Genomic DNA, 72,089 nt, shown 5'->3' on the forward strand with positions numbered 1-72,089 from the left:
TTGATGAACAGATGAAAACAGAGCCTTGGCGTCAAGTTTTTGTGATTTCCGGCTGGGTACTAAATGGACCCAATACTGCTGTAGAGAAATTACTACGTGTTAGGTAGTAATAAGCAAACTTATTTTGTACATAGATCATTTACTGTGGTATAAATATTAACTTTATTGCCAATAACAAACTTATACTGGAGGATGTATGTGGCTTGGGTATGGGTTAAGGTGCCTGAAATGCTTGAATTTTTATGTCCATCCATTCCCACTTTATATATTTGTGTAACACAGTAAGGGAAATTCAAGGTCTGTGGATGTCAAACTTTTTTGTTGTGTTCACTGTAACTCACAACTGTATGAAACAGAGGCAAGAAAATTGAACAGAAAAATGTTCCACTTTTACTAAATTGAAATTACTCAGTTCCATTTGACTGAACAAAATGCCAGGAGTATAGTGTTAAATATATGGTAGCTATTACAGCAACAAGGCAAAATGCCCTACTTCGCTACTTATGAAGTTAGAGTTGATGATATTATAGGTCTGCATATCTGAGAAGTCTAAATTTGGGTCAGACTCTATGGCAAGCCGAAGAATCCTCAAAGAGATCCATGTCCTGAGAATACATTCCCTAAGGAATAGGAATTAATGTAGCAATTAGCTGATCTCAAAATAGGGAGTTTCTTCAAGGATATCCAGATGTGTCTGATGTAATCACTCGGGTCATCAAATGAGGAAGAACGGAGGTAATGGCACAGTGGTGCCTTGATGAAAGGCTAGGCTAGCCCTCTTTGATTTGAATATGGAAGTCAGCTATCAGTCACAAGGCACAGGCAGCCTGGAAATACTGGAGTAGAGAGAAGACAGATTCTACTCCAGAGTCTCTGCAAACAAATGTCGTCCTGCCTCTGCCTTCCTTGCACTGTAACCAGACCTGTTCAGGAATCTTACTGGTAGGACTATAGGATAAACTTATGTTGTTTCAAGCTACTAAATCCTAGGTCTATTTATTGAATTTCGAAGAAATGAGACAATTTCAGCTACAATATGAAACTAATCTAGACTAGAAAGAATCAGCCTCAGTGCCAACACCCAGGGTATAAATGTTGAATCAAAGGCTTAAGAAGTACAGGTGGAGGATGGCCTTGTCCGGCATCAATGGGACAAGAGGCTCTTGGTCCTGGGAAGGCTTGAAGACCCAGTGTTGGAGTTGCCAGGGCTGGGAGGCAGGAGTGGGTCAGTGGGTGTGTAAACACTCTAGAAGCAGGGGGAGGGGATGGGATAGGGGATACCCCCCCCCCCCCGTGGAAACCAGGAACCAGAATAACATTTGAAATGTAAATAAATGTAAATTTTAAATATCCAATTAAAAAAATATACAGGGGGGGGGAAATTCTGGTGTACCTGGTGTCAGAAGGATGGGCTCTTTACCACCAATAATCCTTCAAAAATAGCATAAACAAAGACTTTGAGAATGGATTGAGGAAAATGCTTTCTTACCTCAGGGACCTGCCAACTGCTGGGAGAAAATGGGATAAGATGGCAGAGACAGAACTTTTCTATGGCAGGCTTTCATGAACACATTGCGCTTTCTCAGCAGTTTTAAACCACACTGTCATTCTGTGGCTACATCTGTAAAAACCGGTTACAAAAAATATAGATTACGCCAAAGCTAAAGAACTCCGAAACAATGCATCATGTGCATTTAACTGTGCCTTTTAATCTAACTCTAAACCAAAGCATTTTGTGAGGAAAAAAGTCCACCATGAAGGTTCACTTATTCTATTTCAGGAACCAGTAAAAATGGCTTATTAGTACTTTTGGTTAATTAAGGTCTTGGGAAACACAGGCTGCACTTTTGAGTGGATCTGCTTCGTGCCCGAGCCAGTTAGCCAAACTCTGATGTTTTCTTTGTGATCTAATGTAGGAAAGGAAGTAGTCATAACCGGAGGCCATGAGTGCTCTAGATATTAAGGAGGTTGCACTTGAATGCTGTAAATAATGTTTACACCCTTTGCACTTTTTATGATAATATATGCCTATAGTTTTTCCTTGCCTTGTTTTTTTCTTGGTTCCGTTATAGCCACTACGGAAAAAAAAAAAAAAAAGTGCTCCTGTGTTTGACCCAGACTTCTGAATCCTCAGAACACAATTCATTTCTAACTTGCTCATTCCTATGGTCCTTGTCTTTCTTTAGTGCCCAGAGGCTAGAATTTGGTAAGCATTCCACAGGGATTTGCCCGATAAAATGACTGCAGACACTGTGCATCAGGACATGAAGATATGAGGTCTGTGCTGGAGCCACGTTTCTTTCTACAATGTAATTCTAGCAAAAGTACATTCAGAATATTTGTGAAAGATAGTCTTTAATAAAATGTGAATTCCCCAGGAAGAGTACTTATGTCAGCTATAAATATTTTCTATAAGCATTCACCAACTTGCTTCAGGATTATGTGTAATCACCCAGATCACCCAGGAAAACAGAAAAAAAAAAAAAAAAACCACAAAAAAAATACCTCCTGAAAAATAAAGGTGGTATTTAGGAAATGCTGTTTGAGGATCTGAAATGTGAGCATGGATTCCTGGCTTGGGAAAACCTCATTAAAGTCAGACAAGGGGATTTCCAAGTATTCCATCATGGATTTCACATATTAAATCTCTTAATAAGACATTTTCTTTTACGTCAGTTGCATCTGTTCATACACATATTTTCTTTTCTTTTCAACCAAGTCACTAACTCCACTGCCTACAAGACATTTTAGAAACATAGAACAATGCAGTCATCTAGCTCCATTCTGGAAGCAGTTACAGATTTAAAACATGTACTTAATTAAAATATAGTTATATCCTCTTTCCTTTCTCCTACCCTTCCATGTCTGCCTCTCCTGATCCTTTCCAAATTCAGTCACTTCTTCTTTATTACACACACACACACAAACACACTACATACATACAAATAACCACACACACATATACACACACATACAGACACACACACACACACACACACACACACACACACACACGAATAAAACTTACAATTAAAACCTGCTGAGTCTTTTCAATGTTGCCTGCATTTATATATTTCTAGGGCAGACCACATAGTATTTGGATAATCAATCAAAAAAAAAAAAACAACAAAAAAAAAACCAAACAAACAAACTAATTCTCCTTCTCTCAGTCTTAATCTAGAGGCAAGGCTCCATGAGACTTCCCCTATCTACATGATGATTACAACTGGCATTGGAATTGTTTAGGCAGCCATGTTGGAAATCCATGAATTGTATCTTTCCTGTCATGGCTAGAAGACACAGCATCACAACAGACTTCTTGGTCCTCTGACTCTTAAATTTTTGGGCTTACCCTTCAGCAATGTCCCTTGAGCTTTAGGTGCAGGCGTTGTATTGAAAACATTTCTAATTGGGTCTAGGCAATCCAAAGTCAGTTGTTCTCTAGATTTTGGCTCATTGTGGCTTTCTGTTATAGACTCCTTCTAGTAAAAAAAAAGATTTTCTTTAATAACAGATGAGTGGATGAGATCTACACTTATCTATTGATATAAGAACAAACATTTAGAATGTAGTTAGGGATTATACTGGTAGGAAAGTGGTGTTAGCAGGCTCTCCTGTAAGTTCTATGACCTCACTAACCATGGGATGTATTTCAAATACCAGCAGTGATATCCTTCTGTCAGGCTGGTCTTGGGTCTAATTATAGAGTGGTTGGTTACTACCAAGACCTAAGTACCACTCACTACTACACCTTTGGGGCTAAGGGCAGTTCTCATGGTTGTTGTAATTCATGCTCAAAAACGCTTGTTTCTGAATAAATTACTTTGATGATTTTGTTCCCTTTTTTGCCTTAATCCCTTTTTCTTTGTTCACTCTTTTGAGTGGACCACAATCCTGCTGGTGACAGCTGCATTCTGCATAATAGCCATCAAAAGACTACTTTATAATTCTTGAAGACTAAAAGCAAAGACACTGATTGTGCAGTGTCTACTTTGTACCAAGTTTCTGCGTGCCTGTGGGCAGTGTAGGAGCTGTCTCATTTGTAGTCACTTATGAATAGAAGAGAGAGCTAAACCTAGCCAGCAATGTGTCCTAAGCACAACGTGTTTTCACACACAAAAAAAATATGTGACAAATAATTTAAAAGGAGAAAGGACTCACTTTGACTTATGGTTTCAGATGTTTTGGTCCATGGCTGGCTGGCTTCCTTTTTATGAAACTTGAACCATCTCATGGCCTCAGGAGCACCAGTAAACAGAGCAGAGCTAGAGACAGCACACACCTTTCCTAAGGCACACTCCCAATGATTTATTTTCTCCATTCCCATTCTCCCTCCTGTTTGTCCATCAACAGATTGATCCAGTAATGAAGTTAGTGCCCTCATACCTCAGTCACTTCCCTGTAGCTCCACCAGACCTGGATCAAACTATCAATTATGTGCCATTCAGAGGATGCTTCATATATAACCCATAACATCACATAAAGTACTAGTTAAAGGCAAAGACTGCATATTTCCAGAAAGGATGCTGTATATGTAACTCATAATATTACATAAAATATTAGTGAAAGATAAAGAGTATGCATTTCAAGAAGCTAAATCATGTGTGTCGAGGGGAGGGGTATATTTAGACATTGTAGTCTTGTTAAAGATTTAGAAAAATATCTCAAATTGGTATATTTTATATAAGAATCTTATTTTAAAATCCTGTAGTTTAAAATGGTGCCAAATTGTAGAAAGACATTCTCTTAGAAAGGACATGTTTATTCAGGTGGCTGCCATCTCTATAACCATGGAAGCATACATTTCCTTCAGCCAGTTTCAAATAAGAAGACAGTGCCAACTGTCTCCTTCTGGCTCTTATTCTCTGTTTCCTTTCAATGATTCACTAATTTCAGTGCACATGTGCACACTATGCGGCAGATGCATTGATTTTTGAAACTGGGATAAAGTAGTGATAAGAAACAACAACAACAAAAAAATCAAAACAAAAGAAAAGTATCTGATGCTCAAAGAGACGTACCATAAAGAGATTTTGATAGTCTTGACACACTCTAATTATAAATGGCATATACAATTTTTAAAATATTCATATTCCTGTGTGTTTTGATTTTTTTTTTTTTTTTTGAGATAGGATTCCTGGGTTTCTCTGTGAAGCTTTGGCTGTCCTGGAACACACTCTGTAGACCGGGTTGGCCTTGAACTCAGAGATCCACCTGTCGTTGCCTCCCAGGTGTTGGCATCAAATGCATGCACCATAACTGCCAGGCCCTCCATATTCTTTATGTGTTGGGAGGTTGATTAATGAACTAAAGTGTTCAAACACATTGTGTTACTTATCTAATAGTGAAAGCCCCATAATAGTTTAATTAGGATACTTGTTTTTCCTTACTTTGAACATAATTTTACAGACCATGTATTAGGGAAAAACATATCCATGGTCTCTCAGAAGTGAAGTGATGAACCTATAATTCATAATAAAAATGGTTAACAAAAAGACTATATTTCTCCTTTAATGCCTGACTGAATACAAATAGATAAATCATAAATACAACCACATTTTTGCTTCACATTCTTTTCTCTGTAACTCCTCTTGCTCAAAATCTGCAGGTTTGTATGGCCATGTCATAAAAACTATGTATTAACAGCCATCAGCAGATTCTGCTCTGTATGAATTACTGTGAGAATGATTAGACTTAGAAGAAATAAATCTTTAAATAAATAATATTTAATTTATTGTTGAAGTTGTTTTATGCATATTGCATTTTCATTTCTTATTAAAAATTTTCATAGGGCAAATAAATCACTTTTCTCAAGCCAATATTCTTTTTCTTTTGGAATAAAAATAATAACTTCTGAATTTTAATATTTGCCCACACTATAAATTAAAAAATTCTGTGTTTGTATGTCAACCAAAGAAGAAGTAGTTAGGTAAAATTTGCAACTAACACCATGAAATAATTTAATGCAAGTAAAAACACACATTAATAGATCATTCTGAATACATAAATTATGTGCCTACATGATTCATAACTATATTTCTTACACAAATATTAAAAATAAATTTCTTCAGGATATAAACCAGGTTTAGTCAATAATTACTTAGGAAGAGTACAGATACTATAAAAAGGTAATCAAGTGTTAAGAAATTTGGGATCATTGAACCAACATTTATGATTGTTCAGAACTATATAATAAGTTTTCTTAACCTAGCTGTTGTTACAGAAATCATGTTAAGACCAGAAAAAACTAGTCATTGCACACTTTTCATTTTCCCTTGTGTATTTAATGTATGATAGTCAGGGCTTTCATTTAGGCAAGATGTAGCAGAACCACGTGGAACTACGTTTGACATTTATAGTATTGCAAATCTCAAATTTATCACTATCTCTGCACAATATTACATATTTTATTAAATATAAGGGTATTTTAAGCATTTATGAAAAACTTACTATAGGCATGAACCAAGTGACATAAAACACTGTGGTCAACACATTTGAGAACCCCAAATTGTTTCATATAAGTGGTGTTTCCCAAGAACATCTAAGAACAACTTAAAAGAAGAATCTGAAGACCTAAGCATGAACGTGACATTAATCTCATATTTGAGGTAATATAGTTTGCTTTAATTTTGTATAGGAAGATAATCACAGACATATGTGGTTCTGTAAGGTAAAATGTTAATTATTATACTTACATGTAATAAGCATTAACGTCCGCAGTCATTTGAGCTGCATCTCAGCAAGGAAGTATAAATATCAAGTATATACATCATCATCTGAAGTTTTTTTTCATTGGATAGGAGTGAATTCTGTAAAATGGGAACCCTAAGCCTCATTCAAATGACCAGATTAGTAATATTTTTTTAAGTGAAAGAACTCAGGTTAAGATACATAGTTTTAAATAGCAAAAACATTTTTCAGTTAAATAAACTATATGACTCTGTGATTCATTGTTAAGTGTTCAGTTGATGGAGAAATTAGATGACTACTTTGTCATCCTTGTTCGTGAGACTCCATGGGTGTAGCTTCTGACAGCACTAGAAGACAGAATCTCACAGCATACACCCTGACTTCTGGCTCGAACAGTCTGTTTCCTCCCTCTTCAGGAATTGTTTTATAAATGTGTCCATTGGGACTGGGCTCTACAACTCTGCATTATAATAGGCTGTAGTTTTCGCTAATATTTGCCATTTGTTGTAAAGAGAAAATTCCTTAATGATGAGAGAAGACTACATTTATGTGAGGAAATGAGGACAGAGATTTGGGATCATTATGGTTTAATAAATGTGATAAAACAGACTTAGACTCCACTAAGAACTACAGGCACATAGGAATGCATGCTGCCAGTGGGAGAAATAGTTTTCCCCAGGAAAGAGTAGACCAATTAGTTATCCAAAACAAATGGAGAGAGCTGAATATGTAAGTAAGTTTATACAGGCTGAGCAGGTTTTATCTATGTATTTAGGAATATATAATATATAAAACTAACTAATAAATGAAGAGGCCATGAATTTGAATGAGGGCAAAGAAATATCCATGGGGGGGGGTTGGAAAAAAGAAAAGAAGGGGGGAATTATTTAATTATAATATAATCTCAGAACATAGAAAAATAATTAAATAAATAAAATATTTGAGCAACATATATAAAGAGGACCTCTATGTCAATGTGCCCACCCCAAGATTCAGAAACTTGTTGAATGTGGTATAGAAGAATTATAACAGCTGGGAGTCAAGAAAGACTAGAGTTTAGTAATTTTCTTTATATGAACTGAAGCAAAATTCTATTAAGAACTGTTTATGTTTTCTGGTCGGACATAAAGCTCTTGCTGCCAAACCTTATGGTCTCAATTTGATCTTCGGACCACACATGGTGGAAGGAGAGAACCAACTAGCATAAATTGTCATCAGTTCGATCCCTATGCAATGATATGTTTTACAGAAATATTAAAAACATATTAATATCCACAGAGAGCCACAAAGACCTCTTTCTTTGGTCATGGTATCTGTTCACAAGAATAAAATAGTGACTATGATGAGTTAGTCTAAGATGGTACCAGGTAGTGTCCAGGCAGGCATGATACAGGAGGAGCTGAGAGTTCTACATCTTTATCTAAAGAGCACTAGAAGACTGACTCTCCTGTGTTTAGGAGGAGGGTCTCATTGTTCACCCCCACAGTGACACACTTTTTTCTTACAATGTCACACCCACTCCAACAAGGCCACACCTCCTAATAGTGCCACACCCTATGCCAAGCATGCTCAAACCACCACAGTAGCCATATTTTTTTTTTTTTACAAGGATTAGAATTAAGAGGTGTGACCTCGTTGGAGGAAACATGTCACTGCAGAATAGGCTTTGAGGTTTCAAAATAACATCCCTACATATCTGGAAATAACTCTCAGCTACTGCCCTAGCTCTTGCATCCATGCTACCAATGCTCCCTGTCATGATGATGATGAACTAAATCTACGAAACTATAAGCGAATTCCCAATCAAATGCTTTTTCTTATAATAGTTGCCTTGGTCATGATGACTTGTCTTCAAAGCAACAGAACAGTAATTTTGGAGAGCTATGAATAACAACACTGACCAGCATGGCTAGATATTCTAAAGGTACAATTGTATCACTCATGTCTTAGTGGGAACCAGTAGCTTTCTAAGAGCACTATCATGCCTAGTTTTAGAAACATAACAATGTGGCAAATGACGTCATGCATCTTAGAAGAGAAACTAGTACTACTGCTTTAATAGACTAGCATAATTCTTACTTGGGATAACAAGAGGGTATCTTCATACAAGTCTGATGATCTTGTTCTAGTCATACAATCATAGTAGAAAGAGAATATATACTTCTCAAAGTTTTCTTCTCACCTCTATAAACTCAACATGACCCACATGCCCATGAACCCTAACACATGTCACACACAATACTTCAGAACAAGAACACTATGGGAAAATGATATACTACATATTGGTGAAGGAGTGAGTTTTAATTTCTAGTAAATGTGCATAGTACTGTGTAAAAACACTGCCAATAAGCTTGGAGCACAGGATTATCAAATTTGAAAGTGTAAAAGATAATCCATTGTGTAGTTGATAGTTTTCAGGTTTCTCTTGTAGTCACTGGGAGAACATCTGGCAAAATATTCAATTGTACTTAGTCTCCAAATTACTATCAATCAGTCTGATCTAACTGACATTCATGGAAGACAATAGCCAACAACAACACAAGTTATTGGGATCACATTACCATTTAGCAAGACTGATCACATTCAGGCACACTAAGAAAGCCTTACCTCATCTAAAAGTACAGGCACCATTGAAAAATGTTCTAGGTCTCAACAGTACTGAAATAGAAATAAAATAGGAAGATAGCTAATTCACATATTTGAAATTAGACAACATACTTTTAAATAGTATTTGGATCACAGAGGCCGCCTCAAAAAATGTTGAAGTACATGAATTAAATGAAAATGTAAATTCAGCTTATCAAAACCCATACAATGTAGTAAAACTGGGGTTGTGGAAAATGTACGGCATAAATACATGTATAAAAGAAATATCTGAAACCAACAGCTTCAGCTTCAAATTAGGAAATGAAGTATTCTTAAATTGTATCTATTTGCAATTGCATTATAAAGCTGACATGATTCATCTATTTTTGTAGATTCTTTTAATTACTGTATGTGTGATTATAAATGTAATTAATCAAGGCAAAGAGTCATATTTTTCCTTAATGGTACACACACACACACATATATATTCATATTCATGTGGCTGTAGTTAAGGGGAGATTTGCAGAAGTTTTTTTTTTTTTTTTTTTTTTTTTTTTTTTTATCTTTTTCAAGTGGTATGGTTGACATGCTTCATAACAAAGTACTGTTCAGTGCAATGCATTTTCCGTTTGTACTATCACATTCACCTCAGATTTACCATCCTTCTGCCTCTACCTCCTAAGTCCTGGGATTGCATGTGTACTCTGCCATATCTAGAAATTACCGTGTACTTTGACTAAGAGCTTTTATACTCATGGCAAGTTTTCAGGTTTTACATGCTTGCTTACTTTTAGTTTGATTATTATGCAAACCATCGTTGAATATCTGTATAGCTTTTATGCCTGATATCAGAGACAACCTGTTGAAAGGCCTGGTGCTTGCCTCTTTTCAGCTTGGATTTGAAGAGACCAAGAATGACAAGGACGTTTTCACAACAACAGAAAGTACTATGAAAGTTATGTCTGGGAAAGTTTGGTTCCATGTTTTCCACATGACAGCACAGGGGGCTCTAATGATGGATGTCAGTATCAAATTCTGTCTTCAATTTCATGACAGTTCTCCAGATGCTAGAACTTTTACCTAGGAGTTTTCACAGCTTTATCCCTTGGATGAAGAGAGTTCCCTTGTGCAAGACACTAACCCTTTCCTCAGGGTGTCTTACACATTGTCAGGTTGATGGGCCACCAAGGGTAAGTTTCTCTTATACATTCAAGTCACCCCTAAATATCTCTGAACTTCAAAGTTTCCTGGCTTCTGCTGGGGCTCAATGATGTCGATGGAATACAGTATCTTCTGATACCATTTTCCTTGCTCCATAATAAATGCTATTTCTAAACTTTTCCCCAGTTGACCTCCTATCAGATAGTATTATCCCAGAGCCTGCTTCATTGTGAACTCACCATGAAGGAGTCTCCATGAGCTTAAGAGTCCAAAGTATCAAGAAAAATATGAGACTAGAGATTCTCAGAATGAAACATTGCACAAACTGAGAAAATCTTCCAGGGAAGCATTATATGTTGGACACATCCAACCATGTTTGAAATAATTTCACTTTGTAGGGTCTATTTGATCAATTATCTGGGGATACAGAGAAAGTATAGGACAGAGGGTGCAAGGTTCCTTTAGCCTTCAAATTGACAGAGCTGTGAATTCCTTATGACATTGAAAACAGTTTTGCCTGACCACCCAAGTGTAGAGAATGATGCTTGATATGAGGCAAACAAACAATTAAAGGTATTTCAGATGAAATTCTTCCATGTGTCTACATGCCTAAAATTTTTATGAGTTAAGTATCATCTTGGAAGTTGGTCTTAGAAACTGTGAGTTAAATGCAATTACGATAATTACGTACTTTTTCTTATTTTTATTGGTTATTTTGTTTATTTACATTTCAAATGTTATCCCCCTTCCCAGTTTCTCCCCCCTCCTTCTATGAGGGTGCTCCTCCACCCACCTACTCCTGCCTCACCATCCTAAAATTCCCTTATGCTGAGGCATCAAGCCTTCATAGGACCAAGGGTCTTCCCTCCCACTGATGCCAGATTAGGCCATCCTCTGCTACATATGCGGCTGGAGCCATGGGTCACTCCGTGTGTACTCCTTGGTTGGTGGTTTAGTCCTTGAGAGCTCTGGGGGTTGGTTTGTATTGTTGTTCTTCCTATGGGGTTGCAAGCCCCTTCAGTTCTTTCAGTCCTTCCCTTAACTCCTCCATTAGGGTCCCCTGTGTTCAGTCTGATGGTTGGTTGTGAGTATCCACCTCTGTATTGGTCAGGCGCCTGTCAGCAAGCACTTCCTGGCATCCAGGATAGTGTCCGGTTTTCATGTCTCCATATGGGATGGATCCCTAGGTGAGGAAGCCTCTGGATAGCCTTTTCTTCAGTCTCTGCTCCACTCTTTGTCTCTGTATTTCCTTTAGATAGGAGCAATTCTGGGTTAATGTTTTTGAGTTGGGTGGCTGGCCCTATCTCAAAAAAAAAAAAAAAAAAAAATCATGGCAGAAAATACAACTTCCATAAAATGACATTTTAGACTTTTTATTTAAAATTACTAAGAGGATGAGATATATGCTAAAGATGGTAATAAATAAACTGAAATTTTAAAGACATATTTTATTTTGTTTTTAATGATGTGAATGTGTGTCTGTGTGGAGGTATGTGCATTTATAGGCAGGTGTGGAGTAAGTATGGAGTCTTGAACACATTTCTTCCCTTTGAGCTGGGGCTACGGATGGATCTAAACTGCCAGATGTGGATTCTGGGAACTGAGCAAGAATTCTCATAACTGCTGACTCTTATTTCCAGCCTCATTTAATTCTTGGCCAAATGGTAGTGGTGATAAAGAAGATGCAGGTTGGATGTAGAGAGGTGGAAAGGAAGAACAGGCGGAGACGTTTTACAACCTAGCTGACTGGGTCATTTAAGGGTCGTTCTGAGCAGTTGTGGATGCTGAAGACTCTGCTCTGGAATGTGACAGGAAAACCAGAGCTGAGATGTTCAAAATTAACACTCCAAAGCCACATTCAGCTTGGATCAGTGTTGAACTTGATGGTGTGCCAATGGACCAGGCAGCTGCCTGTGAATGCAGTCATTTAGAGGCTTGAAGGATGAAACATGGAAAAGTCAAATGTCTTGCTTTGGGTTTGCAAAACCTTAGGTCACACAGGGTAATAAGCAAGAAACATTTAATTTACTCAGTTCACTAAATGCTAATCCCTGGTAGAAAGGAAAGATACCATAAGGGTCAAAAAAGACACCTTTACAGAGAATGGATTCTCCGACGACCAGCCATAGCCGAGTTTGAGGTGAACTAACTTATGATTCTGAAAATGAGACGAATGAAGCTATAAAGACGGGTCACCGGTTAAGAGCACTTTCTGTCCTTAGAGAGGACCGGAGTTAAGCTTCTAGAATTTGCCTGGGATGGATCAAAACTTGCTCTGTATCCATTTAGAGAGGCTCCATAGCTCTCTGCAGAAATCTGCAGGCACCTGGTATACATAACAAAACAGGCACACACAGATAAAAATAAAAAGTAAATGTTTACAATGAAACTAAAAGTAATTTGTTTTCTCCCAAAGCAACTTTGTCTGGCACTGACTTTTATTCTAAGAAAGTTTATAAACTATGTAAATTATTTCTTATTTAGAATTAAACATTTATGTGTTCTGTTTATAATTTCAATGTATTAAAAAAAATTTTTTTAAAGCCTTAACAGATGTTATTTTCTTAGGAAAGCATAGGTCTGTATTGTTTTCAGAAAATGGCTAATTTGTGAAATTTTTTTTCTAGTGAGGCTAAGATTAAAGCTTTTACTTTGTAGTGTTTAGCTGTTCTGCATAGCCATAAAATACATTCTTTCCCTCTTTAGCAGATTTGTTGAAACAAAACAGGTATAGTCCTGAAGCTACCCGTGTATCCCTGAAGTTCTGCTATCAGTATGGAAAGAATGGAGAGAGATTCAACCTGCAAGTAGAGTCAGCAAGGTCTACTGTATGCAGCAGCTGGCCTGTGACAGGCAATTTATAAACACATATATAATACCATTAAGTCTTTACTGAGGGGTTGTTTTCTACCGGAAATCTATGCATTGGGATTATCACATTTGTTTTATTATTTATTTTCATAGAGACTGATAAGCACTTCTAAATTCCACCTTTGGTGCGAGGACAGGAAGCTCCCAGGTCTTCTGGTCTTTTCGGGTTTACTGGCTGACTTCAGGAATATTTTTTTGAAATCCCTGCCCCGGAACCAGTAGAATGTGAACTCATTTCTTTTAGGACAGCACTTTTGTGTTCCATCCTCTTCCTGTTTAATTTTGAGAAGAAAATCTAGCTTCTGCCTTAGAAAATTGCAATTTTCTATCCCCAGATTAAAATTTTTATCCCCCGATTAAAAGTTGACTAGGATCTTGTTGCTTGTTCTTAAGTAGGTGAATTCACCCACACAGAAGTAGAATGGAGATTTCAAACATCTGGGAGAAGGAAATGTGTTGGTGCCGTTCCCATTGGTGGAGGAAAGCCCCAAAAACATGTCTTGATGATACATGATGCTGGAGATGTCTTTATCTTGCTAGCACAGCCTCTTCAAGCATAAAATGGGGATATTTATGCTGTTTGTCTTTTGCTACCATAAAAGGAACTCAAACAAAATAGAAAAAAAAAATCACAATTTCAAAGGCACCGGATTTTCAATAACATCATTAAATGCTTGTGGACATACATAATTCTGGTACCATCCTATTTTAATTGCTAGCTGGTAACAGTAAAGATGTGAGAAGACACAGAATGGAATTAAAGATAAAGTGAATCTCAACACCATTTCCTAAACTCTCTTAGCAGCATTCACTATGTGGCAAGTAACATTCCTCTCTTCCAGACAGTAAAAAAGTCACCGACTTGGAGAGTGTTTTGAGAGCACTTTGATTTTTGGCCTGTGGGAAGAATTAAGCACTCTCTTTCTAGTTGGATTTTGAATTATCTAAGACCATTAGTAGTGCTAGAGAAGTGACTGAAACTGGCCTCCAGGAAGAAAGATGTTTCATGTGGAGCCAATTTTTTGATGAAGGAAGCACCAAAGAGTTTTAGCTCTGAAAAGCCACGCCAAATGTGATCATGCTCCAAGGGTCTTTTGTTGTCCCCAAGGCTCCTAATTGTAAAAGTAAGCTTGTATGTTGGAGATGTAGTGCCTTTATAAATGATACATTCATACAGCCTTCTTAAAAATGGGCACATAATTTCAAAGAGGTAATATTTGCTCAGGTATCTGAAACAAATGCAGAAATGTCTCCAAACTAAAAACACATTCGGAATTCAAATGAGTAATTGTTTCATGTTGTCGTGTTACTATCCATCTGTATCAAAATCTCATCTCATAAATTACTAAAGCAAGCCTCTTGATAAAGCAGACGACAAGGAGTACATTATTGCCATTGACATCACAAATTGATTCCAAGGGATAGCTCTCTCTCTCAGGGGGCTTCAGAGAAAGCTTCCCAATAAAATCATTATCTTACAGTACTGACTTTAGAATAAAATTTTTCATTCATTTGCCTTTGTAAACTCTGGAAGGCTGCTCTGACAGTGGGGCATTTACTTTTCCTAGGCTACAGTGTGAAGTAAATGGAGAATATTTACAGACCAAATAGGTGCCCTGAATTAAACACACACTGCAGACATGACCTGAATCTGAATGCTCCAAGGTCAACAGGTTGTTAGCTTTCAGGGGAGGGTATGAAAGACTGGCTAGGAGCAGACAGCAATCCCTTAAATTCTTGGTCCAGTAAAAAAAAAAAAAAAAAAAAACCAAAAAAAAAAAAACAAAAAACCCAAAAAACAAAAAACAAAACAAAATACCATTTACTTGACATGACTTTGCAGGCTTGTCAACTCTTATGGGTTGTTTAGACCTCTTTAACACTATTGATTCGTTTTTATCCATACATGAAAGTGTTCATCTCAGTCATGGAGAAGATGCTTACAGTCAACCTGGCCCCAGAGTCTAAGTCCTTACCCCCTACGTGCTGCTAACTCTCTATAGCATAATTCAAAGAAGAAGAAATATGTGTTAAAGACATGTCCAAACACAATATATTTGTTGATTTCCATAATTATATATTGTAATTAAAAAAATTTAGTGATCAGGTTGGACTTTGAACCCATGTAACCTTGTATACACTAAGCAACTACTCTATCCCTGAGCACTGTCCCCAGGCCAGGTTTTATAGAGTCTTCTATTGCATATTTTCCATGCTTAGCCTCAAGATTAGTATTTACATGGGACTAATTGTTTTCTTTGAATGCTATCAAATGCACAGGTCAGTTCATCTATGAATAGGTATGATGGGGGGGCAGGATATTATCTTCTAGGCAATATCTGACTTTTACCTCTTTCCATTAATTTTACACTAATTTCTAACACCTATAGTCACAAAAGCAGTCTCATCTGAGAAATATCTGCATTTCCACAAGTTAGTAAGAGAAATCTTCATTCAAATAATGTCCCTTCCCAGGGATGGATTTAGTGGAGGGAATGAAGATTTTTGTTAATCCTTTCTTCATCTTTCCTTCTGTTCTGTATCTCAGGCTGAATGATTGCCCCAATACTGCCTAACCAGCACTACTTTTGAGACTACACATTGTTTTTACTGCTCTAAGAACTGAACCCATATAGACTGGTTAATTTCTTAGGATTTTTGCATGCGTCAAGAGCTTTGGCCAACACACTCATTCTTTTTCTGTTATCGTGGTTCTCCATTTAATGTTCTCATTCGTGTCAACACAAGTACAGCAGTCACTCTTTGCAATCAACAGAATGGTGCAAACACTAGTAAAGATGACACAATGGCGAAAGCACTAGGAAAGACAGAATGGTGCAAGCACTAGGAAAGACACAATGGCGCAAGCACTAGGAAAGATAAAGCCCCTGAAGAATATGGACTCCTTACACATTTTACACATTAGCTTTTTACTTTTAAAACTGACCAACACGAGCTTCCATTGGAATTATTATTATTATTTTATTATTTTATTTATTTAAAATTCAGCTGTTGCCTCTCCTCTTGGTCCTCCCTCCCAAAGTTCCTCATTCCATATCTTCTCCCTCTTGCCACCCAGAGACTGTGCTCTTCCCTCTCCCCCCCCACCCCCCACCAGGCCTCCCTCCTCCCCGGGGCCTCCAGTTTTTTGAGGATTTGCTGCATCTTCTCCCACTGAGGCCAGACCAAGCAGTCCTCTGTTATATATGTGTCAGGGCCTTAGACTGTCTCACTTATGCTGCCTGATTGGTAGCTCATTGTGTGAGAGATTTCAGGGGTCTGGGTTAGTTGAGGCTGCTAGTCTTCCTATGGGGTTGCCCTGCTCCTATAGAGATACTTTTTTTTGTATTATATTTACATTTCAGATTTTATCCCCTTACCCCACTTCACCCCACCACCCAGAAACCTCCTATCCCATCCCCGCTCCTTATGCTTCTATGAGGCTGTGCTCCCACCTATCCCCACCCCCACTTTCCCTCTCACATTCCCCCCACCCCCCACTCAGTGTTCGTCCTTCATGGGACCAAGAATCTCCTCTCCCACCTATGCCCAACTAGGCCATCCTCCCCTACATATACAGCTGAAGTCATGTGTCCCTCCCTATGTGCTCCCAGGCTGGTGGTTTAGACCCTGGGGAGTTCTGGTTGGTTGGTATAGTTGCTCTCCTCATGGGGTCACAAACCCTTTCTGCTCCTTCAGTCTTCTCTCTAACTTCTCCATTGGGAAACCCTTGATCAGATCAGTGGTTAGCTGTGAGCATCATCCTCTGAATGTGTCAGTCTCTGGGAGACCTCTAAGGAGACAGCTATATCAGGCTCTTGTCAGCATGCACTTCCAGCCATCCACATCAGTATCTAGCTCAGGTGACTGTACATGGGATGGATACCCAGGTGGAATGGTCTCCTGATGGCCCCTCCTTCAGTTTCTGTCCCACGTTTTGTTTCCATATTTGCTTCTTTGAGTATTTTTGTTACTCCTTCTAAGTAGGACTGAGGCATCCACACTTGGTCTTCCTTCTTTATGAGCTTCATGTGGTCTGTGAGTTGAGTCTTCAATATTCCAAGCTTTTGGGCTTGGAATCTGCTTATCAGTGAGTAAATACGATGTGTGTTCGTTTGTAATTGGGTTAACTCACTCAGGATGATAATTTCTAGTTCCATCCATTTACCTAAGAATTTCTCAAATTCATTATTTTTAATAGCTGAGTAATACTCCATTGTGTAAATGTACCACATTTTTTGTATCCATTCCTCTGTTGAGGGACATCTGGGTTCTTTCCAGCTTCTGGCTATTATACTTTTTAAAATATGACTAACATTTGCAGTCAGTTAATGTCAAGAAAAACAAGTCTCCATAATGTGAGGGAAGTTTATCCAATAGGTAAATTGATTTAAAGCAAGGACAGTCTTCTGAGACTAAGAATTTTGTCTCTAGACAAAATATCTCTGGATATCTCTGGAAGCTCCCAGGAGTCCAGGTTAGTTGAAACTGCTGGTCTTCCTATGGGGCCGCCCTCCTCATTTGCTTCTTCCATCCTTTCCCTAATTCAACAATAGCGCTCTCCAACTTCAGTCCAATGATTGGATGTAAGTATTGTTTGTTTTTTTTTAAATGCCAACAAAGCCTGACATGATAAGCCCTGCAAATATTCATCTTAACATGTCATATCAGCTTCCTGAGAAGCAGCCTCATGTCTGGCCTGCTTATACTATTGCTAAGGTACTATTGCCAAGACTAAAGCAAGGGCCTGCAATTGGAGTTCAAGCTCAGCTCTGTTTTCCTGCACTGAACAAACTGGGTAGTTATGACCTGCTGAGATAGTTTTTCTTGTGTTATTATGTCCTTCATGTGCCTTTGATAAAACTCTAGCTTCTCCACAGTAGCTGGAGGATGTTAATCACTAACCGAATATTTGCTGAAGAAATGAATGACTCCCTGGACAAGTGCGTCATGGGAGACCTTCAAGGTCCTTCTGGAGTGTGGCTCTGCCCACACTTATCTCTTTAAGATTGTAAGCATTGAACATGCATGGCAACTCTTGAGCATTCAAGGGATCATAAAAGAGCTCCGGCTTTTTAAAGAAAGCATCTATTAAACTGCCATTCAATCACGTGTCATCTTTTGCTTTTCTGCATTTAAGGTTTTATGAGTGCTGCTCTACCTGCCTCAATAAACCCATTTCCTTTTCAGGGTTCAGCTCAAATCTTACCTTGTCCTCCATAAACAGGTATCTAACTACCCAAGTATAAAATGATCTCCGCCTTCTCCCTCCTCTAGCTTGCCAAGACAGTTATTGTTAACTACATCATATTTGTATTTGTTCCAGAAACTGTGCTTTATCTATAGGTTTCCTGGCTTGATACTACTAAGATGCTGTTATGTAAATAAGTCCTTGTCTCTTAATTCTTTATGCAGTATATATTTTTCCTTTAATGCCATGACCTCTGAGTTGTTCTTTGCATTTCTTGTGCCCCTCACAGGACTGAAATTGATGTTTACTTTTTCCTTTGTCTGTCCGTTAGTCACTATTTATTCATTGATTGATGGATGGGTTGCTAGACATTTTCTTCCCTATATGTCTTGCCTAGACTTCTCCAGCTATTCAATAAATGTTGATTTGCTGTCCAAGTACAGACTGATTGATTAGTAGTATAGAAAGAAAACTAAATATTTTGACAGAAACTGACAAAGGAGTTGTTCTTAAACACCGAGGAGTCATCCAGTTAAGTGATGGCGTGAGGCACACTGAAAGGCTGTGTTGTTATACCTTTTCTTATCCACTATTTACATCAGTCCCGGGCTACTCTGTATCGGTGTCAAGCGCAAAGTAAAGATTCTTTTTCTTTTTTTAAAAAATTGGACATTTTATTTATTTACATTCCAAATATTATCCGCTTTCCCAGTTTCCCCTCCAGAAACCCCCTATCCCATCTCCCTACCTCCTGCTTCTATGAGGGTGCTGCCATACCCATCACCCACTCACTCCCACCTCTCTACCCTGGCTCTTAACCAGCAGCATGTGAAGGTTTATAAAATGTTTATAAATGTATCTTAGCATCTCCAAAAACCAAATCTAAGGCATAAAGAAAGCTGTGTAATTAATAAAGCAAAGTAGAATATTGTATCCAACTCAGGCTTACCTAACTGAAGTCCTAAAGCAGAAATTCTTCCAACTGGAACATAATATCAGTGTTTTGAAAGCTGTTAGTCCTGAAAGTTGTTGGGCTACAGAGTTCTGCAGTTTTCATTTTTGAACTTGAATATCTTTTTTTTTTTTTTTTTTTTTCTTCAGATTTTTGAGACAGGGTTTCTCTGTGTAGCCCTGGCTGTCCTGGAACTCACTCTGTAGACCAGGTTGGCCTCGAACTCAGAAATCTGCCTGCCTCTGCCTCCCAGATGCTGGGATTAAAGGTGTGTATATGTGTATATGCGTATATGTGCTGTTGGGAGAAGGGTCAGACAGGGATCTTAGTACCTTATATTTGCATTCACCCAGGAGGCAGCACAATGGCTTCCAACATCTTAAATGCCGGATGTCTGTGGAACAGAGTGGAGCTAAACTTGTGCCAGGTGTAAGTGTCACTAAGGCGATGCTTGTGGGTTGGAGATGTAAAGGAAGAGAGCCAAAGTGACAATTCCGTGCACACATTGTTTTGTCTGTAGCTTATCTCAGGCGTCCCTGCATCCCACTCTACCCATGATCCTTTGCTGAGAAGGAATTCCGTCTTTGTTGCTGAGGTTTACAGCGACAGAATCCCCTCAAATCCTGACTTCATTTTGGAGTATTGGTCTCAAAAACAGTCTCATCAGGTTTCTGAAGAGAATCACCTGCTTCCAAACCTCTTAGAAATTAAAGGGTGTCTGGAGGAGTTTCTGGGCTCTGACACTTTTCAGATCTGTAACGTTCAGGGTGTGACTTAACATACTTGTCTATGATTTTGGTGAGAAAACCTGAATAGACTTTGACAGCAGTGCGATTGTACTTGTACTTCCTGGTGAGCTGTCAGTGGAGATCACAATGTGAGTGGCTTTTGCAACATCTGTGGTATTCACTCTGAACCGGAATTCTTCACATATCTATATTCCCAGGGTTTCAAGAAATCCAACCCTCAAACATTGCAGATGGGGGTGGGGGTGGGAGTGGGGGTGGGGGTGGAGGGCTTAAGCTATCTCTACAAAGCACTGTCTCCATCCTCTGAATCCCTCTTTATGTTACAATGCAGACATATGAGACCCATTGATGGGGTCTTGATCTTGCTTTTACTTAACTGCATATGTATGGTGATCTAGGTTCTTGCACACACACACACACAAAAGAAAGAAAGAAAGAAAGAAAGAAAGAAAGAAAGAAAGAAAGAAAGAAAGAAAGAAAGAAAGAACAATATATGTGACATAACCCTTAAACCACAGCTGTTAGTAAATCAGACGGAGTTTGTTAAATGTGTAGAAATTTAAAAGTTGTCACTAAGTTTAAAAAAGCATGACATAATAAAAGCATTTGTTTCTACATGTCTATAAACGAGTTTATGAACTATTACAACTTTTTAAAACTTTTAAAAAATTGGGGTGATGATAACAATGATTGAAGTGTGTGTGTGTGTGTGTGTGTGTGTGTGTGTGTGTGTGTGCATGTGTGATATGTGTGTGTGAGTGATGTGTAGTTGGGGCATTGACTCTTTACTTTCCTCTTTACCTGGCTTCCAGAGGTTCAACAGAGATTGCCAGCCTAGGAGGTGTAAGTACCTTTGTCTTCTAAGCTGCCTCTCAGGTCCCAGTATTGAACTTCAGTACACTTTTGAAGAAGAGAAGGCATATTATCTTAGATATTCAATGGTAACTCTCTCTGTGCTTATGTTTACCCTCCTTATGACGTAATGCAGCTCTGTAACCTGGATTCAGAATGAGAATCGCTGGGGATTGCTTTTTGCTTTGCTTCTTACTAGCTGCATGGGCATGGACAGGTCACTGGTCCTCAAACTTTATATTTTCAAAATGGAAAGAGCAACTATTCTCCTTGGCTGGCTCAATAGTACACTATGTAATGCACCAGGAAATTACAGAAAGTAATGTTTACAGAGAGCTTACACTGAAGGTGAGTTGAAATAATTTTTTTTTCTACGCATTGTTTTCTTTTGTGCTCCATCTAAGGCTAACCACTGAGTTATGTTTTCTATGTATTCCACTGGTGCAGAAACTGAAGTTCAGGGAGATTAGGGGAGTTGCTCCAATTCCTAAAACTGTCATCAAAGGGAAGAACCCTTTGGATATGAACCCTAAACCTAATAGTCCCACTAGTAAAAATTCAAACTAATTTATATATGTTTTTTTTCTTACCTTTTGCCAACTTTACTTTTTTTCCAATCCTTTTCTTTCTTCACGTCTTAGTCTACATTAGGCAATGACTGCCGCCATAACTTGTCCTGAATCACTAGAGTTAAGTTTAGTGTTGCTAAGAAACAAATCAGAGATTAAGAAAGTCAATGACCATAGTGTAGCCCATTGTAGCTATGTTATAGGGACTCTGTATGTTCTTTGGAAATAAGATAAAGTTATTGTAATATGAGCAAAGGGTTATCACATGTCAGAAGAAACATATAAATACAAGCAACGTTCAAACATTCAGAGGAGAAAGTAAATTTATGCCAGAAAAAAGGTCATGCACGGTCTTTACACCAATGTCAGGGAAGACTTGGACTTACCTCTTTCTATACCACCAGAATAACCCAGTGTGTTGTTACTGAGTGCAAGAAGGGGGTGTGCAGAATGAGGAGTTAAAAGACAGGCAGTTAGACTTGGGAAAGAAGTCAAAACAAGTTTAGCTACATCCTCCCCCTCCTTCAGATTTCCTCTCAAGAATTTAATTCCTTCCAACTTCATAAAGCTTAAAAAAAAAATTTTCCTGTCAAAGCACGCACTTAGGTGGGTAGAGGAAGAATAAGGAGGATCTTCTTTGCCACAGATGGTGATTTCAAGTCCCCACCTGATAAGAGCCTAGAGGCCTGGGCATAAAAATGCAAGTCAGAACCTGGGAAGGCAAGCCGACCAACCCACAGCATCCAGAGATGGAATTATAAAATCTCCAAAAACTTTCTTCACTGTTTGAATAAACATCTCTTACTCTATTTGCACTTTCTTCTCCTTCTCTCTCTCTCTCTCTCTCTCTCTCTCTCTCTTTCTCTCTCTCTCTCTCTTTTTTCTATTTACTGAAATTTAAAAACAGCCACAGAAAGTCCTGATTACATAAGGGACCCATCTATATAAATCATTTTTTTTTAACCTACAAACTAAATTATATTGTAATCATCTTAAGCCATGGGTAATGAAAGTAATAAACAACATATTTTCCAGGTTAAATTCTGGCTTTGTCCCAGAGCACCGGAGAAATGCATTCAAAATGCACAGAGAACTGTACAGCACTTGAGCTTCAGATGTCTATTCAGTCTTCTCTGCAGACCACATTTAAAACAGCTATAGGATTAATGTCACTCCATTTTCCAGACCCACACATCTCTAACCCAAGGGGGGGAAAATGTCATTTCAGAAGGATAATAAATACTACTCACAAACAAGGCTGGAAAGAGTGGAAACTGGACTGGGCTGGGGGTGGGGAAACAAACTCCTCAGTTACAGTGTTTTAGAAAAAAAAAAACCAAAAAGACAAATTTCAAATCAAGTGGCTCCACTAGACTACAAAAGCAGTTTGGAATGCTGGGCGGATGCAAAAGGGATAAAGCAAACGTGGAGGGGGAGAAAGAAGGGGGCCGATAAAGTTTCTGGCTGCAATACAAGAGACGTATCATTACCATATGATCTAATGTGGGTGTCAGCTGGGTGTGCTCACTCAGTGAAACCTTAGTTCTTAACTGTGCTATGGAGTAGAAGCAGGAGGTTTTCAACCTAGTGACAGTCACAGAGCAGCACCACCCCCCTCCTCCTTTCCACACCTGCAAACTCTTTTGCTTGGGCTGCATAGTTAGTGTTAATTACATCGCAGCTTTGAGGGCTCCTGTGGCAAATACCCGGATTAAAAGGTATGGCTTTCAATAATTGTCCTGAACTCTGCTACAGGCTAATAAAGTTTCTATCAAGTGGAGGGCAGAAGCAAATATCTGGTGAGGAAAAGGAACGAGAAAGAAGTTGTGCTAAACTTTTAGTAATCTTTATACAACATTAGAAACGAATTGCTTGAAAACAGAAGTTAAGTACTGGTTAAAAAAAAAAAACAAACCTGGTTGAATGCATTGTTTTTGTGCTCTCTCTTCTGTTCTTGCATATATGCTTATTAAAAACTTGTAACCTAACACCATGACTGTCTATATTGATATTTTTGCACTTGTACTGATGAAATGCTTTGCTCTTTACAAACTGTTGGCAGAAAAGCATTCATAGCTAGCATATTGCCTATGCCTAAATTAGATATTTAAGGATTTCTTCTTGTGCTGGGTTCTTGCATACTTCACAAATCTTTAAAACCTCAGTAAGTAAAGTCTCTGGTTATAGAAATACAATGTCTACTTCTGCAACATCAGAAATGAATAGGAATTATTACCAGAAAAGTGAAAAGGAACATTGGAAATATTTCTTATGTTAAAGATCTGAGATAATACAGCTGCATACCTCTTTGGCTATAAATGTTCCTGTCAATATTTTCAATGCAAATTAACCATTCTTATGAGGTGCATTCACTATGAGGTGAGGGTGGGGGTTGATTCTCATTTTAACTTAAAGCAGAGTAAGCAAAGGACCACTGGTTAAGTGTGCCTCTGTGATCTCTGTGCCTGTGGCTTTTTCTTCCCGTAACTGTTTATTTTAGCAGGACCTCCCAAAAGAAACATGGGTTTTATTGTAGCTCTCGCTTATGGAAAATGCATCTTTATTGCTTATATTTCAATTATTTCTGATGTTATTGAAGTTTTGAATTCACCTGATAATGAGGGATTTAAGTTTCGCTCTGTATTTACAGATTCCCTTGATACATACGTGTTAAGTTTTAACTCTGAAACACCTAACAATGATATAAGCATGTGTATACAAAAGTTAACCTGGATGAAATAACTAATTAAATAAAGGAAGGTTATTTAGGGGCCAGACTGATTACTTTTAGTGAGACATTTCTGAACTAAAACAACTATTATTAATATAAGGCTGGCTTTACAAATATTTGAGAGAAACAGTTTCCAGGAGATATAAAAAGCGTTACTTTAGTTACAACCTCTTTGCTTTGTAAATTGTTTTTTGCTGTCTTAGTTGTTATTTATCACAAAATTAAAAAAAAAAGCATAAGAAATCTTGAGAAGCATTGGCACTTAAGAGAAATCTTAAGTTAATTGCTCTAAACATGTTGGATCTTTGAGTATTATAAAAAATATTTTAAAAGGAGTTTCATAGAAGATTTTGATCAAAATTTATAAGCATGATTTTTGAGGATAACAGAATTTAAAAAGATGCATGCACACTGTGCTCGAAAAAACACACCGTGCTCACATGCACACACACACACACACACACACACACACACACACACACGGGGGGGGGAGGAGAGAGAGAGAGAGAGAGAGAGAGAGAGAGAGAGAGAGAGAGAGAGAGAGAGAGAATGTGTTACTGAAGTGGTATGCAGTCTGGCTGTATCCAGCTTTAATCTAAAAGAAGACTGAGCAGAGAATTTGTACTATTTTAACAAGGTAAACAAATATAAATAATGATGGTGTTCCTCGGAGCCTGTGCTCAACATTTCCTTTTTAGGGTTGATTAGGGAAGCCACCAGGCACGTCTGCTCTGGAGAGAGACATCTGCAGAAACGCTTTTTAGTCTTTATTAAATCTGAGATTACTTTGCTTCAATTTTTTTCTTCTTCTAAAATTACAAGGCATTAAATATGCAAGGCCAGCAAACTTGTGGTGAACCATAAACATTGTGTTTTAACGTGAAACAGAGAGAAGGCTTCTTCTTTGCTGCGATCCAAATAAACATCCCTAAACAATAACCTCCCTTTAAGAGAAACACAGTAACTGAGTGGGATTGAGTTGCTGGAGGACACTTCTCCTTGAACTTGGGGAAGTTGTGTGAATCACAATCTTTTACGATCTTTTTAATTGAAAAATCACAATTCTGGATGGAGTGTTCAGTTTTAGACACACTCCAGTATTAAATGTAAATTAAAAATGAAAGGTGAATTTTTTTTTTTAATCTCAAAGCATTTGTTTATTTCCTAGTGGATCTGGAAAAAACTTCAAGGATATACCTTCTGTTATTTATTCAAAGATGTCGTTTTCTTTTCTTTGTTTAGAAGCTACTGTGGAGAAATAGTAGCTAGTATATCCAAAATAGCATTGTCTTTGCAGCGATGCAGCTCTTCTTGAGACCATGAGTCTGAAAGTAATGCCTGAAATGTTTGAGGATTACTTACAAGAGCTTCAGAAGGATTTTAAGTCATGTCGGTCCAGAAATAGGTTGCTTGATCTCTCTTTAGACTGCTCATGTTGTGTTATTTAATTCATATCCAAATAACTAGAAATTTGCTGTGAATATACAATTTGGGCTCTAAGACATCCGACTTGTTTGGTTTGTTGGAGCAAACAGAATGCACCACTTTGTTAATAAACTGATGGTAGCTGAGTCACTTACGTTCAAAATATTGTGCAAGGCATGGGTGCAGAACAAGGAAAAATAAGGCACGCCCTGAGGGAGAACATCCACTAATATTAGGGCAGAGTAAACACAAAAGACACATTATAACATGTGATAAATTCATTAAAAGAGGTCAGGATATAGTGCTTCAGATCACAAAAGCGGCAGCATCCTGCTCTGAGGAGTGAGCAGACACAGGGGAGGAAACCCAGAATCTCATGTAATCTTTAAACTTCTTCAGAAAGGTAGGTAATCAAAATGGCAAGGATGTCTTAAGTGTCGGGGTCGAAGTGAAGTCTTGGGAGAGAGAGAGAAAAATATGCAGAGAATTGTAGCTCTAAGTACCAATTGGTACCAAGTAATGACTGGCTTCTTATCCAACTCAGGAAACACGGTTATCATCGACAGATCATAAGATGTCAACTAATGGTGTCAGTAGACCTGTTCAAGGCAAACCTTAAATTTTAGACAATGACTTGGGAAGCAAGATGGAAGATGATTTGGAATAATAGAAATGTTCAGAGCAGAAAGAAGTTGGAGTCTTTTACAACAGTTTATGGGGTGGTGGGTGAGACCAAACAGAACACAGGAGGATGTGGAGATGAGCAGGGCTTGAGGAGGTGTTCCTGGTAGAAGTTGGAGATTTCTTAGTCCATAGGTACAGTTTTATTTGACTGTCATATAGCAGCTCCGAGACAGCATGGTAAATACAACCATGATTTCTTATTCAAGGGTACCCGGCCAGTGTTCTGGAGTATCGTCTTAATCCAGATCCCAAGATGAAACACGCTATTTAATACTATTTGAATTGCTACAAGAAAATGGTTTGCTTATATCTGTAATCACCTTTACCACCTTTCAGAGAGGTTGTTTGAATGTCGGACTCCTTCATAACAAATGTTAATTTCTATGCTTTTTCCCTGTACCTGCTCTGCTATGACATTTTATGTAACAAATCACACATGATTTAAGTGGCATCCTTCAGAAACCCTGCTCTGTTTCCCTGGTTCCCAGGTGGTGAAAATACATGAGACAATCATGAAGGCAACTCTCATCTTCTTCCTTCTGGCACAAGTCTCTTGGGCTGGACCATTTGAACAGAGAGGCTTATTTGACTTCATGTTAGAAGATGAGGCTTCTGGATTAATCCCTTATGACCCTGACAATCCCCTGGTATCTATGTGCCCCTACCGATGCCAATGTCATCTTCGAGTGGTGCAATGTTCTGATCTGGGTAAGTTACTCTGGCAAACCTTATCCCTCTTCTTCACGGAACTGAATTCTCTTTAGTGGTTGGCTCTTTCAGGCCTCACCTCTGCAATTTCAGAGTGAGAGAAGCACCCCCTAATGAGGAGTAGGGGAAAGTGTTAAGGAGAAAAAGGCTAGGACACTTTAGGCTTTCTACACTACACTGCCCTACCTCCAACCCTTTTCAATCAGCTCAACAAAGGTTTGCAGTGAGTCACTACAAAAAAATCTTAATGACTTGAATAGACCTCCTTTTGGTAAAATAAAATGTCTATCAATGCATCATCCATATTGTGTTTCCAGAGGGATGTTTTCTTCTTTCTCATTTTCTTTTCTTTGTTTTAAATTATTGATTTGTTTTCCTAAGATGTTAGATACTATGAAAACTTGGGAAATCTCTTTATTCTTTACAGGGTCCAGGTAGCAGAGATTAAACATTATTAACTTGCAACATACATAGTTATCAGAAGCAAAATGAGTTGGGTTGTGCAACAGAAAATTATCTTCAAGATGCGTAAGCCTTCCCTTCATTCTTTGGTCTGGGTTCCCACACAGCTTCAGCAGCTGATTCTGGTCTTTAAAATTTTTCAAAGGAAATATTTATAATTAAAGCACAATGTAAATATCTGATATAATCTCTGACTCTGAAACTTTAGCCTGATACACTAAAGACAGCTGGCTTATCTATCCTTTGGAAAGTAAAAATTGGCCTGGAATTCCAAGAGCCACATGATTAGAAGATAAATCTTCAGAAAGTTTGGAGGCCCAGCTGTTGAGCCAAAGGTTAATGCACTTGGCTCCCATGGGCTCTGCTTTCCCTCTTTCTCTTTACTTGTATATTTTCTTAGAGTAAAGGAAAACATGATCACAGGACTAGTATTTTGCTGTGTGTCTTGCTTATAGAAGAAATACCATAACATAAGAAGATGCCTCATAGTTATGCAGGGCAATTTGCTAGTCATAGTTTGCAGAGAAATGGTCAGTAATATTAACCAGGGAAATACGCTATACAGAGGAGCACAGACAAACATAGTAATAAACTGTTCAACATCACCAACCAAGAAACACTTATCGCAGTCTTCAATGCTGACACATTAAAACTCCGGTAAGGGTGTACATGGATGCTTTCAGGAGGCTTCAGGTAGTTTCTCTTACTGCTCATTGATCCAGTAAGTATATTCTGTCCTGTGATGGATCAGTAGCATTCTAGGTGTGGGAATATACATTATTATCAGTTCCCTTAAAACTATCACTGTCAGAGGTTTTAATGAGACAAAAGAGATACAATGTTCAAACTTTTATCAGTACTGACTATATAGTGCTCAATATAAGCAGAGGTTTTCTATTTAAATGCTTGACTGTATTTTCCTCTAAGGCAGTAGTTCTCAACCTTCCAAATGCTGTGACCCTTTAATACAGTTCCTAATGTTGTAGTGACCCCGATGATAAAATTATTTCTTGTTGCTAATTTGTAACTGTATTTTTGCTACTGTTATTAATTGTAATGTAAATACCTTTGGGGATAGAAGTTTGTCAGAGGGGTCGGGACCCACAGGTTGAGAACCTCTGCTTTAAGGGTTATTTGTGCCAGTGTTAAACATTGATCCTTAAATTGTCTTTTCAAAGAGAATTAATGAAAACTAAGAAGCCAGAGCCCTGTCATTTGTGAAATGTGAAAGCTTCTGGAAGATACATGGGCGATTTGACTCTAGTTATCTTCGGTGTAGCATCATCATGTACTTACCTAGAGCATAGAGGACTGAGGAAGAAAACAGAAATTTGCCATAGATCATGGCCAGCCAAATACTTCTGTATATTTTGTTAAAATTTAGTTTGTGATGTAAACCAGAATTCAGTGTGAGACCCCCTAGTTTCTCTTCTATCTTTATCAGATAAAGATTTTTTTTTTTTTGGTTTGAAAAAACTTGATTCGCTTAACATAATTCTCTCATGTTGCAAAAGACAGGATTTAACAGTTTTAATGAACAGTAGTCACTTGCACATGCGTACGACAATTTCTCTAACCATTTGTCAGTTAGCACACACTAGGACTTAGTATGGTATCAAATTACAAACTTTTGTCTAGAAAATGGAACAATAGAGGTGAGAGACAGACTATACAATGGGAGAACATATTTTTAACTATACGACTATGAGCATTTTCTTTTTTTTTCAGAACATATAAGGAACTCCAAAAACCCACTAGCAAACAATGAACAAAAACCAGGAATATATATATATATATATATATATTTGAACACGAGAGAGAGACAGAGACAAAGAGACAAAGACACAGCTGTGCCTAGAAAGGAAACCTCAGTTACTCCAGACAGCTCTAGCTTAGAGGCCATAGCAACACAGAATGCTAGTCACAAAAGTAAGTCTTGGGGGATCCAGCCCAGACTAGACTTCCATGACCTTTGGTCCTGTTAATATTTGGCTACAAATGCATGAGAGACCCTAATTGAGAGCATCTTCTGATCCCATGCCAGACTTCTTGTTTTAGGTCATAAAATAAATGAAAATGTTTAAGAGCTCCCTTCTTTGACAGGCATTCATTAATGGTAACAGTTACATTTTCAAAATGAACAATAGACCTAAATACACATTTCTCAGAACTGACCCCTCAATGCATGAAAAAATTACACTAAAGATCACTAATCACTTGGGAAATGCTTATTAAAACTATATCACTACGTAGTAGTAAAAATGACTTTATCAGGAATACTAAAGTAGCCAATTCTTAGAAGGGCGTAAAAAACAAGGGGAGTCCTTGAACTCTGTGGGAAAGAATTAAAATAAGAATAGCCTCATAGAAAATGGTATGGCGGGTCTTCAGAGTATTAAAAGTAGCACATTACCATCCAGATGTTTTTCTATTCCTGGGTATATGTCAGAGAGCTACCTTCATACTCATGGAGGTGAATATAGCTCATTCCTTTCCAGATGTTGCAAGTTGTGTAATCTCAAATTTGATCAGATGTTCTGTGTGCTTGGTATCTTGGAGAAAGATAATTTTTCTTGCTTATAGAGCTTGGCTCAGTTATTGGTGTTGGGATCATGGGTCTCCAAGGAGCATGATTTGGTAATAACTTTTATCTCACTGCTAAAATATATATAAGCCCTGAAAAGTCAAATACACAAATCATTGTTTTATGTTTAATTTTTTAAATTAAGCACATAATGACTGATGTTTGAAAGGTATCTCAATGCCTTTAAAGTAATTTAAAAGTGGAAAGAGCTTGGTCTATATAGATAAATATCCTTGAACTAAAACCTACTTTGCCCTCTCCTGTATGGAACGTGATATTTCAAAAAGCTTCTTTTCTCATTTAATGAATGGATATGTATTTTACGTTGCTAGACAAGAACTAAAAATATACACATTCTTACAAAAGTAACTTTTGTATTCAGGATACTATTTCATAGATAAGCATTTAAATCCCAAGGAACTTAATGACATGTGTTCTTTCTTGAAAATGATTGCCTCATATGTACATGGCTCATGAACCATACAAAGCCAGGTATGGAGGTAAAATCTCAGCTAATCAGGAGACTGATGACAGAGGGTTGCAAGTTCAAGGCCTCTGTGTGTGCGTGTGTGTGTGTGTGTGTGTGAGAGAGAGAGAGAGAGAGAGAGACAGAGACAGAGACAGAGACAGAGACAGAGACAGAGAGAGACAAAGAGACAGAGACAGAGAGACAGAGAGACAGAGAAAGAGACAGAGACACACAGAGAGGTAGAGAGATAGATGAAAAGGACAGAAGTAGAGTTCAAAGGTCATCCTAGGCAAATGAGATATTATCAAAATAAAAGGTCAAGATGCTTGCTGCCATAATCTATTACCTCCTTTTATAAACACTGAAGACTAGCTTTATTTTGAACTGACAGTGCTTAGCCATCAAAATGATTCTTAGCTCTAAGGTATTTCCATCTCAGTGTTTTCAAATGAGAACAGAGAGTATCAAGTGTTTGAATTTGACATTCAATCTTCTCTTATTCATAGCTGGATTAATTTTAATCAAAGTCACTCTGAAGCTAAAAATGGCCTTAACATATCTGATATTTTATTGATTTACAGAAAAACGAACTGGAGTCTCTGTCCTAATCAAATAGAATTAAGTTGATTAGGGGCAGATTTGAGTATAATCATTTGTTGGCAAGCATCTGCCAACTGAATGAAGGCTTTCTATCTACACATGGACCTTTGTAGATAAACTCTTGGGAAGTCCTGAACTTCATGGAACAAAGATGCACATAACACTAGACATTACTCATGAGAAGAACCAACTCAAGGATTAGATGTTTACTTTAAAAAAATCTGTGCTTGACATACATGCAAAATAGATTTTAGTTTCCAGGATAAATTTAATTAATAATTGTAATGTAGAGAAGAGAAAAACAAAAAGATGAAGACTCTAATCAGCAAAAGAAATAGCTTAATTTTTCTCTATTGATACAAATCATAATAAGAATTGAGACCAGCTCTACCTGTGATAGACAATTAATTTGTAAAACAATTTACTGAGTTCTCATAAAGGGTATCTTCTGAAAGGTACCATTTAAATCTTCTTTCAGGGACACTTAACCTTTGTGACCGTAATGAAAAAGACAAAAATTTATTATTAAAATTAAAATAAGAGAGAAATTATATAAATATCCCAAACATGCACATGGTAGTTCACCACCATCAGTAACTCTAGGTCTAAGAGATATCCAGTATTCACTGAATGAACCTTCATCATCACTCAGCACACATGTCCAAAACCATACATGCAGGAAAAAATCCACATACATACAAATAAAATCATTCTTAAAGTTACTTAATAAGATGAATTTTTTAATTGACTGAAGAACTTCAACTAGTTTCATTGAACTACATTAATTACTATATATCTCTGCTCTCAAAAAGCTTTGAGGTAAATTCCAGATATTTCATATAATACAAAATATATAATGAAATCAATAATAAAAATTAAATTAAATATTCACAATAAGTGAACATCTTAAAAAACAATAGCTAGATGTGTATATTAATGATTCTGTAAATATTGAAGTTCTTATTTCATATCTATTTAATGTTTATTATAATCTATATCATATATACATTGCACAGTTCCAGGGAGAGGATAGTATCACCAGTGACTAAAGTTGGGGTCTTGCATGTTCACACTCTTGCAGTGAGCTGTGAACTGGGGCCACTCTCCAGTTTTAAGAATCTCTTCAGTCTTCTTTAAATTGTACTTCCACAAATTTCCCGTTGTGATCCTTCCAAGTCATTTCTTGAAAAAGTTGAGGTTCCAACTCTATTATAATCTTGACTCATTTCAAGTGAAAGTGTAGATCTATTAATCAAATTCAAGATTGTGTGTAGGTTTTGGTAAATGCCTCTCTATAAATGTGCATCTGTTTGTCCACCTAGCAGCTTATAGTTTATGCTTCTCCACGATAAGTACATACCATGAAAAGAAGTTATCAGCCCAGACCCCAGGACCATGTGAAACAGAACAAATAAACCTTTTCAGTCACACAAATGACTAAAGATGCCTTAAAAATATATCACAAAGAAGTGGGAACAATTCATAGGTGAAGACAATGGACAGGATATAACTTATAGTCAGACTGATTTGATAACTGAAAATTAGGACTAAAATGAAGATAGTTTTGATGATATATTTCAATAATAATTGAAGGAAAAAGAAAAGCTCAGTAAATAATAGGATGCAGAGAGATTTTATAACACAAAAATTTTATAGCAGAAAAAAATGTCTTAAGAGCATGCTCATGAACCCTTCAGTGTAGGATTACAAGGCAGCTTGATTTTTTTTTAATTTAATTTATTTTTCTTCATTCACTTTACATCCCACTCACTGCCCCCTCTCTGTCACCCTTCTCCACAGTACTTCTCCTCTGAGTAGGTAGGGATCTAACCCTTGGTATCCCCTGACCCTGGCACTTCAAGTCTAGGCATTTCCTCTCCCACTGAGGCCAGACAAGGCAGCCCAGCTAGAAGAACATATCCTACAGACAGGCAAAATCTTTTGGTATAGCCCCCGTTCCAGTTGTTCAGGACCCATATGAAGACCAAGCGGCACATCTGTTACATATGTGTATGGAGGCCTCGGTCCAGTCTGTGTATTTTCTTTGGTGGTTCAGAATCTGAGAGCCCCAAGGGTCCAGATTAGTTGACTCTGTTGGTCTTCCTGTGGAGTTCCTATCCCCTTGGGGTTTGTAATCCTTCTTCCTATTCTTCCTTAAGAGTCCCCAGGCTCCAACCACTGTTTGACTGTGGGTGTCTGCATCTGTCTGAGTCAGCTGCTGGGTGGAGCCTCTCAGAGGACAACTTGCTCCTGTCTGTAAGCATAACAGAATATAATTAATAGTGTTAGAGATTGGTGCTTGCCCATGAGATGGGTCTCAAGTTGGGCTGGTTATTGGTTGTCCATTCCCTCAGTCTCTGCTCCCTCACCTGTACATGCATTTCTTGTAGACAGGGATAAAATTGAGATCTAAACTTTGGCAGCTTGATGTTTTACTACTGATGTGCCAGAAAGAAACCTGTGCATGAAGCATCTAGAAAACCTTCACAATGGAAAGCAAAACAAAACAACAACACAAACTACCTCTCTGTTCATCCTGCATTTGCAGGTGAACAAGCAAAGACTCTGCAAAGATAGGAATGCACATCATAAGCCAGTGGTCTCTGAGACATGTGGGCTTAAGGCACCACTTTTCCATGTAGGGTAGATGAATATTTGCAGAGGAAGAACCTTGAGTGAGCTCTAAAGGGTAATAGAGAGTAAGGTCAATGGGTGGATGTAGTTTCTCATAAAACATCCATGGTATGAACTAAAATGAATCTCTAGGAATGAGCATGTGTGCTCAAGACGAAATGATGCTCACATGTATATATAGAATACCCAATGTTTCTGAAGTGAGGACTCACACCATCTTGGTTATTGGTCTAGTTTAGCTAGGATCTATTATGAAAAATTTACTTCTCTGGTCTTGTTTAGTCAGGAAAAAAAAAGAGGATTGATTTAGATTACAAGATACCTCTCTCCCCTCCCTCTTTATTTCTAAGATACTTTTTCTTTTTCTTTTAGATGAGGACTCAGTATGTAGCACTGGCTGAAAACAAATCTATCACAAACACAGTCAAAATGAAGCTTAACAAAATAAGACAGTCTTTCAGCAGCTATCAAGTCAGGTTTAAAAGAAATTATACTTAAAAGTAAATAGATAAATAAAAGCAGAGAATGTATGTGTGTGTGTATGTGTGTGTGTGTGTGTGTGTGTGAGAGAGAGAGAGAGAGAGAGAGAGAGAGAGAGAGAGAGAGAGAGAAATCTTACATCAAAAGTATTCAGATTAATTTATCTACTTTTCTTATCTTAATGTAGTCTGCTAAACAACCTCCTTATAGAGTTCACAGGGCACAACAGACTAGCTGACATTTAAAGCTCTTTCCCTTTGTGATGTTCTAAGAATTCATATTATGGGTAATTTACCCATTATACTTTACCTAGATCTTTAAATTATTAGCATATTAAGTAATTAGCATATTAAAACATGCTAATTTACAGTGGGACACTTTATCTGGATAAAATGCATAAAATATGGGGAGGATCTGGTATGAGAACAAATTTTTGTTGGGGGCATACAGATAAACTTGACACATGAAATATCATGTTGGAAGCCTAGAGGGTTATCATTGTTCGTTATTCCATGTTCATTATTCTTAATGAGGATTTTGTGTATGACATTAAACCCTTCCTAAAAGTCACCAGGTAAAGGAAGTTACCACACTGTCTTATATTTCTGCTTCAGTCAAGAGCTTTTACAGCAGGGTTTTATAAGTTAACATAGTACTGTTGTGGAGGGAATAGCATAACATAACTTTAACTGAAATAATCTCTATAGCTATGTGATTCAAAGTAGTCACAATAAACTTCAGTATATGAAGTTCTCCACCTGAGGATGAATCCATTAGTAATTCAGAGCAGAGACATAAACATTATAATTTTATCATTCAAATGGACCTCCAAAGAGCTAATTTGCAAAAATCACAAGTCTGAGAGGGTATTTTTCTTTTGTGCTACATCTCCAGATATAAAGCATATAACTTAGCTTAAGGAGTTTCTGTCATAAAGTCCAAAGGGTGCCAACATGAAGGAAAAGGTCAGAGCTCCAGAAACAGAGTTCTTTCCTTCTGCTTGTGAGACTTTACATCATCTTGGCATTGTTGAAATGTTAAGACAGCCTCTAGAGTTTTATCTCATAATTATACAAACGTAAGCATAAAATCTCATTAAATCTCTGAGAGAAACCAGAAAACAAGTACTAATGAGACTGAGGACTACATTCCAAAGGAAAGGAAATCATGTCTTTTCGTGGTTGGATCACACTAATTATCACAGATTTGGCAAAAGGCTACATCCTCTAATTGCATGCAATTAGCAAATTGACATTTTTGAAAATGACTATGATTATGATTGTAGAGTGCCCTCACGAACCCTCCCACAAGGTAGCTGTTCTATAGTCTACCTCCCAGTGCTGAGCACACGCCAGTCTTTCATTTCTATGGTAACCATGTCTGAAATGAGTTCTGTGTTCGTAGAGCATAGGATATCAGTTGAGTATCACCTGCATTTGTATGACACTGGTCATTGCTATGAACAATATTTCTTACTACTACAGTTGGAGTGGCAGTCTCTGGACAAGACCAAAGACAATAGCGACAAGAAAGAAATAAATGATTTTTAAACTTGTGTAATTATCATGGAAGAAATGAAGAGATTTGAAATTTGATGGCCATGTGGTTTCTGAGCACATGCTTATTAAAGGCTCAGAGCTGGAAAGCTATCTTCCCAACATAGCCGTTATTATACTTTGTTGTGATTTTAGTTTTAATGAAAAACTACAGTGAATTACATTTTTCATGAGTTATACTCCCAAGTGGGTAAAGTCTGCTCCAATTGCATATGCAGCTTCTAGTCAATGAAACAAAGCAATTTTGAATGAGTCAGAACTCTTCAGTATTTTAAGATTTATAATGATGGAAGACTTGTTTCTATCCAAAATGTAAAAATTTAAATTTTTGCTATGATATCTGAAAATATAGAGACTGACACACTATGTGAGAATTTCCAAGTTTTTTTTTAAAAAAGTGTGTGTGTGTGTGTGTGTGTGTGTGTGTGAGCACAGGATGTATGTGTGCACACCTATCTATATACATCTGCATTGTGTGGATATAAGTGCCCATGAAGCCAAAGATGAACTTGGAGGCCCTGCAACTGGATCTACAGACAGTTGTGGGCTCTTGTAGCTGGTAGAAATCAAAGGCAGATCGCCTGCAGAAACAGCACACACTTGTAAACACTGAACCGTGTCTCTGAACTCAAATATCCAGTTTTTATTTTACCTCCTACATTCCCCAAAATAAAAATGAAATATGTAACATAATTGGTTAAATGAGTACTGAAACATATTTTTGACGACCAAGGGCCACTTGGTTGTTATGCATCTATATTAATATACTGAAAACCTACATTCCAAAATTAAGGCTTCATAAAGTTAATTTCACAGAACTTATACCACCAAATTTATCCTACTCAACCATAGACCTCTTGGTTATAAAATGGCCATTAAAACTGATACTGTCATGGCACTGTAAGGCAAATGAAAAGAATTACTCTCCCAAAAGCTTAAATTTTTCAATGTACAAACAAGAACCTGGTTACAAGTTCAAATGACTTTAATTTTTATGTAAATCCATGTTAGTGTTAGCTTTATAAAAGTTGATTAAAACTTGGAGTACTTTTATTTGTAAGGCACATATATGGGTAACTCAGCTTTACAATTCTAGCGAATATTTGCAAAACGTTTGTTAAGGTCCATCGTGTAGCAAATGATTAGAACCCCATCCTGAAAGTAATACAGATTTCCTCAGTGAGGACAAAGAGTTGTATAGGAAACATTTTCAGTTATAACTAAGGGGGGAAAAAATCCTTGAGTTGGATGGAAAAGATGAAACAGTTTCAATTACACTTGATGTAAATCTTGGAGGAAAAAACACATTACAGACAAACTGAAAGCTTAATTTTCTTGTAAACACACACTTTTTATATGTTGGAGATGGTTATAATCCCAGTAATTAGTAGACTTAGGCAGAAGGATTACAAATGGAAGGGTATCTTACAAAGTTAAATATTGTCTAGAAAATTAAAAACACAATCTTTTAAGATGCTGTGGTTGGGAATTTCTTCTCAGAGATTATGCATTCTTGTTTCTCCTTTGCTAGGTTTGGAAAAAGTGCCCTTCGACTTGCCACCTGACACAACATTGCTAGACCTGCAGAACAACAAAATAACAGAGATCAAGGAAGGAGACTTCAAGAACCTGAAGGACCTACATGTAAGAATCATTTTATCTTATTATTTGTTATAAGATCAGACTCTAAGGGTATTTAAAAAAAACAACAAAAAAACAACAACAACAACAAAAAAAAACAAAAAACAACCTACAGTGAGATCAAAATGGGCTGTGGTAATAAAATTAGCACATAGCTGTGTGCTTATCAGATTCTCCTGGCAATGACATGGAAGGTAAGCAGAGAGACCTATCAAGTAGCTAACTACTAAGACCTATCAAATAGCTAACTACTAACAAAGAAACATCATCAATATTCAATATTTCTATGTATAATCTATATCTCTTCATCTCTCTACCTTAATTTTTGTCAGTGTTTTTATGAGTAAATATATGCACTGTCACAAATAGATGGCATTTTGATTATAGACTAAAACACAGAACTACTTAATTCTAGTGTTATGCTTTTGGGGTTTTTTGTTGTTGTTGTTTATTCTCTAAGAGAGGTATGTGAATGGCCTTGGAAATTCTCCTGGTGTCCCCAGAATAAGAAATAACCATCCACATGTTGTTTAGTAAACATCATTCTACACATATATGTATTTATTACTTTGAGCTTTAGATTATTCGTGTGCGTATGTGTATGCGTGTTTTTCCACTTATGTCTACTCTCTACTTTATGTTCAATATGATGGTCAAGAGTGCGTCAATAAAGGGAAGGTACTTTCAAATGGGTTTCATGAGTGTTTCGTAAAGGCCCTGTTCACAAAGCCCCACTGTGAGGTATTCAAATCCAGAGGTGGTAGAAGGTGGGAGAACTATGGGGCAGAACACTAGAAGGTCTTACTCCCATTGCTGATATTGCCCAACCTTCAGAGAGGGTTGTAAAGGCACTAGGCTGAGGTAGAATTCAGCTTCTTCAGACATAGAGTAGTAAGTACCCCATTCAGCAAGAAATGAACATCATTGACTTGGGAAGTGTGTCATGACCAAGTCAAATTGTGTCAAGCTTTTTGAGGCAAACTTTTGAAATCTGACTACAGAGAGCACTGGAATCTCGACGAAGTGTATCGTTTTTTTTTTTTTTTTTTTTTTTTCAGTTTGATTCCAGAGGGAGAAGTATGATACTTCACAAAATATAAGCAAACATTTAATATAGGCAAGCCAGGCATCAACGTCTAAAGTACATCACACTATGAAAATCTCAACCTCTGTACTCTACTGTGGGACCACTCTTGAAGTACTGGGTAAAAAGGTCGTGGGGAGAAAGGATCTGAGTATCATGTGTTCTGGACATAATCAATAGAGATATTAAAGCCTACATTGAATAAAAGGTGGCATATCTTAGAGAGGCCACAATGAGGAAGAATGACTAAAGTCACTTCTTTCAACAATGAGACAACACAATTCTCCTAGTGGGGACAAACATCAGGGAAGCACATCTACATTCCATATTAAAACCTAATTTAAAGAGAATTTCCAGAAAATTAAGCTTCTAGTGATATGGCCCCAACTGTGGTGATAATGGTTCATAAACATTTTATTTTAGTGATGAGTGCCATAGTAATATAATTCTGAGGCCTAGGGCATTTAAGTCCCATTTATTTATTATAGTCATTGTTGGAATAATTGAGGAAATGCATAATAAAATCGGCCATATATGATAAAATACATCTATAAAATGTACCAGCCTGCTGCTACATATTAAGGTAGAAAATGTAGATATAAAAGCAATAGTGAAGTGCAAACTGGAATAAGCTGGTCTGAAAACATTATAAAGCTAATATAGTCAAGATCAAGATGAGATTTCGTAGTGAATTTCTTGACAGCTGAGATGATAGTAAACATGCATATCCATGAGGCAGTATACTGGATTTGTATGAGAAATCAACAATTTTTCTTAATCTATAGATTCTATATTGATAATGCTAACTAATATGTAACTTGAAAGATTTAAAAAATAACATTGCAACCATTCCAAAAAAAAAAAAAAAAAAAAAAATCTCTGTTTCAGTCAGTTAAGGTAGTAGTATGAAAAAGTTGAGGTCAATTTGTCAATATGTCTCAACATAAACAACATGTAAAGTTGTGAGTGTTGAAAGAAAATTGGAAAAATTGGATGCCAGTGTATACTGAATTAACAGGTAGGGTTTTTTTGTTTGTTTGTTTGTTTTTTTTTTTTTTGTGGAAAAACATGACAAAGAACTTTAAAGGATTAACACAGTATTGAAAGGTAAAAAGGAAAGGGGTTTCACTGTGTAAGAGAAAAAGAAATACACCAAAGAAAATGACAATAAAATGTTACAAAGACTGAGTGAAAATTACAGGTTTGGCTGAATGAGGAAATGACCTGAGCCCGGTGCCAGGAATTTTTAGAGGTGCTCTACAGAGCTTCATCTAGGATGCCTGAGTCCCACACCAGCTCAGCTCACAACTTTCATCTTCAGGCTTCATGGCAGACTTGATGGCAAAATCATCAATATTTGTCTCTGACTGTCTAACTTGCTGCTAAAAGACTTTTAGAAAAGTGAAAATAAAGAACGAGCATCATTTAAATGAACAGCTTAAAATCTGAACTTACTTTTCCTACATTTTATTCCAAATCTGCCGTTTTAGGGAAGGAAAGTTCCATTGCAACAAATTACAAGTTTTAGACACACAAGTATAATCTGAGTCTGTTTTGAAAGATCCTTCTAGAAAGACATCCAGTTTCTGCAAGGCTCTCCTTAAATCTGACATAGATGGCAGGCATTCTCTCCGTAAGTAAGTTTCCTTCTGGAAGGTTTCTGAAGACTTCTTCATCTTGGCAAGCCTATGTTTCTACTTCAAAGTATCCTTCAGAAGACAAGGAAAGTTCATTAGAACCTGTGATCATGCAGGGGACGCCAAACAGCTATTTACCTCTCAGTCTTTCATTCTCTATTCCTTCCTTCCTTGTCATTATGCAAAAAAAAACAAAACAAACAAAAAAAAACATTATAATTTTGGTTAGGAAAACTGTGCTGGAATGACAAGGGAGGAAAGAAACAAAAGCTTAGTGAGGATTAAAATAGAAAAGGTTTAAGCGGGGAGAAATCCTTTATGCCCCAATTTTTATCTTCACTTACAACTCTGTGAGTTATTTCTTGAGTAGTTTTACAGACCATATATACATACATATGTATTGATAACTTTTATGTAATAATAGAGTCACGTTTGATATGCTTGTTTCAAATTGTGGCATTGTAAACACAGCAAGGAATGGGTTTTAATATAAAAGTCAACGAAAATTGTCAGCCACTGAAAACTAATAAATATCTGTGTGGCTCTCACATTATTCCAGGTGTAGGTTTCCATCCCAGGAAACCTTGACTTAATTTTCCTGGCTATTGTTATTTTACTATCCCTCTTTATGGATAAAAAGAAAACCCAGGCAAAGAGAGATGGGTTGCTATTTCCTAGTCACACAGCACAGAAGAGCCAGAACTTGAGTATAGAAGGGCAGGATCATAGATATGAGATGGAGTCCAATTAGACTCTTGGAACAATATTTGGGATAGTAGAATCCCTACATAAAGGTATTTAGAGAAAAAAATGTATACGATGTTAAAAGTCATATTTCAACATTCAACAGAGTAAACCAGGTCTTTTAAACTGGCTTTGAACAATGTCAGGATTTCATTACTATCCTCTATGCCTGGCATTTAAGGCTGCAGAAATTGATGTCTAAATTTAATGGTTTCATCTAAAATTAAGGTTCTGCAATCTCTAGTGTCAGCTACTGTCAGTTTGCATTTCTGTGCTCTTCTGGCTCAAGACATCACTGATATTTTTCTTCAAAATAACTTTCAATTAAAAAATATATGATATTTTGTGATCTCTCTCTCTCTCTCTCTCTCTCTCTCTCTCTCTCTCTCTCTCTCTCTCTCTCTCTCTCCTTCCCCTGAAAACAAAAACAGCTAGATATCAAAATACATAAATAGCAAAAATAGCAATACGACAAACAGTTCCAAAGTAATAGAAAATCCAAAGAAAAAACAAAAACAAAACAAACTGAAAAAAAAAAAACTGTAAAAGATAGGGAATCTGTTTTGTAGTATGCAGGTTCTCATGGGCATGAGGCCTGTCTGGAGTATAATTGCTATACCTAGTGACCCTCCATTGGAGGAAACTGACTTTTCCTTTTCCATCATGTATCAATATCACTCTTCCACCAGGTATCAATAGCAAATAGCTTCTTAGTCAGGGTGGAAGTTTTTCTTCACCCCATTTTCTCAGTGCTATTTCTTTGTCTGATTCGAATGTGTGCACCCCTTGTGAGTACCATCACAGTCTCTCTGAGTTCATTTGTCTGTCAGTCCTACTGTGTCTAGAAGATGCTGTTCCTTGGAGTTACTCACCACCTCTGGCTCTTGCAATCTCTCCCTCCGTTTTAAAACATAGATCCCTGAGTATTGGGGAGGGCTGTGGTTGATAAAGACATCCCAATTAGGGCTGGATGCTTCGAAATCTCTTGCTCTCTGTGCATTATTCGGTTGTTGGTAACCTGTTAATCACCATCTAGTGCAAATGGAAGTTTCTCTGGATAAGGTTGAACAATGCTCTGGTCTTTAGGTATAGCCACCATTAAGTCTCATTTTATTCCTATTATATTTTAGCTGATAAATAGTAGTAGATTTTTGCATAGATTCATGACTTCTCTAGTCTCGTGTTCTTGGAGATGTTAATGAAGTCGGGTGTGGATTCTATCTTATGGAAGGGGACTAGAATACAATTCAAATGTGACTGGCTAATCTCATATCATCCATATGACTATTGCACCAATAGCTCTTTTAGGCATGTCCTTGTAGGTCACAGATTTGGTGACACTGATGATTACATTTCTCTTCATTCTAGACATTAGAGGAAAAGCATCTAGTTGGGCATCAGTACTTATCCATGTTTGATGGCATAGTAAGTGGTGTCTTCAGGAATAAGGACTTACCATTGTGGAGGGTGTCCAATGACCTTGGCAATACTCTTTGACAGATATCTGGTGTGTGTGTGGGGGGGGGGGCAACTGTAAGACCCCTCTGGCCAATTTTTCCACACAATCCCTGACACAGAGTGTTTTACTTGGTAACATAAGATATTTAGTTGGGACATTCTCTCTAAGATTATATGTTGAGTTGACTTGAATTCCTTTCTTATTTGTATGTATTTAAGGATGTTTCTCCTGTATTAGGTTTCCATATAGCTGTTCAAAAAGTCTTTTTTATTATTGATTTATTGATATATTTATTTACATTCCAAGTACTGACCTCCTCCCAGTTACCCCCTGCAGAGTCTCTTCTCCCATCAACACTATCCTTCACCTATAAGAGGGTAGCATCCCCTGGGGTAACTTCCCACTCCCTAGACACCAAGTCTCTGTAGAATTATGTGCATCCTTTCCTGCAGAGGCCAGACAAGGCAGCCCTCTGCTACATATGTGCCTGGGACCTTAGACCAGTTTGTGTATGCTCTTTGATTGTTACGTCAGTCTCTGAGAGCTCCCAGGGGTCCAGGTTAGTTGATACTGTTAGTCTTCCTGTGAGTTTGCCATCTCCTTCGGGGCCTTCAATCTTTCCCCTAATTCTTCTATATGGGTCCCTGCCCTCCATTCAATATGTGGCAGTGGGTATCTGCATCTATCTCAGTCAGCTGCTGGGTAGAGCTTCTTAGAGTGCAGCTATGCTAGGCTTCTCTGTCTGCAGGCACAACATAGCATCACTAATAGTTCCTGGGATTGGTGCCTGTCTGTGAGATGGGTCTCAAGTTAGGCTGGTCATTGGTCAGCCATTCCTTCAGAAACCTTTCCATATATATAATATGGAAATATATATATATCCAAATATATATTATATATATAATATATATTTACTCTAAAGTGATATATATGTATACATATATACATACATATACATATACATATATACATATATGTATGAGTATATATATACATATATACATGTATATATATGTATATATACATATATACATGTATGTATATATACATATATACATATATACATATATATGTATATATATACATATATATATATATATATATATATATATATATATATATATATGAGGCTATTGTTAAAGGTATTGTTTCCATGATTTCTTTCTTAGTATGTTTGTCATCTGTATACAGGAAGGCTATTGATGGTTTGAGTTAATGTTATGCCCTGCTATTTTGCTGAAAGTGTTTATCAGGTGTAGAAGTTTCTTGGTAGGCTTTTTTTTATTGATAAAACCTTATCTTCTGCTCATAAAAGTTCTTCTCTTTCCATTTAGAGCCCCTAAATCTTCTTCCATTGTATTACTGCTGTAGCTAAGACTTCAAGTTCTATGTTTCATAGGTATGAGGAGAGTGGATACCTTTGTTTTGTTCCTGGTTTTAGTGAAAATGCTTTGGGTTTCTTTTTATGTATAAAGATGTTGGTTAGCTATGAGCTTACTCTAAATTGACTTTATTTCTTTGAATACAGCTCAATTCTAAAGTGATTTTAAATTTTTTTACATTGTAAGTTTGTCTAGCAAAAGCAGTTCATGTTTTTATGAACACTTAATAATCTTAATTATCTTTATATTACCTTTCCTAAATTTTATCATATATTTTTCTTAACTAGTTTCAATAATTAATATCCAAAAACACAAGACTCAAGTCATTTTAAAGATAAACTTAAAATTAATGTTTCAATAAGCCTGTCAAGGATAGTTTTGGATCAAGTTTGTTTGTTTTTCTTTAAATAATCTGAATCATTGGATACAGAAGTGAATGTGCTTATGTAGTCTAACATGTCCCTAAACACATATGTACACACAGACATATATATATATATATATATATATATATATATATATATATACACACACACACATACATATATGTGTGTGTGTGTGTGTGTGTCTAAAAGGCACAACACTTGTGATTATTGACACGCAGCTAGTTTAAAACAGAAAAGTAAAACTGAGGTGTCCAGTTTTCTCTTCAGGAGTCCAAAGGTAAGCTTGTTTTTTTTTTTTTTTCATTATTATAAGAAATCATCCCAAGTTTTCAGAGCATTCATACCAAATTCACGGACTTTTACAAGTTCCACATTACAGAAATCATTACATGTCTCAACACCATTGTCTTTTTGAAAAGTTTCCACAGAATTTCAATGGCTCAAAAGAGCTCGAAATCATTTTTGTCACATGGCAGATATCCCAAAAAGCTCAACAGTACTGCAAACTTATTCACTTCACCTTCCAGATTGGCAATGCCCGTCTTACAAGTGGCATCATTGTTGTATTGTGGACTTTTTACTTTACCATGTTTGTCATTCCGTTTTCATCTTGTATGTCAAGACCCCTCCAGGATCAAATGACCCTTTCCCAGGGGTCACATATCAGATATTCTTCATATCGGATATTTACATTACAGTTCATAACAATGGCAAAATTAGAGTTATGAAGTAGCAACAAATGTACTTTTATGGTTGGGAGTCACTACAGCATGATGATTCTGTATTAGAGGGTCACAGCATAAGGTAGGTTGAGAACCACTGCTCTAGAAAGTCAAGCCAACTGTCCTCATAGATCTGATAGGCCCTTTCTACACAGAGCATAGCAGGAAGTTAAAAAAAAAATAGGACAAAGGAAATCAAACCATAATGTCTCCCTGAAGACACTTACTGTCGAAAGACAGCAGAGTCTCCCTCTCCGTATAGTCTCCATCTCCAGTTATGGTCAAGTTCTCAGACTTGGGCTTCTTTTGCAAAGCACTGAGGCTGAGCCTTAGGGAGACAGGATGATGGGAAATGAGATCTCTGATACTGATGGTGTCTAAGAGTCTGGTGTCATTCCATGATTTCTTTAGCATCACTTACAGCTTTTTCTTTTAATTTGAAATATGTATACACACATATCCACATGAGAGAAGCATATTTCTATATTTCTTCAGATGTCTTCCTTTTTTTTTCAAAATTTTCTACTATTTTCACCAAAAGAATAAGTTGGCTACATATATGTTATGGGTATATGTGTGGAAGCCTTTGGATTTCAGGTTTTATTTTCTTCAATTCTGCAGACCTTGATCCTTGTCAACAACAAAATCAGCAAGTTCAGCCCAGAGGCATTTAAACCTCTACGGAAGTTGGAAAGGCTTTATCTGTCTAAGAACCAACTAAAGGAACTGCCCGAAAAAATGCCCAAAACACTCCAGGAACTCCGTGCCCACGATAACGAGATCACCAAGCTGCGGAAATCCACGTTCAATGGACTGAACAATATGCTTGTCATAGGTACAGACTTAATTATAGCTTGACCTAGGGGACATGATAAGATTTCAAAGAATCCTTAACTGCAGGAAAGGGAAAAGCCAAGTGAGACCTGTGTGTCAGAAGGTTGTGTGACCATCTGTCTCAGGGTCCAAAGAAAGGAGACAAGGCATCTGTGCCAGACTATTTCTTCTTTGACCTTGATGATTTGGCATGGAGGGAAGACAGAGCCTGATCAGATGAGAAGAATATAGAATAGACAGACAGTGCTTCATAAAAGAGATTTGGAGAAACCTTTCCATAGCAGAGTTTTACTGTGTTCTGAACAAAACACATCTGTAGATTATTTCTCTTCTAAAAGTAAGGTTTTGATGGGGGGGGGGGGGGTGAGAGAGGGAGGGAAGGGGAAGGGGAGGAAGAGGGAGAGGGAGAGAGCCAGATATTATTTAATGAAATTTTATAATTGTTTAGCAAAATGATAGCTTTAAATTCTCTGGCAACATTTAAAATTGCTTAAGAAATCTCTAGCATAAAGTATTATTTATTAACACCTGCTTAGGATTTCTGGGAGAATAACAAATAGTGCCATGGCTATATATATATACATATATACATATATATATGCATATATATATGGTTTTCTTATGAATACTTGTTTTTAACATTTGTTTAATTAATTAGTTAGTTAATTAACTAATCTATACACGGTTTCATTGCACAGAAGGAAATTCAATCTTCCCTTGAATGGTGAACTTCCTGTCAGGTTTCTAGTGTTGGGGTTATGGGCCCATTGTCTGTCACGTAATACCAGGCTTTGTTTCAGTAGGATTAAGTTTCATTTTATTTTAATGGTTCCCTGAAAGCATCTGGTTTCTCAATCAAGAAGTTATGAAGCTAAAGTTTATTTTTTTTTCTAGAATCCTCACTGAAGTAGGCAGACATCGTATATTTCCTCTTAAAACCTTGTACCTTTTGTCTTTGTAGAACTGGGCGGCAACCCACTGAAAAACTCTGGGATTGAAAATGGAGCCTTCCAGGGAATGGATAGTCTCTCATACATCCGCATCTCAGATACCAACATAACTGCAATTCCTCAAGGTGACAGGAATTTCTCCAAAATGTTTTGAAAAATCAAACTCCAATGGCTTTGAGATAATTTTTAAATAAATGATTGTGGAGGTTTAAATGGGAACACATGTAGCAAACCTTATCCCCAGCAAAATCTCAATTCCTGGCATTTTGTCTCTAGACCCTGATTGAGTATTGGGTCAAGCAGGCACACATGGACAAAGTCTAAAATCAGTTCTAAGGTGGAACCTAAGGCACAATAAATTTGTATTCTGCCTTTATGATTTCCTAAAGAAGAAAATACTATTAGTGAAAGTGCATTAGTATTATGTTTTAAAAAGAATAAGAATAAAACATATTCTTAGTAGTATCTCTGAAATTGAGTCAAGTGTGACCTTCATTTTCCAATCTTGTAGGATACTCTTGTCACTGCAAAACTTTCCATCCGTCAGCATCTCAATGACGAGATCTAACTGCTTACTTAATCTTGGTGATCAGAAAGAATGTAGATATCAGAATCTTGTACTCAAGTTGTCACTTGAATTTGAGAGGTTAAGGCTTTCAAATTCTTAGGATTAGGGTCTCAAAAGTAAGTAGCAAAACCATGTGGGTTATAGATAAGTAGGGAACTAATAATGTCTTCATTTTCGTCTGAAAATGTATTAAAAATCAAAGCTTAACCAATGCACACTGGAGACATATGAGTGGGTAGGAGACACCTTTTCTACGTCAACCAGAGCCAGACCATTTAAGGATAATCAAATTCGTCAGTACCAAACCTGCTTTTGCTATCCCGTGGAAGCCTGTCCTGGTGAACCATAAAAGATGAAAAAACATATTTTAAAAAGTGCTTTGAACTTTACTTTCCTTCTACCTCAAAGTATAGTCTCACAAAAGTCTCTCCACATTCCTTTCTATTCCTCATCCTGGACCTCCTAAACACAGGCGTCTTGTTCTGGAACTGAGACTAGATGCATATTCTTGTCTACAAGAATTACTTGTAGTTTTTTTTTTTTTTTTTTACTGTGTTTTAGACAATTAACTCTTAAACATAATTAGATCATAGAAACCTTTCTTCAAACCCCCACCTACTCCACAGTCTTTTTATACAGAGGGTGCTTATACACACATACATATGTAGGCTTGTTATATGATAGATTAAAGAATAAGATAGCTAGCTAGGAAAGTAGATATTTATTCATAACTTAAAAGATGTTTATTTTGAATATCTAACTGTTTTAATAGAACTAATGTTCTTTTTATATTAAGTAAAGGAAAAATCAATTTATTCATACATATTCAAACTCTGAATTGAAAATCCTCAAAGGTTTTATACGTGTATCAAATGTATAATATGGAGGTAATTTAGAAAATAAAGACATCTGCACATAGGTTTGATGTAAATATATCATTTATACAACAAAGTTGAACGTCAGCAGATTTTGGCACACAGAATTTTTGTACCAGTTCTTCAGATACTGAGAGTCCTATGCATATATGTCTACCTATACACACTGAGAAGTGTGTGTCTGTGTATACTATCTACTATATGAGCATACTGTGAAGTATACCTAATATATCCATAACATCTTAAAGTTTTGGAAGTGAGGCCGTTGAAATTTTCTCAGTGCTTGCTGCTGTCATGTGACTTGTATTAGTCATAAATTTTGACTTTGACTTTGCAGTCCCCCCAAACGTCTCACAGTGACAAATTTCATCATGCGGTGCCTGTACTCCTTTACTTTTTATTTGTTCTCTTTATCCTGGGATCTAAGGATAGAGAGATAACTATCAGGCTTGCTTTCACTGAGTTCCTTTTAATCACATGAAAGAAACAAGCACAATTAATTAAGCACCCATAAGTGCCAGACTTGTGTCCAACACATTTTCTTGATTTAAGTGTCCCTATCTGATAGTATTGTCCCTGTTTTCTAAGAAACTCAGGGTTTAGACAGTTGAGGTAAATAGTAGGATCTTAAGAGATGAGAATTGACGGGGCTGCGATTTTGATGGGAGACGTCAGAGTTCATAGGCTCAACTATTTGACTGAATTTCTTTTCCTTATGTATAAATGTATTCTCTAATTTGTTCTTACTAGGCTGGGAACCTTATACCTGAACATCACTAGGAGCCTGGTTATATTTTCTACCATAACTCATGGAAATGCAAAGTCAGTGTAGTAGAGATTATAATATTGTAGTTAAACCAATCCAGTAATGGGTGTAATATAGTCATGTAGTTATTCCTTGACTTTAGATTAAATATTTACATCTGTAATAGTTAACTGCAAATGAAAATTTTAATGTCATGTATATTCTACCATTATATTGTGGATTAATAGATAGAATAAGGTTTGTACTATTTAAGTAAAATCCCTATACCAAACTGATCTTTTATTTTGTCCCCAAAATAACTAGGTGAAAAAAAAAAAAAAAAAAAAAACACATCACTAGAGAACACATTCCTTGGCCAAATGTCACTTTCATTTAAAGTTCACTTTCCTGAAATAGTGCAATTTTTTTACATAGTCAAAATACTTACCAAAGTAATTACTTTTGGGAAACTGAGTTCCAGAGACAAAAAAGCATTTACTAGCCAGGAAACAGTAAGAGAGGAACTGCATATAGGTGTGTTAGCATCACTGCTTTAAACAACAACGATGACAATAACATTTTGTTGAGTTAGAGAAGAATTACTGTATCTTGAATTTGCTTTATTAAATGAACCCTTGATGCACTTACAGGATAACTTTTAAATTTCTATTTATTTATGTTCAGAAGAAGCCAGTGGCTGAACCATTTTATTAAAATAGTCATGATTTCCCAATATTTATTCATGATTAAAATTCAATTATTTAATTTTCTCTGGCTTAGAGAATGCTATTTTAAAATCTCCTCTCCTGGTGGGAGCATAGGACATTTCCTGTTTAAAACTTACAAATTTATAACTTTGAGTCTGTTTCCTTACCAAGAAAGGGAATTAATTTTTATCATTTTATGCACTGAAAAAAATTAAATTAATTGAGTAAAGTGACTCCGTCAATATTTGGTGTTTACTAGAGACAGAGCAAGTAGAATCTTATTCATTTGCTTATTTGTTTATTTATTGTTTATTTGTTTTCACAGAACAAGCTATTAAAAAACATACTTCCCTGAAAAAAAAACATGGTAATTTTAAAACAAACACAAAAAAATTGTAATGCAAACTTCATAGTAATGTTATCTCCTATGTCTCAATTCTGTGTCTTTACAAAAATAAATAAATAAGTAAATAAATAAACAAAGACTTACTTCTACCAGGTACTAGACCTATAGGCATTAGTTCACTATTTTCTTGTAGTTGTTGCTACTCATTAAAGCAGAACACTGCATTATTAACAGCCATATAAACACATGGTCCTTTAGAAGGCAGGAAAAAAATGAAAAATTTAAACCTTCGGAATTCACAACCACTTAAGAGGTATTGTTGAGAATTTAGTGGCCCCTTTAAATCTCACATTATTTGCCCAGATGTTCTACATATGTCAGGTTACTTGACTATAGGGCTCTGTACCCCCTCTTAAGAGAAAACAGTCTGGATTTAATAGGTCAACATAAGTGTTAGCTATTGCTGCACAGCCATGGGGCAGAGACATCAAATGCTCTCACAAAGGTCTCCTGTCTAAGGGCCAACACCAGCGCAATACACTGAGTAATCATTATGAATGGTTCTTGTGAATAAATATCTGCTCACACTTATACACAGCCTTACCTGATTCACTGATACATAATCCCTGCACTGGAGTTTCTACTCATTTCACGTCTTTACATCATGAACTTTTAATATAATAACAGCAGTATGAGCTCACTGACACAGGTGGAGAGAGCAATGAGGGTCCACATTTGACTACAGTTGCCAGCACAAAAATCTGTCACATGGTGCAAACTGTCCTTAACCTTATCAATGTCTCTCAAAGCAGTAAAGTATCACATTACTTTAAAGTGTGCATTGTTTTTATTAAAAAAAAAAAAGGGAAAAGATGAAGATCAAAATTATTTGAATTGGTATTTAGAAATTCACAGCAGGGGTACACATTGCAGTATATTTATAATGTTTGTTGGACAATTCAGCATCTATTTCTGCTTATTCTAGGTTTTCCTACTTCTCTCTTTGAACTACATCTGGATGGCAACAAAATCACCAAGGTGGACGCAGCCAGCCTGAAAGGACTGATTAATTTGTCTAAGTAAGAAATGCATTACTTTCTATCAAAGGATGCCAAGGGGAGGATGCTACTCATCTTTAGAAACACAATGCTTTATCAATATTTTAAAACTATCAGCTGGGCAGTGGTGGCACACGTCTTTAATCCCAGCGCTTGAGAGGCAGAGGCAGGTGGATTTCTGAATTCGAGGCCAGCCTGGTCTACAGAGTGAGTTCCAGGACAGCCAGGGCTGCACAGAGAAACCCTGTCTTGAAAAAAACGAAAAGAAAAGAAAAAAAAAAACAAAAAAAAAACCTATCATGCTTTATTATTGTTTTTAAGTAAAGCTCCAGCTTACCAGATGATTTCTTGATAAAAGTCAATGAGCTATTATGATTACTATAGACAACAAAATAGGTCACATGTTTTGTATACTTTGTGAATATTGTATTGCTTATAATTCTTTTATACAGGTGCTCAGATAAAACAGGTTTTAAATGTCCATTTAATATAGTCTAACTCAATGTGATCAGAAAGAAAGTTAAGAAAGACCGTACACAGTTTGACCCAAATTTGAGAATGTGTTCAAATGGAAATTATATGGGCATTGAAATAGTACTTTCAGAATAGCTGCAACAAAATTGTCTAACGCATATTCTCTTAATGGCTTAAAAGAAAAATGTCATTGAACATTTACTTCAGACTCACAAAAGGAAGAAAAAAATATTTTTATGACCCCATCTAACTGTACGTTTTTTTTTATATATATATATCACCATGTGTCTGCTTTCTAACTTGGTTTCAATCTCTTTGCATTTACAACTTGATTATCATGTCAGACAAAGCAGGCCAATGAGATGAGCTTGTTTAGTAGTCTTCAAGGAATACTCTGTCCTTGACAAACATATAGATGAATATTCTTACAGGAAATGTTTCTACCGTAACGTTATGCCAAATCAACATGGCCAATGAGTGAATACACAAAGCACATCTCTTTATCTTAGAGAGATATCAGTGACCAAGTTAATACACAAGGTACTATTCCCTGTTTCTGTGTGTAACTCCCAATGACACAGTAGATCACGAAGAGAAAACATAAATATGCCATTGTGACTACAGCTACAAATTGTTTCCCCAGTAATACAAGCAATAAGAAAGGTTCCATGTAGAAAAATTTAACCAGAGTCTCTGATATAAAATCTTCCTCACAGTAGTATTACATCATACACTACCTATTTTTTGTCATTGAATAATCCCCCCCTCCCCCGTTACAGACGAGAGGAGACAGATGAATTGCATTATTGGTTACACACATTTGCCATTAGGATCTTATTTTCTGGTTATTATTATGATGATGATTAATAGCACTAGTATAAAAGGGGAATATTTTAAAGTTCCAAGAATGGCAATATTCATGATATATGTTTCTTTAGAAAAGAAGCTGTCTCATATGAAAAGCAGTAAAGAGATCCTGACATTCTAAACTCTAATACTGATGACATGTGCTTATAAACAGGATCTTAAAGTTCTAACAAATTATGAAAAGGGTAATAAAAATTCAGGTTTCTTGGTAAGTATGTTTTAAATTCCATATAACTGCTGTATGTGTAGGGTCAAATTACTAAATACTTGAGTTTGTCAAATATATTTTTTCATAATAAAATCTAGGAAAAAAAAACTTTTTATTAAACCATCAAACCACTGTATTTCTTATTATTCAGTGGTTTGAATACATCAAATGTATTGTTGTTAATGTTTTTTTTTTTTAAATCCAAACCTGTGAAAAGAAAACAAGAACATCTTTTTCATGGCAAATGTCCAGTTCAATATCAGGACTGTGCTGGGAAAAATAGCACTCACTCCTTTACTGAAGTAAAATAGAAATGATTGTTATACACGGAGACACAAACAAACACACATGCCCCACATAGTCATTTATACATACACACATGACATACACATATGTGTGTGTCATCATGTCCTTTGTTAGGTGACGTATTTTGCAATAGTGAACATGGTTTTCAAGTTTTGTTGCTGTTTCTTTTAATCCAGAGAGAAATATAGAACCCCCCCAAACACTGGGTGATTGAATATATAAATAAATACTTTAAAATAACATTAATCTTAAAAAATGTTGTTAGGGGTTTTATAATTTAAAAAAAAAATATTCCAATGTTAAATTGAAAGAAAGGACTTGGAATGTCACAAGGTATAGGAGACACAATTCTGAAGGCCCATAAATAATAGATGGTCATCTAAGAGGAAGGGAAAAAAATCCAGTTTTCCCAGTAAGATGTCAAATTAATAATCAATAGTTAAAATATTAATGATTCTACTTGTGCCCCTAAATCTGCACATTTTAATCATTATTTCAAAATAAAGGCACAGCCATATATAGGGGGCTTTACTTATGTAAGGCCAATATCTAAGTTCTAAGGGGCTCAAGCTGGACCTACCAGAAAGGTAGGGAAAGCACTCTGCAATCTCCAGACCACATTTTTAAATGTGAAGATGTTTGATAAACATTCTACCTCTTTGCAGCTACTTGGTCTTTTTCACTGTTCTGTGGCCTCCTGCTCTCTGTGGATGGACTAACATCTCCCTGCTTTGGGTGATTTTATCCCTAGAATGTTTAATGGACTAGTTATGCCCCCAAGCTAACTTCTGGCTTGGAATCATATTAATATCATAGAATCCTCCTCCATTATGCTTTTAATTTAAAAAAATATAAACTAAGACCTCAACCAAATTAAACTTCTGTAACACAGAGAAATGAGTCAGATTTCTAAGTGAGAAGAAGTAAAACCCACACCAGGCTGATCCAGAGTTCAATTAAAGGCACTGGGAAAGTTTTATCTAATACAACACACTGATTCCAGTACTCGTTCTAAAAAGCAGGTTTATTAATATTTTAGAATGTTCCTCCTTTAATTTTCTATGAATAAATATGTAATGTAAATGAACAGTTGCTTCAGTTCCAAAATGACTAAAAGGTTCCTATTTCTTTTTGCCCTTTACCAAGTGAATCTGTGTGTTTATTACATGTCAAAATCAATTCATGGACATTTGTTGAATATGTTAGATTCTACATTGATTCTATGCTAGGACCGGATATGCTACAAGACAATTGTTATTTCAAAGGAAAGGCATACAAATAGCCAAGTAAAAACACTGCATTTTATATTTTCTAAGGTCTTCTCAGAAGAGTATTTACTGAGAGTTAAGAACAGGCTTTGGGGTATGGGGTGGTGGAGACATTTCTGTGGTTTAAAGTAATTGCTGTGTAGTTATGACTGAGTTCAGATTCCCTATGTAAAATCCTAGGCACGGCAGCACTTACTCTGAAAGAAAGAGAAAATCTCTAGAGCTTAGTGACTAGCTAGTTTTGACAAATTAATGGGCCCAAGGTTCAGTAAAGACTATCTGAAACCTAAAGTGGAAAATTATGAAGGAGGGTATCCAGTGTTGACATCGGTCCTTTGAACGTATGCACACACAATATATCTGCCATAAACCCTCAAACAGACCTGCACTTAAACATGTTTACACACACACACACACCTATGTGCACACACACATGCCCTCACGCACACACAGGGAGCAAAGATTTTGCCTTAGACTCAGAAAAGTTGAAAAAAAAAAAACCACTCTGACAGCCACAGCTGATGCAAAACCAAATAAATGCGTTGTTAGTTGCTCAGTTTCCTACTGATTCTAAGAAACGGATTCCCCACTACTGTGCCCACGGATTTCTGCTCTCCTCTGCAGGCTGGGGTTGAGTTTCAACAGCATTTCTGTGGTGGAGAATCGCAGTCTGGCCAACGTTCCTCACCTAAGGGAGCTCCATTTGGACCACAACAAACTCCTCAGAGTGCCTGCTGGGCTGGCAGAGCATAAGCATATCCAGGTAAAGCAAATAAATTCCTACTTATGAGGACTATCTGGAGAATAATCTCCCCGTCTGACTCTGGGAGGAAGGGAACGCTCCACAAAAAGTTTTTCCTGTCATGGCACTCTACTGTAACAAAAACCTATGAAAGAGCATTGGTGGCCCGAGATCAGAGTGCAGATACGACTAGGTTCTGGTGAGGGCCGGTGAGATATTGAGCTCCCGATGCCACCCCTTATTGTCACATGGTGGAAAGTGCCTTCCTGTCAGGGCAGCAATCCCATTTGTGACTGGTCACTTTCCACAGGCCCATCCCGCACCCCACCTTACTGGAAGTTTTAAAACATGAATTTGGGAGGATACAAAACTCAAACCATTGCATAGAAAAGAACCTTAGATATTGTCGCATATACATTCGTCTGCAGGAAACATGTTCGATTTATTAATTTTTAAGATAAATACACCTTGAATGTGTTATAAAACTCACTGCTAAAATAAATATTTCTTATCGGTTAGCCTGATCTGAGGTCATCGATCAGTGTAACATATAAGTACTTGTTGTAACGGCACTGACCAATGACGGTGTGATTAGTGACGTAGAATAAACAAGGTTTAACTGTGAGCTAAAAGTAGATTTATGGCCGAAAAACGCAATGCGCTGAGTTAATTTTATATAAATTATCAAATTACATAGCTTGATAAATATAGAAATACCAGGACCAGTAGTCCCTTGGGTGTTAGTCTTTGTGTCTATAAATCTACAAATAAAAATCGTACTTACTAAGTAGTGACAAAAATAGTTAAGTATAATGACAGACTTCCAGTGCTACTTTGAGAAACTGAAATTATATATAAAAAAAAAAATTCAAATTACTCACTTAAGAAAAAAAATAAAACCAAAACAAAAACCCAGTACTTTTAAATGGGTTTACACCATTGTTTTTCAGTGAGGTTTTGTGTGTGTGTGTGTGTGTGTGTGTGTGTGTGTGTGTGTGTGTGTGTGTTGGAATTTGTTCTATTTTGATTTGTTTTGTTTTGATTGTTTGAGATGAAATCTCACTTTGTAGCCCTGGCTATCTTAGAGCTCACTATGTAGACCAGGCTGACCTCAAACAGACAGAGATCCCCCTGCCTCAACATCCCAATCATTAAGATTTAAAGGCATGTGCCATGACACTATTAAAAAAGCTCTTTTCATTTAAATAGTTGTAAGTTCAATCACTGTGTCTCAGAAAGAATATTTTGACACATTGTATAAGTAAAATAACATAATATCTATGTGTTGCTGGGGACTTAAGACAGACTGATCTTCTGCTCTCAGTAAAGTTAAAAGCACAGGGCTCAACACTCTTTTATTGTTGCTTAGTTGTGGCATCAACTCCAAGTTCCACTGATAGCAAATGTGACATTAACTGAGTTTAGTTAGTGTTTGGCAGGAAAGTGACCCAAAACTTCACATGCTTTCTTGGGTGTTGATTATTTTCAGTGAGGGTGCTTAGCAGCCTTAGTGGATTGACAGAATTTGTTGTTTGTTTTTTATATAAATGACTAGAAGACTTGACAAAACTAGCTGTCCTTTTGAACTGTTAAGGTTTCCGTTGAGCTTAGTTTTGTGTTTTGGTTCCTCTGTCACCTTTTTTATTTTTTTATTATTTTTTTTTTCCCTCATCAGCTTAGCACACACTACGAAGAGCATGGGGTTGCTTTACAGGCACATTAAAAGAAACACCGTAGACAACTGTCCCTTTTGATGCCACTTCATACAATTTTGCTTCATATATTTTGGCTCTAAGCTTCAAGTGGTAGCACACTTTATCTTGTCAGACACAGAGGAAGATGATTAAGTGTGATGCTTTGAAGTCTGTTGAGTTTAAAGACATGATTTCCACAGCAACACATATTTGAAAAGAATCATTCTGAGCCCTGTCTCTCTAGTTTTTAGAACCTGCATCCTATTTACTTCTTTCCTTCATGATTCTAAGGATTTCATATGCAATACTTTTTGAGTTATTTTATAAAACTTATAAATATTTATTTTTATTTTCATTATATAGTTTTAGTTCTTTGAGAATTTTATGCACTAAGACAAAGTGATTTGCCTAAATGTATTATGTTTGCATTTTGCTCCTCCTCCCTCTAACTCTTTTGTGTCCATGTCTCAACCCTCAACCCTTTAAATATCATATGCCCTTTCGCTCTCTCTCTCTCTGTCTCTCTCTGTGTCTCTCTGTCTCTCTCTGTGTCCCTCTCCCTCTCTCTGTCTTTGTCTCCCTCTCTATCTCTCTCTGTGTCTCTTTGTCTCTCTGTTTCTCCCCCCTCTCTCTCTCTCTCTGTGTGTGTGTGTGTGTGTGTGTGTGTGTGTGTGTACACCTGTGTGTAAAGGACAGAATTCAATTTGTGCTGCTCATTCATTCATGGGCCTTCCACTAGAAGATTTACTGGGAACCATCCACTGTTGGTTGGAATGTGGTTGCATATCCTTATAGAAAACTAAAATCTAAAAGTTAGGGGAGAGACAAGAATGTGAACAAAATATATTGTCTGAAAAAATCAAATAAATGCATAATATATTGTATAGTGATAACTACTATGAGTATATATAGAGATATACAACTCTGAATTAAGAGTGTCAGAAAGGGAAAACAAGAGAAGGCTTATCTGTCATGAAGAAATGAAACAACAGGCCTTCAGGTGTCCTGGGGAAGTTTCTGCAGGACAGGAAGCCTGTGTGTGACAATGGACTGGGCTTAGATGGTGACAATACAGGCTCAGAGCAGAATGGCATCAGACTGTGAGATGGGAAGGCCCTGGGAAGTGATTCACCTTAACTTCTGCAGCAAATGGCAAATTGTGATTCATCTGCTTCTATCTTTGTGACATGCATAGTCTTTTTTACAATTTACTTTTGGCATGGCCTTTTCTTTTCCTATTTTTTCCTCAGAATTCCTCTGGAATGTAAAATGATACAATGGGTTTTTGAAAACCAAAGGAGAAAGTAGGAAGAGCTGGTAGCCATGTCAGTAATTGAAAATGAGACCCCAGAAGCTTAGGCTGGGTTGAGGGAGTGGATGTGAGGGGCTCTGCACGATGTGTGCACTTGGAGATAAGGTGGGAGAACTGGATGGTGTGAAGTGGAATGCAAGCATCATGTCTCTAGCCTGAACATCTAGAGTGACTGATGTGCAACTTACAGAAATAAGGCATATGGAGGAAAGAAAAGCACATTTTTGTAAAGGAAGGTAGAAAATGATATTTCGCTTGAGGAATTGTTACCCAATACATACCAAAATGTCCAAATTAAAAATTATATTTACTTGAAGAACCTCAATACCCAAATGGAGAGTAATCATTCCACACCACTTTATGTTGCAGGTCATCTACCTTCATAACAACAACATCTCTGAAGTTGGGCAAAATGACTTCTGTCCAGCTGGATACTCCTCTAAAAGGATTTCCTACTCTGCTCTGAGTCTTTACAGCAACCCTGTCCGGTACTGGCAACTCTTTCCGAACACCTTCAGATGTGTCTATTTGCGTGGTGCCATTCAACTTGGAAACTATAAGTAACTCCCAAACAGCGTCATTTGTATAATCTGGAAAAAAAAACAATTTGTCAATATTATTGCCAAAAAGAAAAAAGTATTTTAAAAAAAAAGAATGTTAGATTCTGGAAACTCAAGCATACTGTGGATGCCTTTTCCACATGACTTATTGTGCATCAAGCCACATATGCAGATTGAATAATTGCCTACAATAAAAATATTTTACCTGTAGCACTCAGAATCACTTTTAAAGTTTTCTGTAGTTGTGAACTGAGGTATCGGAGTCTGATGTAATCATAGATGTCAACCATTTATTAAAGCTTTAAAAGGAACAGAATTCAAAATCTTCTGTAATTCATAGAGCTAAATTAACTCTTTTGACATAAAGTCAAATGCTGATCTCTAGTAATGCATTAACCTTCTTTACTGTTGGCAAAGCCTTATTTGAATATGTAAGCTCAATATGGGCTATGTAAAAATTTCACTGTCTTATTGAAAAAATAAAATTTTAAAAATGCATTCAAAACGGATATTTTGTAAATGTTTAATTCTAAATATTTTGGAAATTTCTGCACAGCTGACAGCAATAGTATCTAATTTTCAAATTCTTAGTATTACTTCTACTATTTTTATTTACATTTGAGAATGACAATGTGTATTACCTCTATCCAGTATTAGCTTATAAAGCACAAAGCAGATTCTCTCTTATGAGTGTAGAGAATTCATATTCCAGACTAATATGAAGTGAGCTTTACTGCTATTATACACACAATCAGGCTGGTTATCTAGACATCTCTTCATTTACTGATATGTTAGGAATAGATGTTTCCATTAGTTAGCCACTGGCTTTTGGGAAAAAAAAAAAAACTGAGTTGGATTTTGAAACAGCTGTCAAGTCAGGCTTAAGAATGTGTCAGGAGTGGGCAGCAGAGCCTAGAGGATTTATGACATGGAATGTTTGTGACATACCTACTGGGAAAGTATATGAGAACAGCCTGTTTCTGCTTCAGAGTTGGATGTGCTCTGGGCAGCAATCATAAGACGGAAAATTGAATCATGGCTTTAACCAAAAGGGGTGTGCCCGTTATTTGGGATGAGCCTTCAGGTTCAGTTCACTCAGAGATCTCCCCAGCTTTCTTTGCCTGCTATCAGTACTAACTGTTCCTGCCCTCAGTTTCTTCCTTTCAATCCCAGGCTGGCTTCTCTTATGACTGTAAAATATGAACCCGACTTCCTGCTATTTTCCCTTCTCTGAACAGACAAGCCTATTATCTCAGAGTGTCTAGAAAGCACTGTGAGTTTCTTTCTAGTTCTTACACATCATTTCTAAATCTCTTTAGTGTGAACATTATTAAAACCAGCTGTCACAGAAGAAAACTCAGGTTGAAACTTAACAGCTTCCTCATCCAAACAAACAAACAAATAAAAAGACAATGACTCTCTTTGGTTCTTTCAGACATCCTGAGGGTTCCCTCTTTTCTTCCTCTCCTTCTTCTGTATTCTGATCTTTTCCTGATGACCACACCCCTACAATTTTTCAGTTTCCCCTTTCAATTCATTTGTGTCCAGTTAGTGCCCTTTTCAAGTGCTCTTCCCAATGCTTGGCATGTTATCCTTTTACTTTCCTGGATTTGTGGACTTCCTCTTCATTCAACTGATGCTTCTATTGATGCACAAAACCCTTTCATTTTGATGAGGTTATTGTTTGTCAATTGCTAGCCTTAATTCCTTGGCAAACGGAGTCCTATCCAGATACTCTTTTCTATACTTATGTCTTGTAGGGTCCTCCCTTTGTTTTCTCCTACTTGTTTCTGTTTCAAGTTTCACAATGATGTTATTGATTCATTTAGAATGAGTTTTGGGTGACACATATAAGTACATATGGAGATCTATATCTATCTATCTATCTATCTATCTATCTATCTATGTATTATCTATGTATGTATGTATGTATGTATCTATCTATCTATGTATTATCTATCTATGTATCTATGTATCTCTGTATCCATGTATCCATGTATCTGTGTATCTATGTATCTAAGTATCTATCTATCTATCTATCTATCTATCTATCTATCTATGTATTATCTATCTATGTAGCTATCTGTGTAGCTATGTATGTATGTATGTATCTATCTATGTATTTATGTATCTATGTATCTATGTATCTTAGTATCTTAGTATCTATGTATCTATCTATCTATCTATCTATCTATCTATCTATCTATCTATCTACCTATCTATGGATTTGAGCCTCTTGGACACTGATAAACTGATAATGCTCTCCTCTGGAACCATAAACTATCTAATATAAATCTCAGTACCAGCCATAAGAAACCCCTTAAAGTTGTTGGTCAGGAGAATACATGAGTCTCCTCAAACAATTCATTGCCCTCAGTTGCCTCCCCTACTTTAAAAGTAAACCCCTAATGTTGAAAATTCCATTTTTTCAGGCACAAGACTTGGAGGCCCAGATCTTTATCAGATCTTAATGAGTATTCCCTAAATATTAACTTTCATAGTCCTAGAAGATGTTTGAAAGTTCCCTGGAGAGGAAAATAATCAAATGTCCTGCCCAGCTGTGAAATTCATTAACCACAACAACAAGGATCCTAAGATGTCCCTGAAAGTACAATGCCTGTATTCATATCTTAGTGGTAACCAACATCTGATTGGAGTTAAGAAACACATCACAGGAGAGAATCATGATGGACACTGGAAACCTAGTCAAGTATATATGAGTCAAAGACATATGACAATCACAGATCACTGAAGAGAATACATTATCACTACTTTAATAAAACAACAAAATTACTCACTTTATTCTAAACACTTATTCTTATACTCACAGAGAAGTGTAGTTCCAAATTCTTACTGAAAAAGCTTCTCTTCTCAACAGAAAAAGACCAATACAGAAATCCAGGACTAGTCACAATGCAGAGATCAACTGATTTTGAGTATCACAATACCAGTGGATATCTCTATAATACAATCCCTGCTTCTAATTTTCAGAGAACATTAAAGAAGAGGGTCCAGAAAGAGTGTTAAGGCTAGAGACATGGGAAATATTCTGTAAGATTGTGTCTACTAAAAATAAAGGAGAATTTTACCATTGATACTTCAACCTAAACAAGAAGACCTGGACAATGTTACCAATAGACATGATGAAACAGAAATGGGGAAATCTCATGTACTTCATCCCCAAACAAGAAATATCTTGTGTGTAAAATGTATGCTTGCATATTTAATGTGTGTGTGTTTGGGGAGGGTGGAGCAGAGTTTCTATGGTGCACATGTGAAGCCCAGAAGACAACTTTGTGCAGTCTGTTTCCTTTTTCCATTTACATGGACTCTGGGAATTAAACTTAGGTCACCAGGCTTGGGTAACATATGTCTATTCCTGTCTAGTCTATCACACATATCCAAGATTCTTATACTTCCTTATCATTTAATAATCATGATAAAAGCATACTATAAAAGCTATAATGCTATAGTTATTTACTGCATATCACATCTTAAATATTTACTACCAATGCCATAGTCAATACTTATAATAGCTTGTATGGACCACATATTAGTATATATCATTCTTTTTATCTATGGAAGTTCCAATGACATCAAGCAATAGGTCCACAGGGTGCAGCTATAAACACAGAAAGTAAACTTCCTGTGATGTTTCTTTCTAGGACTTTAGCAAAGTATGTGCTTATTCTAAAGTAACCCCGAAATAGCAATAGCCTTTGCGGTAGACCAACAGACCATACCCTGAAGTGGCATTACTTTACAGCAAAAAAAAAAAAAAAAAAAAAAAAGGGGTTTGTTGACAATTTTTAATGACATCATTCAATTTTAACATGTCCTGTATTTTATTACCCTCTCTAGTATCTTCTAACTACATATAGGTATAAAACACTGGGCATGTTATATTACAGTTAAATGACAGAATTGAATATAATTCATCTACTCATTTATTTACTTCCCGTGTTGTGTGTTTAAGTGTGCACTTGTATGATCATGTGCACTTTCCCTTGTATATACACACATGGAGACCAAGAAATAACAATGGACTTCTTTTTTATTGATCACTGGCTATCTTATTCATTTATTTGTGGGCCTGTGTGCCGGAGGCTTTCCACGGCAATCTCTGGCCAGGCCAGGTTCGAGGGTTCAGGCGAAAGGGAGAGAATGCAAGCAGGGAGGAAGAATTACCTCCACCACCTCTGTTGCTGCAGCTATCGCCACCTCTGCCTCTGCCCCTGGAGTTGCTTCTGTCCTCCAAGAAGCTGCACTGGTCACTCTGCTGAGTCGGTGCCAGGCTGAGCCAAGATGAGGCTTACTAGCCAGTGAGGGGTGTAAGGGTGCTACTGGTGGTGTTTAGGAAGAGCAAATCTCGTCTCTGGAAGCAGTCTTACAGCTCTTATAACAGAAGCTCTCAGATGACAGAATAATGCTCACATACCTTTATTCCTTCTGGATATGATCTTTATCTATAGCTTTGGGGTGGGCTGGGGTCTGACAGTAGGTGCTTCCTATCGGCTTGGTCTGAGAGGTTGGGGATACCTTATCTACAATGTGGGAGGACTTGGGGTGCTGCCCCTATGTGATGGCCACAAACCTATGGGGGGCTGCGGGAGGCTGCAGCTGTGTGACAGGGGCCTGGTTCCAGGAGCAGGAAAAGCTCCTACAGTCCCTTCAGGATCTCCAGGGCTTTTTTTGTTTGTTTTGTTTTGTTTTGTTTTTGTTTTTTCGGTTTTTGTTTTTGTTTTGTTTTTTCCGAGACAGGGTTTCTTTGTGTAGCCCTGGCTGTCCTGGAACTCACTCTGTAGACCAGGCTGGCCTCGAACTCAGAAATCCACCTGCCTCTGCCTCCCAAGTGCTGGGATTAAAGGCGTGGGCCACCACCACCCAGCCAGGGCTTTTAATCTTAGCTCAACCTAGGCTTTTTCTCACCGCCTACCACCCTGCATTTATTTATTCATGCATTTATTTATTTGTTTGTTTGTTTACTTAAAGATAGAATGTCTCAGCGACCTTGGAGTTTGCAGTGTAGAATGGACTGCCTGTCCAGTGAGTGTTCGCGATATACTTGTACCAGCATCCTAGCCTTAGGCTTACAGGTTCTTGCCACCACTCATGGCTTTTTATTTGGTGGTGAAAATCTGAACTCAGGTCTTTATGTTTGCATGGCAGGAACTTTCACTACTGAGCCATCTCCCCAGCCCTAAATTTAAGTTTAAGTAAGCACAATTAACTGCCACCATATTGCTTTATGTAAATACAGTCAGTCAGTCATTCTTAGTGACTTTAAATCATTCTTTCACGGAGTGGATCTTGAGCCAGACCAAAAAGCATTCACAAGGCTTATGCCAGACATACAATCCAAAAACAAATTATATGAGACACTGAGTTTAAGGTCTGGAATTTCAGGTCATCATAAGTTAGTAGAGGATGCCATAATTTAAATAGATTGGGATGAATGTTGGGAATTTATTAGCTATTTGACAATTTGACATACAGTGAGAAATTGGAATGCATCAGGAAACATTTCAGCATAGTGTTCTAGTCACTCACAGTAGTGATTTAGGGGAGCAGCTGCATGTTCTGTCATCATAGCGGAAATGCAAAGCAGCATGGGAGGTAAACATGAGACAACTGGCAGTTAGCAAGAATGTTTGGTAGATGACAGCAGTTCATCATGGAGATTGGTTCATCATGGAAAGGAGCTATCCAGAGCTCAAAGTTACCATAAAGAGGAAGTGTTACATCATAACAATTCCCCCTGACAAAGGAAGATGTTATGATTGGGTATAAAATGTCCCCTACTGGCTCACGTAGTAAACACTTGCCAGCTAGTAGGTGTTTGATAAGGTCTTGTAGCCTTTTGAAGGTGGGTACAGATAGAGAAGAAATCTTTAAGTTTAGAGTCTAGCTCTGTTCCTGTGCACTCTGATTCCTGATCTTCCCTGATGTGAACAAATAGAATCACACCTCTGCCTCACAACAGCCTGGAATTGTTTCCCACCTCCATCCTATCCCGGCCAAAAATGGGCTGAACCTTCCAACTCTGAGCCAGATTACCCTTCCATGTCAGGCATTTGGTCACAGTTATGAACATTGTAACTGATACAGAAGCCATATCCAACTTCACCACCACCCAAAGGAGCTATAACAACAAGCATTTGAGTTTGCAATAGATGGTACCATGGCAACCCAGCTCTTTCCTTCTTTCTTTGAATGTCCCAATATAATCAAGAGAAGGGGATAGAGAAGAGGGTTCATTTTCAAAGCCATATCTGTGTCAGGAGTTTTTTTCCATCCAAGAGCTAGACCCTGAATGACATGCTTTCTGTTCTGTTAGAATTGAACGGTCTTCTTTACACTATAACATGTCTCTTATAATGAGAAAATCTAGGGTTGCTCTGTTGCTTAACTGACATGTAGGTGAGATATGTGTCAAGACAGAAAGAAGGGAAGAGGATATTGGTTTGGTATCTGCAATCAGATTCTCTAACATATCTTGCCTATAATTATAGCTATTTTTAATTTTATTTCTTAAAACGGGGAGCCGACACTTCAGAACTCATCCTTTATCTACTAACACAACCTTCTTTTCTTATTCCTTCAGATAAAGTCTCTTGCCATCCCTTCCTAAGTCACCTAAGTCACAGCTAAGGGAAGCAGATATTTTTACATTTCATTTCCCAGTTGTTTATAGTGTGATTTGTGTTGCAACTGAGTTAATGCCGTGTTTAAAAAAAAAGTTTCAGAGCCCAACGATAAAGAAAACTGAGGTAAGGTGGCTAAGATTGCAACTATCATTCTCTAGACACACACCTCGGGCTTCTGTCTCTAGTGAAATGCCTCTTTCGAGGCCTTGGCTGGAGTCTGAGATTCTGCCTTCCTGATAAGAACAGAAATGTTGATGCTCTAGGCCAGCAGTTCTTAACCTTGGTTGCGACTCCTTTGGGTGTTGGAATGTTTCACAGAGATTGCTGAAGACCATCAGAGATACCAGATATGTACATTATAATGCATATCAATAACAAAGTTAGTTATGAAGTAGAAAGAACAATCTTATGGTTGATGTTGCTGCACGTGGAGAACTGTATTAAATAGTCACAGTATTAGGACTGTTGAGAGTCACTGCTCCATTCCTAACCTTCTTCTAGAAGGCAATGGGAAGTTCCCACGGGACCATTCCTTTCTCCATTCCCTGTTGCAAAACCACCACTAAATGAAGTTTCTAAGCCTTTGTTGACAAAGCAATGTAAGCTAAGTGGCTTTGAATAATAAATCTATTCCATTAGGATTGCAGAGGACAAAGTTTGAAACAAAAGATTGGTTCAGCCATGGCTATAATTGGGATCTAAAATGTCCTCTCCCACTTTGGGATCTAGACTCGGCTTTGCCCTTTTGTGAGACACTGGACATTTTAAGAGCTGAGTCCTGGTAGGATGTCCTAAAGTCCGTCCCTTGAAAGGAATTGTAGAAACCCATCTCCTTCAGGTCACCTTCCATGTTTCATTTTGGAGATAAATGGTTTGGTTAAAACATGCTACCATCATGATTTTCTGGATGTTCTCTACCATGCCTGTAAGAATACATTTTTCTTTCTTTGTAGACTGATTATGTCAGGCACTAAAGCCCCATACTACTTTCTTCCTGTTCCAGGACTTGCAGGGCACCTCACTTGCAATCTCTGCCCACCCCTTCCCTGTCTTCATATGGCTTTCACCGACTGACTTTGTCACTGGCTCACATAGAGCCATGAGTACTATTGGACTACAGGTCACTCTAATTCACTGTGAGTTCATAGTAACTTGAATACATCTGCAGACACTGCCTTCTGATGATGTCATACTTACAGGCACTGCTGCTTAATTTTAAATATTTTTAGCAGGATAGGCAAACCCACTATTAACCAAGATTTTAATTTTATAAAATAATTATTTTTGTTTTATTTTTAACGGTGGAATTTGATTAACATATGGTTTATATAAATGCTGAAAATTATTTGACTCTGGTCTTTTGCATATTCCACACAGATTCTCTGCTATCCTAAACCACCTCCTGTCCTTTGCAAATGATCCAGACTTTCCAGAACAAAGTTCACATAATCTTTTCATACATTTCTTATCTATGACCTTGAACCAGGGATGGATGCTGCCATACCATCTTCATTGTGTAAGTCAGTATAACCCAGGTCTCCGTGTTCCACCTAGAAATGTTCATTTTGAGTCTTAATTATCATCTTTCATTTTTCCTCATTCCTCCATAACGCTGTGCCAAGGAACTCCTTCCCTCAGTAAAGTTTTACAGCTGCTGCCGACGCAGGACATAACTACCTTATCTTCGTGTAAACTGAGAAACACCTAATCCCTCAAGGAAACTAAAAGCATTCTATCCAGATGTTTCTCATCCATCTCCAACTCCAGGAGTGCCTGTTCCTAGGCTGCCACGCTGGACACTTATAAGAAAGACCTCTGTATCCTTCAGATGCTATTCTCCACAGCACCAGGATTGTGGGATGCTGGGAGGCCACTGCAGTCATTTTGAGATTCCCACACTTATTTGCTATAACTCTTTTAGTGCAGTTATTCTCATATGCAAGCGCACCATCTGCCATAAATACACCACACACCGAAGAGAGCTAGTTTCAAGCTACCATGCATAACAATGGAAAACAAAGTGTAACCAAGGAAGAGAAGACATACTATTCTTAGAAAATTCACATCCAGTCATAAATACCTTGTCTCAAAAGAAATGGCTGCCATTTACAGCGTGTCTACATGCATAGGATTATCTGGAGATCTCAGGTAGCTGTGAGCTACTGGTTTGCAGCTACAAGAGCAGCAAACATGTTTAACAGACAAGCCATCTCTCTAGCCCCAATATTCACATTGACTTTGGCCAAGATAGCAAGCTATTAACATGGTCTCCAGGGGGATGACTTGATTAAACTGTGTTTGCTAGAATATTTTAGCTTTACAGACACAGGACTACAGGGGTGGGCAGAGCAGGAATATGCAGATGGTTGTTTACATTGCCAAGCGAGAAAAGATGCTGGCGTTGGCCTGGGTCTACACAGAAACAATGTTGAAGGAGGTTAGCACAAAGATCTGTTTGGAAGATGAACACAGGTTTGGCTGACCTTTAAGAAGGGGTATGAGAAAAACGATGAGTCTATGTTTTGGCCTGAGCCACTGGAAGGATGGAGTCACCTCAGGCAGAGACAGAAAAGAATGAAAAGGTTTTGTTGGAAGGACTGAAAGTCTAATGTTTGGTTTGGAATCTATACTTTTAGGGACATGGATTCATTACATATGGATCTATCAAGCAGAACTTAGATGTTGGACTTTTGCCATAGATATCAATCCTGGAGAAGACACAACAGAAAGTATGGTTATTTTTTATCAGTACAGAAACAACTTAACATTATCCAAACTAAGCTATCATTCTGTACTCCTTAGCAGCACATTGTACAGGGTGAGTTCTGGCTGTCTGCAATGTTCCCGTGGTTGCTAAGATAAATAAACAGTATATGCATTTCTCTGGATGCTTTTGTTCTCATCCTGTCAGCATATTTCAAACTGGCCTTTCTGGACCACACCAAGAATGAGAAAACCTCCTGATTAAGGATTTCATTGTTTGTATTAACATCCAGTTGTTTTCTCTTGCGAATTTAAGATTATGTAAAAGTACTCCAGTCTCTGGTCCCTTGAGAGTTCACATCAACAAAAGCATTGCTCCAGCTGCCTTGAAGCCTGCTTGAAAACTTACTGATAGTTCCATGGTCACAAACAAAGAGTACTGAAAGATAAAATAGCATATTCCTGAAACTGCAGGTGGTCTTAGTGGGGTTCCAGCATTAACTGCATAAGCACGTGTAACTGTAAAACCATAAAAATGTGTGAATTTCATAGCTGAAGCCATTTCTCATGGGAAACTACGAGGCACATTTATACAATTCTTTTATAAGTTACATTAGTCATTGCCTTATAAAAAACACTTGATTTGATAACAAGAAGAAGTAAAAAGAAGTCTTGAAGTAATTTACTTTTCTTTCTCTTTTTACACAGTGTGTAGGTGAGGGGTGAGGGATGTGCTCTTCCAATCTGAACATGTTTTTTTGAAAGAAAATGGAAGGAAAGTCTCTGTCTGAAAACTTAGTCATTTGTTTAATGAATCCTCATGTTTGGTGAGGAGCTCGAATGTTGCAGAGACTATTCTAGATTTGAAGAAAAAAAGTAAAATGTCTTTTGTCCTGATTTAATAGATACATTTGAAATGTTACTTTTATATTTTTCTCTCTTCCCTCCCTCCTTTTCTTCCCCTTCCTTCTTTCCTTCTTTCCTTCTTTCCTTCTTTCCTTCTTTCCTTCTTTCCTTCTTTCCTTCCTTCCTTCCTTCCTTCCTTCCTTTCTTCCTTTCTTCCTTTCTTTTTTCTTTTTTTTCCTTTCTCTTCAGACAGGGATTTCATCATGTAGCAGAAGCTGTTCTTGAACTTATGACCCTCCAACATCAGCTTCCCTAGTGCTTAAATTGCAGGCAGGAAGCATCACATCTGGCTGCAACAATGTTTTTAAAAATAAGTTAAATAACAATATCTAAGAAGGTCCTAAGAGGAAATTAAAGTAAAAAAAAGATTGCATCATCACTGAGGATTAAAATGTTTAATGCTGTACAAATTTCCTGTGGCTGATCCCACTTCATGGAAGTCATCTGGAACACTGTAACAAATGCCAGGCCACCTACAAGTCAAAGGACAGCTTTCACTTGGAACCAGGAAATGACAAACAAAGGCAGGACTCCAGATGTTTCAGGATGCTGCTTTTGTTTTAAAAAACTAAAACCTCTCACAACACCTGGATTGATTGGTAACTTTGAAAGTTACTCCTTCCTGGAGTCAGCACCTCTCATTGGTGAGAGCTTTATTTAGCAAAGATGGATGCTAATGATGGAGTGGTTTTCTGAAGAGGAAATTAATGATTTCTCCAGTGAGTATCTGTGAGTCAGCTCAAGTTTACAGGCTGCTGTCATTTTCCCAGAGCAGGCATTTTGTCCAGATGTTAGTGTCTAATTCTAAATGTCTTTCACAGGAACTGCTTTAGACCCTAGTCAGACTTTAGTGGTAGAAATGTACAGAGTGGTGTTTTGTGAGTTGCTGGTGCTTTTTCGTTTATTTCTTCCATTTTTTTACATTTTATATTTTGGTGAATGCATCAAAACACAAGAGAGTTCATATTAAGGAGATGCCGTGTGCTCTTCTGTTTCATGCATGATGTGTAATTTTTAAATCAAGTTGGTTGAATGCATACCTACGACTCTAGCCATTAAAAGGAAGGAGCTAAAGGAGAGCTGTAAGCATGAGGCCAGCCTGGTTTCCATGGTGAGGTCTGGTTCACCTGATTGCATAGTGAGACCCTATCTGAGGAAAACAAAATAAGCAAATGTGTAGACAACAACAACATCCCTTTAAACATTGCTAACTCCTCAAATATTAGTCATTTCTTAATGGGCAAAGACATTCACAATCCTCCCAGTTTTATTTCTTAAGATTCCCTTCATTATCAGTCTTTGAGGTCATCATTCTTGCAATAACATACCAGAACTTTCTATTTTCATCTCTTAGTGCATACTGTTCAGTCTCTCCTTATCCTTTCTCCAGCTCTGGCAGCCCCTTTCTGTCCTCAGGTTCTGTGAGATCAGATCAGCTTTGGAGATTAAGCTTGTGAGTGAAAGCATGAACCTCTGGTCCCTCTGTGTCTGGTTTATCTCACCTAGGGCAACAATCTTCCTACTGCATTCCTTCACTTGTATGCAATGGGATACTTGGTTTTTGTTTGTTTTAGACAGTATTGCAGTGGAACACAGTTTGGCCCAGAGGTTACAGCAATCCTGCTGTGTTGGTCTCACAAATGTTGGAATTGCAGGTGTGAATTAACATACCTGAATTAGAAGGCTAGTGGAGGAAAAAATACAAAGACTGAAACTCTCATTTGCAACAATATGGTTGGAACTTATTCTTTTAACTCTTGAGAACAGCAAACTGCTGTTGGGTTATGTCTAGTCTATGGTGTTGGAGTAATTTCCAAATTAATTGAGTGCCACAATCTGCATTTTGTATGATTGTGTTTGGTTTACAACTGTGTTACATGGATCTATTCTCATTGCTGTTTCTCAATTGATAATGAATTATACTGTGATAAGAAAGGCCAATAGGGATTGAGAGATTCACAAGGCCATTGATATATTTATGAATGTGTCTACATGATCAAATATAGGCATCTTCTGTTATCTACAGGGAAAGGAGCCGAGGAGCTAAATGTATTGGTGAAGGAAATGGAGATTTTTCAGGCACCATCCTCAATGGGTCCTATTTATCTTTCTCTTCCTTTACTTTCCCTTCTTTCATTTGTGCATTTCACCTACACATGTCACAAAGGCACACCCTTGTAATGAATGATAAAACGGATAGAGCCTATCTTTGTGGCTACTGCAGAATCATGTCTCAGAGTACAGAAAGAGTGGGCAGGCAGTCCAAGATCAAAGAGCCTGTGTGGAAGCTTGAACCGTCACTGACAGGTATGATCCATCTTCTGCCAGAATGATTCAGAGGAGTCATAAGGACTAAGTGTTTGTGCCCAAGTTCATTCTGGACAGCTTTTGCATCTGCACATACAACTCATGTGTCCTCAGTTTCATAGCCTTCAGCCTAAAATTGTGACAAAGGTGCCTACCACGAACATTAGAGGCAAATTAGCAGACACACTGTTAAAAATGGAAGACAGAATCATTTTTTATGATCAGAAAATAACAAAATAACTATTATGACTTTTATTAAATATTGAGCCAGAAGTCCTCAAAAGTACACTATGCAATAAATAAATAAATAAATAAATAAATAAATAAATGTATAAGTACTGAGTAAAAACATGATTCCTTGAATGATGACATCAATATGTATACACACACACACACACACACACACACAAAAAAAAAACATTACAGCAGCAAAAAACTGCTGGAACCCATGAATTTCAACAGAATGTATAGCATTTTTATTTTACCCATTAATTGCAAAAAGGAATAAAGAAAAAAGAAAGAAAGAAAGAAAGAAAGAAAGGAAGAAAGAAAGAAAGAAGAAAAGAAAAGATATGTAATTTTAAAAAGAAAATGTTATTTATCACCAAATACATTAAAACGTATTGAAATTAGCAAACAATATATCAGTTATGTACATACAACTATTAGGTGTAGAGAAACCAAGGTCCTTGTGACAACACATAAGCATCAGGGAAACCAGGAATGTTAGGCTCTCAGGAGTGTTTCTTCAGAATGATGTATGTATAGCCTGTTTGCTGCCCAAGACCATGGGAAGGGTATGGTTTATAGTCTCCTGACCTCTGTGGTATCTATAGGGCCAGGCCACACTTGGCCCCTCCAGATTCTTACAAACAGGACTGGAGGTGGTTAATAGTCTAGGTGACCTCTGCACTATATGTATGACTGAGACCACACCAGATCCTCCTCTAGGCCCTTAAGATAATACATGTAGTCTATCTATGGACTCTGTCTTTATGCAAGT

At 37.2% G+C, this 72,089-nt stretch overlaps 1 protein-coding gene across 3 annotated transcripts; it reads left to right on the forward strand.

Moving 5' to 3' along the window:
* Window positions 1-23,101: 23,101 nt before the first annotated feature.
* On the forward strand, window positions 23,102-59,032 carry Dcn (decorin). Of its 3 annotated transcripts, none has more exons than XM_076920058.1 (8): window positions 23,102-23,339; window positions 26,950-27,169; window positions 37,486-37,598; window positions 45,631-45,844; window positions 46,805-46,918; window positions 51,020-51,113; window positions 54,840-54,978; window positions 58,333-59,032. In XM_076920058.1, exons 2-8 carry the CDS (start codon window positions 26,974-26,976, stop codon window positions 58,525-58,527), a joined length of 1,065 nt encoding a protein of 354 aa, XP_076776173.1. In that variant the 5' UTR covers window positions 23,102-23,339; window positions 26,950-26,973; the 3' UTR covers window positions 58,528-59,032. The 3 variants fall into 3 exon arrangements, with proteins under 3 accessions (XP_076776173.1, XP_076776175.1, XP_076776174.1); XM_076920060.1 differs by lacking the exon at window positions 23,102-23,339 and adding an exon at window positions 24,886-24,989 and having other exon boundaries at window positions 58,333-58,618; XM_076920059.1 differs by lacking the exon at window positions 23,102-23,339 and adding an exon at window positions 26,035-26,180.
* Window positions 59,033-72,089: the final 13,057 nt, after the last annotated feature.

This window comes from Arvicanthis niloticus, chromosome 22 (genome assembly GCF_011762505.2).
Source record: "Arvicanthis niloticus isolate mArvNil1 chromosome 22, mArvNil1.pat.X, whole genome shotgun sequence".
NCBI classification, from domain to species: Eukaryota; Metazoa; Chordata; class Mammalia; order Rodentia; family Muridae; genus Arvicanthis; species Arvicanthis niloticus.

Excerpts from the sequence above, each read along its gene's own strand:
- Dcn (XM_076920058.1), top strand. The coding sequence starts at position 26,974 with ATGAAGGCAACTCTCATCTTCTTCCTTCTGGCACAAGTCTCTTGGGCT. Across the intron at positions 37,599-45,630 it reads AGAACCTGAAGGACCTACAT|ACCTTGATCCTTGTCAACAA; the intron begins GTAAGAATCATT and ends TCAATTCTGCAG. Across the intron at positions 54,979-58,332 it reads CAGAGCATAAGCATATCCAG|GTCATCTACCTTCATAACAA; the intron begins GTAAAGCAAATA and ends TTTATGTTGCAG.